This window comes from Dermacentor albipictus, chromosome 4 (genome assembly GCF_038994185.2).
Source record: "Dermacentor albipictus isolate Rhodes 1998 colony chromosome 4, USDA_Dalb.pri_finalv2, whole genome shotgun sequence".
NCBI classification, from domain to species: Eukaryota; Metazoa; Arthropoda; class Arachnida; order Ixodida; family Ixodidae; genus Dermacentor; species Dermacentor albipictus.
The window spans coordinates 66,500,055-66,572,143 of NC_091824.1; the positions used below are offsets into that span (position 1 = coordinate 66,500,055).

At 47.6% G+C, this 72,089-nt stretch overlaps 1 protein-coding gene and 1 non-coding gene across 2 annotated transcripts; one reads left to right on the plus strand and one right to left on the minus strand.

Moving 5' to 3' along the window:
- Nucleotides 1-12,302: 12,302 nt before the first annotated feature.
- TRNAL-CAG (transfer RNA leucine (anticodon CAG)) lies at nucleotides 12,303-12,386 on the minus strand. The gene has a single exon. It is a non-coding gene; the product is annotated as a tRNA-Leu (tRNA).
- Nucleotides 12,387-41,132: 28,746 nt separating this feature from the next.
- On the plus strand, nucleotides 41,133-57,733 carry LOC135897603 (acetylcholinesterase-like). Its single transcript, XM_065426283.1, has 6 exons — nucleotides 41,133-41,249; nucleotides 45,507-45,660; nucleotides 47,449-47,685; nucleotides 49,254-49,706; nucleotides 55,604-56,392; nucleotides 57,456-57,733. The coding sequence occupies exons 1-6, from the start codon at nucleotides 41,210-41,212 to the stop codon at nucleotides 57,622-57,624; spliced, it is 1,842 nt and encodes a 613-aa protein (XP_065282355.1). The 5' UTR covers nucleotides 41,133-41,209; the 3' UTR covers nucleotides 57,625-57,733.
- The last annotated feature ends 14,356 nt before the right edge of the window (nucleotides 57,734-72,089 follow it).

Sequence of the window (72,089 nt, forward strand, 5' to 3'; positions counted from 1 at the left end):
CGCCGCCGCCACCACCACCGCCACCTCCGGAGTCCCAGCCCCCTCCGCCCATGGCCCAACCACCACCACCTCCCATCGGCCAGCCGCCCATCATGTCCCAGCCACTCTGCTTCTTCTCCACCAAGATGGGGAACGGGATGGGTAGAAAGTGCGGCTTGAGGATCTTGGCCAGGATCGCGAGCTTGGCGAGCTTCTTGACTTTCTTCATCTTGTAGATCTTCTCGATGCCGTCGGCGCGGTCACCGGTCAGCAGGAGGACGACCAGTACTAGAAGCATCCAGCGTGCTCTCGACATGGTCCTTTTCCGAAGTGACAGCATTGTGCAGGCGCCGCCGTTGTTGAGTAGCACCGAAAGGACAGCGGGTGCCAAGGACAAGGGGGCTTTGCGGCCCGACCGCACCTGTAGGCTCGGTCGTCGCGTTGGTCAGTTACCGCCTCTTCGCGGAGTCTCTTGCGTTCTACACTACTCGTTGGCCGGCTGTGGGGCACTTTTATATGCACTTCGCCATTCACAGCGCGGTGGAAGGGTTTCGCTGTACTGGCGTGGCGAGGAGGAATGGAGAGTCAGAGGCACGCAGGGGAGGATCTTGGGGTTTCCTTCATCAATCAGGATAGCGATTTCTTCAATGGGGCTGCCACCGCGTCGGAAAGATACTGCCCTCTTCTTCTCGTTGTCTTCCCTCCTCGTCTCCTTTAGCCCTGTAGGCACCAAAAATAGCCGGTGCGCTTCTCACACAGCGCGTGTTGTTCTCGCCTTCGCGGGCAACTGGAGGGGCCGCGATCTCCGGGCAGGGTCTTCCTTCCCGTGCAGTAGGTGAAGAGAGAGAAAAAAATATGAGAAAGTTTCCGCGCTTCCTGGAAGCTCGAGAAGCGCTGGGAACTGAGAGCGTATGTGGAGAACCTCTCTCAGCGTCCACACTAGCAGCTCGAGGAGTGCCTGTGAGTCTCCGGCGGGCACGAAGAAAGAAGCGTGTCCGAGGCACTCGAGGTCTTGGTCTGCGCGAGAAAGAAAGACGTGTCTGTGTGTGCGCCTGCCTCCGGCGACCTCTTCTTCTGATGGACTGAGAGGGGCCCCGACTGTTGGGGGGAGGGAGGGACCTTTCGCCCCCTCGATGCGGCAGCAGCGAAGACGAGCCTGTCACGCCCACTGAACCGGCAAGAGCGAGAACGCTCTTGGCAGACAGACCTGCATGTGGTCGCCAACGTTGATGCGCTCCGCCGCGGAAACCCGCCATGAAAATCTCTCACCCTTCCTTCTCCCATCCCCCCCCCCCTCGGGGGTCATCGGCGGGCATGAGTCGGGCGTTTCCTATTGTCGCCCCCCCCCCCCCCGTTCCCTCTTCTATCTTTACTGGCCCTTCAAGACACCACGAGCGTCGAGGCGGAGAAGGTGAGGGAGAAAATGGCACCTTCGCGGTGCCTCCGTAGCCAGAAACCCCGACAGCCCGGGTCGCACCGTAGCTGTAGGGGTCAACAAACCATGCAAAGAGAACGAACCAAAGATTCCCCCGTTGCGACCTTGGCAGCAGGAAGGCCGCAGTCCGTGATAGCCAGCGCGGCTTTCTCCGATGGTCGCCTGCTTCAAGCTTCTACACAAGATGCCCGCGCTTCTCCCGTCTCTAGCCTTTCGGCGTGGTAAACAAAGGAACTGGAAGAGCACCACCACCGCAGGGAAAGTTAAGTGCCTCCTTCATCAGGAAGCACGCGGGCACTCTGCTGCTTGTCGTCCCAGCGGATGGACAAGCGCCTCGGCCGTTCCACGTCGAGGGAGCCGAGTCCCGGCCAAAGTTGCTGGCAGGAAAGAACGCCGCACAATAAAGGAAACGCCCCGCGACAAAAGAAACAAGCGTAACAAGGCACGTAGCGTTTAATGTCGAGACGCGCGCGCGCGGTCTCTCGTGGATATCGTCGGGGAGAAAGCGGCGTCGCGCCCGTCATCGTGACTGACAATGGAGCCGGCGTGAACGCGCTTGTTCATCGGGCGCGTCCGATCGAATTAAGGCCCGGCTGCTCTTGACCTGACGCGGCCGCCCGCGTGCGTTTTCTTCTGCTTTTTCGAGCGGGACGAGTACGCCGAGTGGCCGGCTGGCTCTCTCCGCGGCGGCGAACGAGAATAGCAACCACGCATGCGTGCGCCGCCGGCGACGTTCCGTGCGGCGCGTGCCCCGCCGTAACAAGCGAGGAAGCGTGCACGGCGTCGTAGCTGCAACAGAAAAGAAGGCGCTCTCTTAACACCCAAAACTTGCTCGAGACAGATTATAACATAGCTATACGTAACGACGCACGACGAGAGCTCACTTTCATTTTATTTTCGCCCTATCTTTTTTTCTCCGCAGTAGCTTGTAAGGAAGTGTCCTTCACTGATCACAGTGGTTGGAAGTGACAATCCCTAAGTGGTTTTCAATTTTCGTTTTTGCCATGGGTGCAAGTAAGTGCCGCTTCCGAGGGATGTGGGGGCGGAAGCAGCTGCAAACGCAAACGTCGTCCGATGCTTCGCAGCCTGTCTGTCAGCGTATTTGTTTGAATCAAACGCTTGCCGCGCAGCAAATAGTAGCTTGCACGAGGGCGGTGAACATCGTGGAAAAGTTGTTGATGAAATTGTTTGCTGTAATTGCACTGGTCGGAAATGTAGGCCTTATCATGAGAGTCCTGAAGAAGAGTGACTGAACTCTGCCTCATCGGCTCTTTTGGAGAGATAATAACATATACATTCCAGCGCTGAGCAACTCAAGAGCAAATTACCATGTTAAGTAAAAGTGGTATTCATTAAGCATTTAGGCCTTCATTTTACAGACGGGACTAATGAAAGAAGAAATTGTTTTTAAGGCATTGCACGCGTCCTATGAATCACGTAGTACTGATGAATTGAAAATTCACAGAACTGGGAAGAATATCTCAGAAAAGAATTAAAAAATATGGAATGCATGTCTCTACATTTGCCTATATAGCTTACATTAAGCGCACCCCGTTCCCGCATGAACTCGTTCTATGGCTTTCTTGGTCAGGGCATTGATCTACCCGTTCTGTTTTGTAGAATTTCCACCCCATAGGTACTGCTGTGTTTCTCTGCAGTACTTCTAACGGCGTTTGGCGATTCTGGCTTGGCTGCACTTTTCGAAGTCCAGACAGAGCCGACCACTATAGCAGTGACCTTCGCAAATTGCCGCAGCTCGACCACTTAGAGGTCAAGTTCACATTGTGCAGTGTCTCCTGGGTCACGCAAAGTTGGTTGCTTCGCAGACAGCCGAGTTTGAACAAACGCGCGAGACCTTGATCACGAAGCGAAATGAGCGACACACTACCAAACTTAGCCGCGACTCACGAGGTCGCCGAATAAACGCGCGTCCCGCTGCAGTCTTCAATTGTGCCAGTGTCTCAAAGGCACGTTGGCATTTCACCGAAGATCAAAACGCCATGAGCAGCGCCGTAGAATCCAACCCTAGGCATCCGTATTGATGTATATAATCAAAGAGTCGCTTAGAAGGACGAACAATCGTAAGGCAATGAAGAGGAAATCAGAGTGGCGTCGTGTCCCGTATCTATCGGGACGCGGGGTCATCGAAGGGGTCGGTGGCGTGACTCTCTCGACCTCATCGGACGGCGATGAAGTGACGCTGAAGCTCGGGCAGCTCACGTGCTACTGCGCTTTGGATGCCTCGTCAAGACAGGTAGGAGGAACCGATCCACGAAAAGGAAGACGAATCGCGAGGAAATATTGCTAGCCGCGGCATCAAGCGATAGCGGGAGTGATACGTGAGAGGCAGTCAAAGTACACGTGTGGCCTCCATGCTTCCAGGTTCGCCGCACGCGGAACGCAAAACCACAAACCAAATTGCAATCGTCTAATAAGTGTCGTGTCCAACTATTAAAAAATTCAAGCTGTGCTTGCAAACCCCTATAAGAATATCAAGCTCCACGAAAGATGCCGATGTATACACCTAATGCGATTGCTAATCGTTCATATAGACAAGACATCTGTTAGTTTGCTCCTTTTTTTTATTGCACGATAGCCAGAATACTAATAATTTGAAAGAACGACAAGATAAACCTTATCGGCTTATATCGCTGAGTACTGTAAAGCATGCGATGTTCATGTATAGTCGACTAGGGTAATACATTCACTGGGTACCATAATAGAACTGAGTAGTTCTGAATGCGGAACCTTCAGTTATACTGTTAGGACTCCATTCTATGGTTTTTGGTGTACTGACGAGCTTACCAGCATCATGTTCATCAGCTACCTACTGCTGCGTACTCCTTCAGTATTTCTATACACCACAACTTGCACGCTGCCTGCACTGTCGTCTGCAATCACTACCAGACCCCGTGAGAGGTAGGTTACTCACATGCATCCCTCAGCTGATATACATGGTGGTGATCAATTTAAATTAATATGAAATTCTCAAGGCTCGCCCCTGGTAGATAGCGTATATCTTATCGTTGAGCTGGGTTATTTGAAGAGGCTGACATTAGTAGCACGAGAAATCGAAACATATATTGAACTAATAACAAAAAGTTGCTAATTACTTTAGTTAATTTCTTTACGGTAGATATTGCGGCTTACGAAATGTGGTCAGTGAGTGCGAAACGCATCCACTTAAAACAAGTTTTCAGTGTTTTACTAGTTTCGAGATATTATTTCCCAAATGGTGAGACGAAATACGTGGGCGTTCCAATTACTTTTGTGCCTCAATGAATAAGAGAACGTTTTCGTAAAAAAAAGTACCTAGAGCAATAGCGCATTTTTACAGGGAGTTTGATGGCGCATATCTGCAAACTGGTGTCATCTAGAAATTCATTGCAAGTGGATACGCCTACAAGCTCAACGGCTACGATTAGTAAATTGCAATATGTGTAAAGTAATCAATTGAAAACGTAATTGGTAATTTTCTGATAATTAGTCGAATATGCGCTTTGATTTTTTGTACAAGTAATGTCTCTGTGAACGATCTAATTCAATTGTGTGATTTTACGTGCCAAAACCTCGATCTGATTATGAGGCACGCCGTGGTGGGGGGCTCCGGAAATTTGGATTATGTGGGGTTCTTCAACGTGCCCCTAAATCTAAGTACACGGGTGTGTTCGCATTTCGCCCCCATCGAACTGCGGCTGCCGCGGCCGGGATTCGATCCCGCGACTTCGTGCTTAGCAGCCCAACACCACCTGAACGATCTAGCTCAAGGACTAAAAGTATGTGTCTGCAAGAGGTGATCTTGAAAAATTTCGTAATGCTTTACAATATCACCGTTTCTTTAAGCACCACAATGTCCGCAGTCAAGAAATTATGCTAAGTGATGAAATGGTGTACAGTCGAATGCGCGAACTGGTGCACAGTCGAAGTGGTGGGCAGTCTCAGCGAACTGGTTCGTGAAGCAAATAGTCTACATTGTAAAGTTTTGCTCTTGTTCTAACTCTCCTGAGTAAAAGCACCGACGAAGGTCAAAATTTGCAGGATTACTGTTTGACGCTGAACTCAATGATTGCGATGCTTTGTTCTGTTATTGCATGCATGAAAGCTGCTTTTGAGGTGCTCGTAAGGTAGCACCTGCCAAGTGACCACATTTCCAAGAATCGTGTGGCCACCGACAAGCTCACCGCTCCACGAATGTGTGTTGGCACGGTGCCCCACATTTGATGCTGCTTGGTAGTTATTGATTACAAACCTTCTATAGTATTCACGCTCAGCTTTTCAAGTGGAGGAGGAGGAATGTTTACTCTAACCTTGCCTTGCAAGAGTTGCTGGCATTCGCTCCACCCGAACGCCCCTTAACTAGTACATTAGTACATACCGCAACTGGTAACCCATCCGCAATTGGTGACAGAAGGAAAAACTAATCCGAGAGGTCGATTTGAACGAGGGCGCCGCAGGCTGTGCACCATTAATTCCATGTTGACCCACGCAGCCGACCATTCGCAATCTAACTCTGAATCACGGAGGAATTCTGAGATGAAGTACCTCTCTCCGAAATATCCAGTGTCATCGAGGGAACAGAATACCACATGCACTTGTGTGCGGGATCATCTTGTGCGTCATACAGCTATTGGAACTTCACCTTTCGTGTAAAATTAAGGACACTCTAAGAAAGAATATCGGACGTTACGAAAAGCTTGATAGGGCACACGGGACGATGACACGTTCAGTTGCCTTGCACCGCCACACTGGAGATTGCGCTAAACCAGCATTCACGTCTTTAAAGTCCATGCTGAGTCAGCAATGATGGATCAGCAATGGCAGCATCAACTTCATTGAAACCAATGCTTCTTTCGATAGATGGTGTTAAGAATGGCGAGCTACAAGACAAAATTGCCACACAGTTACGACAGGGCGACACGACGCGCATCTCCCCCTCACCGTCGCTGCAGCTAGGAGGCGTTCGAAGAAGCGGCCTTTGTGCTGAAAACCCGCTTCCTTCCTCCAGCCCCATCGACATTGTGACGGGACGAGTTCGGTGTGTGAACAATGGTTTCGGAGTTCCCCAACGTGGACCTGATTTGACACGCATGGACAAGCTGCCGTGGGGAAGCCGTATTTTGGTGCTTCTCATGCTCGTCCAGGCACAAAACAGCGAGCGACCCTCGATCGGCACCGATACTTCCCGGAACGGCACCCCTTCAACGCCGTCATTTGGGCTTCGGAATGTGTGTGCCTTTGTGTCTGTAAACTGATCTGCAGAGCAGCGGCGAGTTGGTGATGAGTAAACGAACAGTCGCCGCCTCGTATGGCCGGCGGATCGAGTGTATAAAAACTGTGGTTGTGCGAATGCTGAGGACACTTCTCTTGAGCAGTCATGTTAGACTGATTCACTTCTCTCATGCAGTCATGTTGGACTGATACTCTTTTTCTCAAGCAGTCATGTTAGACTGATTTAATTTCTGTAAATAAACCCTTTTCCTCGTTCTCGATGAGAAATAGTTCTTCACTTCATCAACGATCTCAGCGTAAATAAGTTGGACGACGGCATGGGCCAGCTACCTTCGAATTCATGCCGTACTCCAATCTTGGCAAAGGACCACGGACGATGGGATTGAGCCCCCAATCCTGACAATGGCTGCAACCGACCGAACTTGTTCAGTTAATACACAAAGATTCATTAAATAAGTACGTACTTGCAGACATTTATTCATTGAATGTCCTGCGCTCAAAGTTGGTATCAATGAATGTTGACCATGCAGGTTGGCTTAGCGCTTGTAAAGAATCCGCAGTGTCCGTTATGCTCCAGCCGCTATAGCCGGTATAGTTAGGAATGCAACCGACACAGGTTGTATGTTATTTGTTGCGCTTAACGGACCTGCCCAGCGGCGAGGTTGTAATTCCCCATCGCTGTATTGTAGCTAATGCTATAAGAGGAGGTAGTTGGTTGCTAGAACTCGGAAAGGTATTACGGGTGCAAGTCTGAACGAGACACATGGAGCTGACACAGATTAGCCAGCTAGAAGACAGTGTTGCCAGCCAATATTTCGAGAAGCCCTACGGGATAGTCGAACATGCCTTGTATTACAGTGCGTGAACTTCGCCAAGACCCCACGTATTACCGCAGGCGCTAATTTTGTGTTAAACTAATTAAATAGATTATTTAAGCAAGAAGAATGTTACAGATAAATAACTGGTGGTCAATATATTTGACCAAATCCTTAAGGTAATCGAAACAAGCCAATTTTCTACATAATTTTCATAACATGCATCACAAGTAAGTTTTCTAGCAGTAATTTATAGCTAAAATTCAATCTTTGAAGAAACCACTGCAACGACGCCTAAAATTGTAATGCAAGAATAGGAGCAAATAATTTTTCAGTACGGTAACAAAGGACACGGGCCAGTAGGCTTCTTTTAGAACATTATTTCTAAAATCGCGCCGTTCTGAACCGCTATAACGAACGCGAACAGACGTAGAAAGTGCGTACTTCTGTTTAAGCTCTGTTATAAATGTCCTGAAGTGTCCTTTTAAACCAGTTCAATATACCTTTCTTCAAGACTCATATTTGCACGGTCCCGGCCAGTCATTGCTAGGGCCGACTTCATTACGAGGACGGGGTGCAGGTTCTTAGCTCCAAGTATATCCCTACTTCTTTTTTTATCAGTCATACTAGAGAAGATCATTTCGGTCTCTGCGTTAGAGAACGGTAAAGATAACATGAGCTGAGGGACAATGCCAAGTTATTCTTGTATTGTTGGGTGTCTTCATGTCTTTATCTCTTCCATTTGCGCCCCGACTGATGCAGTTCATTTTTTTTTCAGGATTGCATTCTCGTAGCTGTTAAAGTGGGAAGAGAGAATGCGCCACTCTAGTTCAATTCTTCCGAGGTCCGGCGGCAAGTGAGCATAACGCTTCTGAAGTTTGGGCAGCGCTAGCAGCGTCACTCTGGCCTTGACACTGTAAGCAGTTGCTGGTGCTGTAGAATTCACCTCGAGAAAAAAAGAAATGAGCCAATGAATGGAAGTCTTCTCTGGACCCAGAGAACAGCTGCCTAATAAAAGATCTGATAACAAGCACAGATATCTTGCACTCCAGTTTGCTTGGCTTCTGCAAAGCATGCAGCTATGCAGCGCTTGCACTATTTGCCGAAGTCGACGTCTCCTAACGGCAGCAAAACGTGTAGGTCCATGTCGTCGATGTAACTGATTTAAAATGCGCTGGTTTGGACGAAGTTCTGCAACAGGGTTCTCGGAAGACACTCGCTCTCTGTTTAGAGCACTGCTAAGAGATTCTCACGGTGCCGAAGAAAGCGCGTTGATTTTGTTAAAGAAGTTCAGAACTGATTTCATGAAGCCTAAATAGGCCTCGGTGACACACTTCATGTCCTTTAGGATATTTTTGGACACGACAACATGATCAGTAATGACTTCGTCCTGGAAGGAAAGTGTCAGCGTATCCCATTCTTCTAATACACGCTCGATGCAGTTGGGAAGGTTGCCACCGCATTTCTCAATGATGCATAATTTTCCTCCCTCCGTTTCGAGATATTCCTGAGAAGGGGCAAGCTGAGCTTGCTACCTGCTGCTATGGCTAATGTAGCAGACAATATTTCGCAGGAAGTTTCAAATGTAAGTAGGTAACTTCATTGCAGCTTTTCTTGCAGTGATGTGGGCTGAGTAGCAAATGCAGCGTACTACAACCAAAAGCTGATCTGCCCTTTCAACCAAGTTTTGCATCAAAGAATTGTGTTGTGGACCATTGTACTGGTATTCTCACAGTCACGATTAAATATGTTTTCAAAGGGATGTTCCTCTGCGGGAAGCATTTGTTAACTGCTGATACAAGTGCCTCGGCAGAACAACAAGTTGCGTCCAAGGGAACCATGCACTGTAAAAAGATTAGTAATGATCTTTCGTTTTTCGATCGAAAGTTACAATCCAACACAGCAGAGGAGCTTAGTGCAGAAAATATTGGTACTATAATTGGCGAAAAGTGGAACCTATAGATTTTTTTCCACATGTGCCTGCGAGCTCGTCAGTCTGGGTATTCATCAAAAGATTTTTTTTGTTATCGCTGTGCCTTTTTTTTTTTTGCGCTGTAGCAGCACTTGCTTTGCGATGGTTGAGTCCGTAGAAATTTCCTGTGCATGTTCTTCTAGATAGTCGATTGCTCAAAATGGGCTAAAAAAAAAGAGAGAAAACCCTCCAGTACGGTAATTACCCTATGGTTGGGAACGCCATGGTGAAATTAGGCTACATTTTGCCGAAAAATCGCCGCACGGCTCTACGGCCTTACCAAGCAGTCAAAATGACCGAAAATACCCTACAGAATGGCAATTACCATAAGCTTAGCCACACTGCCGGAACATGCGGAAACTTGAGAATCGATAGGAAAACACACTACGGGCATTAAAAGCAGCACTGGGGCAAGAGCATTTCGATGACGGTTGAAAATATAGGTGTAGCCCACTTTATCAGAAGGCATGCACGTTCTGCCTTAATTGGACTTTGCAGCCACAGTCGAAGTGGTACTGTGTCCAGCTGACTTCACTACACCGACGGTGGGTACAAAGTTTAATTAGGCATCACTGCGAGAGAGGTCATATAGGAGGGATCCGCACCAATTTAAGGGGTTTTTTTTGTAATGCGTGCCTAAATCTATATACCCGAGTGTCCTTGCATTTTTCTCCCCATTGAAACATGGCCGCTGTGGCCCGGGAATCGAACCCTCGACATCGAGCTCCACAGCAGAACGTCATAGCAACTGCGTAAGCGTGAGAGTTTGCTGCGTCTGTTGTAACCCCAAAAAAGAACAAATTGATATGGCATTAATTTGCATCAAAGAAAAAAAAGAAGATGGTTAACCACTTTACCACGGTTTGTGTGTATATCTCTGAGAACATAGAGCTATCTAGGTACCATGATTTCCTCAGCTGGATGGGAATACTCCTTCAGTATAGATCACGCAATCGAATAAAAATGCAATAAACAGAAACTACGGAAGAAAAAGAGCTTGAGCAGATCTATTTTACTCTGAGCAAACACATGATGTACAGCGACCTGTTAGAGTGGCTAAAATCTCTAAAACACTCTCGCACAAATCTTACTCACATGCGCAGGTGAATGTGATGATTATGATGGAGCCTCAATTATCGGCACAAACCTACTGTTGTGGATAGGCCACATATATGGTGGTAAAATGGTCGCCACTTCTCTAGTTGCTTCTTTGTTTCCTTTCTGCGGTCTTCCTTTCAATTTTTATTACCCCTTTTGTTCGTTTGTTTATCTACTTCTATACTACCCACCATGATGACTTAGTAGCTGTGCAGTGACGCTGCTAAGCACGAGGCCACGGGTGCGTGTACCCGCTGTGGTGGCCACATTTATATCGGGGCGAAATGCAGGAGTGCCAGTGTACCGTGCAGTGGGTGCAAGTTAAAGAACCCCATATAGTCAAAATTTTTCCGCAGCCCCCACTACGACCTACCTCATAATAAGACCGCAGGTTCGGCCCCAAATTTGTTTCAGTTTCCTTACTTGGCTTGCCTTCCATGAATTTCACTTTCTTTCTTTCTTTCTTTCTTTCTTTCTTTCTTTCTTTCTTTCTTTCTTTCTTTCTTTCTTTCTTTCTTTCTTTCTTTCTTTCTTTCTTTCTTTCTTTCTTTCTTTCTTTCTTTCTTTCTTTCTTTCTTTCTTTCTTTTACATAGAGCAATGATAGAAAACTGTCTTGGATGGCACGGCTCAATATTTACGGTTGTCTTTAGCTGGAGGGGGGGGGGGGAGGGCATGACGACCTTCTTCCTGCCACAGTCAGGCAACAAAAATGTACAACAAATAATGCATTAAAACGTAAGAAGATGATGCCTGATGCATTGCATGCTCCTACACAGCTCCTGAGAAAATATTTTATAAAAGAATATGCTGGCGTAAACGACACATAAATGAGGCTCTAAATAACAAAACCATGACGACTAGAATAGTACTCTAGCTACTCTAATAGATCCGTAATTTCCGTTTTCCATTTCTTCATTCATATACCGTACTTTACCAAATCTAGCAGCACGGGATAATCAGTTAACGTCAGGTATCCGAGCAGTCAGTATTCAATCTCTATATCTCCTTCTCGACCGTTAATTGTGGTGTAGAGGCTACATTTAACGAAGCACTAAGTTAACAAAAAATATATACGCTGATCTGTTCAATATTGGTGCAAGACTTCCAACGTTCACTTGTGTTTGCAAGCATTCCGCTGTCGTCCGTGGGCAGGGCAGCAAGGGCAGCGTAACAAAACAAACCCTCGGAGGAATGCGCCGAGCAGGAGCAGCGCGGTCACCTGCTTAGCCGTCTCGGGTTACAACCCCGCGCACGAGAGGGACGAGCGAGGGCGGAAAGACGCACGGACCTTTTGTGTGGAGCGTGTGTATATTGTATTGAACAAGAGAATGTTTGTCACCATGCATCACTATAAGCGCAATGTAGCGAATGAAAGAGTTAAAATGAAAAGTACTACTGGAACTATCACCTCGACGACCACAATTTATGGTCGCAATTTTCTACTTTTCAATATTGTGGTTCAACGCCCTATCTTTGCAACGAAACCACACAGAGGGTTATGCAAGAATAATTATAGATATGATCGTGGAGACTACTAATCACTCTTTACTATTGTTTTAATGTTACGACACCCTATTAGGATATTGGAATCAGTACCTTCATAAACTGTACCCCTTACATTTATTAATGTGTCGTGATTGGTTGGACGTGGCGAATGATTCATGTTATGCAACGGGGAATACTATCTATGCAGTTACCTTATAAAACCTCCCCTCTTACCCCTCCCCCCCCCCCAAAAAAAAACACACACAGGTACCCACATAAAAAATTGTATGTCAGAAGTGGGATTCGAACCCACGCCCGGAAGACCGGACTGCGACCTGAACGCAGCGCCTTGGACCGCTCGGCCATCCTGACAGATTTTTTTTTTCTCTTTATTGCATGGAATTATCGGTACTGTCAAACCAACGCAGTTACATTACATATGAACATACAAGAGAAACAAATTCACAGATAGTATACAGTCCAATGACAGTTCAAAATTCTGGCAAACAAACACAAGCGTCCAGGTGTGAAATCCATTCAGGGACGGGATCATATGTAAGCACCACACTACGGACTTGAGCAGTCTCTTCACGGAAGATAGACCTTGTCGAGCGAGGTGGCTCGGCATGTCTGTCGATCATTCGACTTCTCCATAATGAATAAAGTCCTAATAACATAAACAAATCATATGGTGTATTACTGGCTGTATTTTTGAAAGGAAGGAACCGGATACCATAACATGTGAGAGGAAAGTCTTTTTTGATAGTTCTTTGTAAAATGTCCCAAAAAAGAAATGCGTCACGACAAAGTATAAAGCAATGTTCTATTGTCTCGGGTTGATTGCAAAGCCTACAATTTGTATTCCAGGGTACATACAGTCCTTTTTCCTGAAGCCACGTTTTAACTGGCAGTGTGGAAGTGTGCAGCTTAAAGAAAAACGTTTTCGCTGCTGGCGCAATGCACATTCTACGGACACGGCAAAGAACATCTTGACCAAATAGAGACAGATACGGCTTTCGGTACAGAGGTTCAGGGAAAAGGTTATCTATAAGTGCTACGTTTAGCGACGTTCGATTAGCGGTAAACAAATATTCAAGGGTGAATCTGGCTTTTAAGAATGAAATAGTGTCGACAAGTTCCATTAGGAAGCCCCATAGCGGTAGTTCTTGAGCAAAGTTTGTCGTGACAAACAGAAAGGGTAGGTGTGACGCAAGACGTGCTCGATTAACTGCGAGAAGGAATGGATGATGGACATTTTTAAGGTAAAATAAGCGCATGACCAATTGTCGCACAAATAAATGCACAAGACCCAGGCCTCCCTTTTCAAGTGGGAGAAAAAGGTTGTCCCTTCTCATAGCTTCCCATGATGAATGCCAAATAAAACATGCAAATATTCTATGAAATGCCTGGACATGGACACGTGAGCAGTGCAAGACCTGCAGAACATAAAGAAGCTTAGTAGCGAGAAATGTATTGCATGCCTTTGCTCTCGCAAAAATGGAGAGATCACGTCCCTGCCAGGTTGTCACCTTTCGACGGATAGTGGTTATCGTGGACGTCCAATGAAGTCCACTATTACGGAAGTTATCGAGAGGTACTCCAAGATATCGCAACGGAGACTGATTCCAATGAATATTCGCGAATACCGAGGGAGTGAGCGCCCACATGCCTAGCCAAAAGCCCCTACTTTTGTCAAAATTTACAGTAGCTCCTGCAGTCTCACAGAAACGCAGGGTAGCGTTTATTGCCTTGGTAATGCTTGGCTTATCGACGCAAAAGAAGGCAATGTCATCTGCATAAGCTAGCACTTTAATTTCCTCACCGGCATACATGTATCCTTTAATGCTCGAGCCGCAAAGCACGCTTAAGCAAAGCGGTTCTAAGTATATGGCAAAGTGTAAAGGCGAGAGCGGACAACCTTGACGAACGGATGACTGTACTTGTATTATATCTGAGAGGGTACGGTTCACAATTAACTTTGTGGTGCAATGTTTATAACAAAGTGTTATACCATTGTATAATACATCCCCTAATTGCAGATGTCGCAGTAGTTGGAACAAAAATCCGTGTTGAACCTTATCAAAGGCTTTGGCGAGGTCAATCTGGAGAAGAGCTACTTGATCCGTACTACCCTCTATGCACTCAAGGACTGAACGTGCGATATGAATATTTGTCTGTATAGAGCGGCCCCGAATTCCGCATGTTTGATGATCTCCTACTAATTTAGTAATGATTGTCTGCAATCTATTGGTCAGTATTTTTGCAAATATTTTGTAATCCACGTTACATAACGATATCGGCCTATATCCGTTTACTCTCTTTATTGTTTCATCATCAGTGCTTTTTGGTATTAAGGTTGTGTGGCCCTGATAGAAGGATGGAGGAAGCTCACCATATTGATAGGCTTCTTCGAAAAGCTGCTCCAGAAAAGGACACAGGAATTTCTGAAATTTTATATAAAATTCAGCACTAAGGCCATCAGGACCAGGCGTCTTGTTCTTCTGCAGCGTTTCGACAGCAAAATTAATTTCTTCTCGAGTTATTGGCCCATCAACGCTGAGCCGATCATCTTCTTCTAAGTGTGGCATAAGGGAAATAAACTGATCAGCGTTTTCTCCGTATCCATTTTGAGGCTTAACTGCAGCGAAAAGATCTTTATAGTGAGCTTCAAATAAGCTTATTATTTGGGACGTGTCGGTGTATATCGACCCACCAGACTCAATTTCTAATATTTGCTTGGAAAGCGCGTATCTCTTCTCATCACCGAGAGCCCTTTTTGTGGGCTGTTCCTCTGTGAAGCGAGTTGTGCGTGAACGCACCATTGCTCCTTTGTAGACTTCCGTCTCATATTTCTGTATTTGTGCGCGAACTGTGTTTATTTCATCGCTATACAACCCTGGTTCCTGGCTTTCGAAAGCGTGCAGCTTGTGAAGTAGATCATGAAGGTAATGCTTTTCAGCTTTTTTTCTTTGAGACAGCTCACACGAAATGGCAATCGCCTCATTTTTCACTCTATTTTTGAACATTTCCCATTGAGCAAACAAAGGGAGCTGTTGACATTGTGTTATTTCTAGCCATAATTCTTTCACTTTGTTTACAAAACTTTCCTCTCGCAAAAGTTGTGTATTAAGTTTCCACAGTTCCCAGTTTGGAGCAAACCTGCGAAATTTTCGGGGACCCCATGATACAGCTACTAAACAGTGGTCTGTAAAAAATACAGGCTTCACGGCGTAGTTGTGAATGTTAGACCAGAGATTTGTCGAAACATACACACGATCAAGTCGAGCATGGGAGACGCCTTGAAAGTGCGTGAACCGCACCCAAGATGGTGTGTAGGCGCCCACGTCTATTAGATTGTGATCTTCTGTTAACTGATGCAGGAAAGTAGCACTTGCATCATAACGATTAGTTAGGTATGAGTGGTCTCTGGAATGACAAACACAGTTGAAGTCTCCCAACAGTACCAAATCTCTGTCAGTATCTAGGAGCGGAGCAAGTGAGAGGAAGAAAGCCTTCCTGTCACTCACTTTTGAGGGAGCATAAACGCAAATAAATCGCCAATTACGTGAATGAAAAGAGAGGTCACAGCATATAAGGCGGCCTTCCCCATCAACACGCAGCGACAATGAAGAATGATTTAACTGCTTGCTGACTAACAAAAAGCATCCAGCGGAAGCACCACATGCTTGGCTAGTACACACCTCGTAATAAGGTTGAAAAGTTTGCAGCGCAAGGTTGACATCACCAGCAGACGATATCTTTGTCTCTTGCACTGCACCAACATCAACTTCATGCTGCCTAAGCACGTGTAGTAACTGCTGCTGACGCCTTATATGCCTCAGCCCACGTACGTTGAGTGTCGCTACACATAAGGGGAGGGTGAAGGCGGTAGCCATTTTGCTCACCTAAAGCTTTTGTGTTTCATCGCCCTTGGCCACAGGTAAATCTGTGGTCTTGCTCCCTTTGGACTTCTTTGTGGCACTCTCCTTACTACGCTGATAAAACCGGCGCGGCACATTATCACCAGGAGAGGGAGTTCGCTGAGCACTAGCAGACACTTTCTCGGGCGCCTGTAGTGCACTTTCTGTTGCTTCGTCGTTGCATGGTGCCGGACGTTTCCTTGCCTGACTTATGTCCATCGCCTCTTCCTCTTCTGCCTTGTCATCAGGGGGCTTTTCTTTTAGGCTTGCTAGGCCAGGTGGGCAAACTGAGTCATCCTCGCCGGTAGCTTCGCTAGTATTACTTGAACTGCTTTGACTGGTTGGCGTTGGCTTCAAGGACTCCTGGTCCTCGTCCCTAATGCCACCTGTAGTCTCTCCGGTGGCATCTACTACCTCTGTAGAATCCATGAGATGGTCCAGTTGTGGCTCGTCTGCGCTAGGTTGCCCAGAACGAAGCTTATTGGCGTAGGTGGACACGCAGGCGTCCGCTGAGTGACCAAATCGGTGGCACTGTAGGCATCTCGGTGTTCTGCATTGTCGTCGAACGTGTCCCACGCGCTTGCAACGAAGGCACAGCGGAGGCCTACCGGGGATAAGTACGAGGCACTGGTGTCCATAAATGGACATAATGTGCGGTATTGAGGTTACGGTGATAGTGTCCTTGAGCACCAAGGAAACCTCCCGGTTTGTTGTCACCCACTGTTCCATGCCAGTGCATCTCCATACTTCTCTTTCCACCGACTTCACCTGACCATAGGCCTGGAACGCCTCTTCAACGCGTCGTGGTTCAAGGTGAGGTGGAAGCCATAGTAATTTAAGCTTGATGTTTTTAGTCTCCGGATCTATCACCATGCACTTCAGCCCTTTGACACGTAGCTCACCACAGGCGACGAGAGTCTGTTTTGCCGCACTACTAGCGCAAGTAACCATCCATACATGGCTCATTTGATACTGTCCGACACCAACACTATCTGAAGTATTCACTACCTCAAGCAGAGCGTCTCGGAAGTCGGGAGCACGGTATGGTCTGCCACTCAAGTCCGCATGAAGGAAAATAGAATTCAAAACATCGTTACCGGTTGGTAGACGCGGGAGCACAACTTTGTAGCTTGCATCTTCGTTCAAAAACGGGGCCGACGATCCTCGGCCTGGGGCCGATACGCTGTTTCCAGCAGAGAGCATTTTGGAGCACAGCCGTTCCACACGGCTTCTTCTTCTGACAGATCCTGACATTCTGATTCTGACCATCCTGACAGACGTAAACGCAAGTTACACGAAATGCTACTCAAGCAACAGGAGTACATTCGCGGGATGCGACAAGACAGTGTGGGGTGGATTTCTGATAGAAGTAGTTTTATGAGGGCACTCTGCAACGGTGAGATTATCCCAAATAGATGGGTTCGCGTTTCCCATAGCAGCAAATCCTTGAGCACGTTACCGTTGAAGCAGGGTTATCGTTTTCGAAAAATGGTAACCCGGCGCAATGTTCACTATCAGGATTATTTATAATGTGCGTTGGTGTGTCAGTTCTTTGTCGTAGTTTGATCAACTTCAACACTCTATCCCGCTCTGATTGAATGCTTACAAGGCTACGCGTCAGACAGTCATTCAAATTGATACCTCTAGGCGCAACTTTCACCAGACAAAAATATTTAAAAAAATAAAGGCCAACCCATACCAAGCCTCTCACAGCACGTCCTTAAAAAATACCATCAAGCTTTTAAATATAGGTATTTAAATTATTGCCTCGGGCGAGATGCACGGAGATAATAAACTCGTTACGACGTTCTGCAAACGTCCTGTGCCTATAGTTATTTTTTTTCTTTACGTGCGCATACTTCGTTACCCTATTTGGATGAATCGCGCTACAGTGACGTAAACAAGCGAATAATAGTGCAGTATCATTCACTGTCACTTAGTATAAAAAGCTACGTCGCTGTAATTTGCAGTTACGTCTATGAAGTTCTGAAAGAGAGTGTCAAGTTCTCCATATGGAGCATGCATCCCCTCTCGTCTTCTAACGCCATGTAATCCTGCCTCCTTGTCAAGCGATAAAACATGTTTGAATGCTTCCAATAGCACAGCGGCTGTAATCTACAGTAAATATAGCCGCGATCCACACTACACTTTCTATCTTTCGTGCAGCACGCTGTGAATTTCCGTAAGTGGAAGTCGATGACTATTCTCGCTACGTTTATTATGATTTCACTTAAAAAGCTATGACTATAACCCTACTGCCAATACTAAGTATAGCTGCTGTCCTAAAAAAAGACATGTTGGATCGGTATAACATCCAATTGAAAGTCTGCATTTAAATAATGTAATTAAGGTCAAAGCGGTTCTAGTTGTACTGGTATGCGTTACGACATGCGAATTCCCTGGTAAATGGTATACCGCTGAAGGCGGTAGATTAATATACCCCTGAGCAACAGAATTAGACGGACTACTAGAAAGTGTTCGATACATTAATACTTTCGCAGACCCGTTATGCGTCCCATAGGAAAAAAAACACAGAAGAAAAAGAACAGAGAAGAAAACAAAACTGGAAAGACTCCAGAAAAAAGTGTTTGCACCAACGATTATCCAGGCTGATAACTGGCACGATTAATTATTCCCCAATCTTGAGCTGTCAATGACGCTTCCCCCTATCATGCAAACAACCAAAACCTTCCTGATAAGTAGACGTGCAAGGTTTGGAATGGCTTAAAATAGGTATTCTGACACAATCGCAAACAACTATGTGAAAGTGTGCTGGAGAGAAACACTTAAGAAAAAAAAAACATGAGCCCTTCCACTCATAAAGGGGGGACGACCAACGAAGCTGTGTACCACACGACAAAGGGGGGACACAGAATTTCGAATACAAGTACGAGCACATTTATTTTATTCATCGGTGGTCATCGTGACGAATAATACGGACGCACATTTAGCCTTTTACCTTCGCGTTCATTCGTGTTATACATTCGTTATACACATTTGTGTTTCCATTTAGCGATATACTGAGGCACAGAATTTGAGACCAAAGTCACCGCACCCACTGACAGTGGGTGCGGTGACACTGGCCTACTGGCAGTGGGCTAGTGTCACCAGCGCCTCCGTAGAGGGAGGGGCAGTATGGGAATGTTGGCATGATGACCGGCATGGGAGCCAGCTGTGAAAGACGACAACGACGATGAAGAAGGCGCGAGCACTGGCACGAGCCATCGCTGATGATCACAGTAGTTGCTCTCGCAGATTTGCTGACGGACATGAAAAATGCGCGCAAACCTAAAGTCATAAACAGCTTCACTGTAAAACTGCTGTCATGCACACTAGCGTTTTTGTTGCCGCAAGAAAGGTTCAAATTATGAAAACGTGCCAATGCCACAAGTGGCGCAGATTTTCGGCAGCACAGGGTATCACTTACAATCAACAGTATTTTCTTGCTTTGTTGCTGGCCATCAATATTTAGGCACGTGCAAAAAAAGAAGGAAGAATAACAGATAAAGAAAGAAAAGCGTTTCCGTGTCTTGACAGCGTTCCTGAAGAAATTTGCGTGCAATTTTGTGAGAACAGTAGCCAGCTAGAAGCTTTGTAGCAGGTTCCATCTCCGTGTCAATATACGAGTATATTACGCAACGTGTCATAGAAAAATGGTACCGTCTAGCGAGTACCGTCTAGCGAGCGACCTATCTTTAACACTGTAGTAGTAGTTAGCATCGCCGGGGCAAGATTCACATTAGGGGAAATTAGCGGTCAAACACCCATGGTATGCCGTAAAGGCAACAGTGACGAGACGAGACGCATTGGTGTACTGTGTTTTGAGCAATTGCTTTAATTTTTCCGGGTGGCCACTGCCGTCAAACGTCTAAGGTCTTCTTTCCCAATCCAGCTGCGGATGCAAATTTTTCTTCACTGTGGGGGCACGTTAATAGAGACGATGACGACTGTTGAGATAAAGTAAAAAAAAATTTAGAATACTGGGTTGTATTTTGTTTCACCCCCGGTATTCTCATTCCTTCAAAATTATCTCCTGCACTGAAGAAAAGTGCGAAAGAGGCACCATTTCCACCGCCGTTTGCGAAGGAGTAGAGGACAGAGGCTTGAAAGGGTTCTTACCACAATCCGTATATTGCCGCAAAACCCAGGCCTATAGTGCCAACGACGTTACTTATTTTTCCTCACATCAGAGGTCACTTAGTTCATGTGGTGTTCACGAGAAACTGAGCGCCAAAGTTTGTTGTATGTTTAGCCTATTTCCCCATATAGAAGTTATGGTCAAGGCCTCAAAGCGCCGGTCCGTCGAGAGGCTCCCTTTCGTCGAGGAAGCACTTTTCGCAGTGGAGAAAGCGGACAATGGCGGTTTACCCATTTCCTTTATCTTTTTTCATGGTCAACCAGCCACCCAGGAAAGTTCAGTGGCCCCGTCGATGCCTTACACCTGTCAGACAGCCCATTTTGCTATGACTAGAACCCTCACTTCTATATGGTCATCGTTTTTCTACACTGATTGCTGGGATTTATCTAAAGGAATGTTGCCGTTACTTTAACTGTAAGTGTCAGTTCAAACACACCATCCGCCTGAACTTTCCACATATAGACTTTTTTCATGAATATTTTTCTGCCTGTTCGGTTTATGAGATCTATATTGTGTTATTTTGCACTTCGTATTTTTTATTGTACATCTACAATGTACCCGACGCTGGTATTGTACAAGGTAACGACGATCACAAAATAAATGCTCCTTCATGTTGGTTCTTGAACGTTGTCCTGCGGAGCTCGAGGCTACGGGCTCAATTCCAGCCACGGCGATCCATATCGATGGGTGCGAAATGCAAAAAACGCCCGTGTACCGTAAATTGGTTGCATGTCAAAGAAACCCCGGTGTGCAAATTTAAACGGGAACCCCACATTACGGCGTGCCTTATAATCAGATTGTGGCTTTGACACGTTAAACCCCAGCATTTTATAAATTTTTTATTCCTCAAAGAGGCGGTTATCCTTCCCGCGACAATGCGCAATATTCTAATGCATAAAATCTACAAGCTGATTTCATCTTCTTTAGGTCAAGCAGTGGTAGTGCAAAGGAAAACCGGGAATCGTTGATATCATGTCAGGATTTGTGAAATCGGGACACTAATACAATTTTCAATGCGTCATCACCCAAAAGTGCTGTAGACGTTTCACATACTCCTTAAAAACTTGTCCTTCTTATTGCGGGTGGAAATCCAAGTGAGCGCGATATAACTCTCCTTCAGTCGCGGAGTACAAATTTCTGTGCGGGATATTTTATGCCAGTTTTCTCCAGTAGTGACTAAAGTAAAAAAAATTCCGGACTTCTGCAAGTCAACTTAATTTTGCCTTTACTTATTGTGACCCTCGTTTACTTCATGCTGCACATTATATTGCTACGCAGAACCGCTTTGCTAAGGGCCACTATACCATGTGAGCAATAAAGTAACTGTAGTGCTGCCCTCCTCGCAATGACTACAGCCAATAATTATCTTCTGCATGTGGTTCGGGAAGGTGATTCAAATGTCACTTACGTAAAAAAAGTGGCATGATTGCAATACGTGAAAATTAATTACTACGTAATTACGAGAACTACCTAGAAAACGAACAAAGAATCATCCTACCACTCCAGCTTTTTCTTTCGATGTTGTCTGCGAGTCTGCAACCCCTTGACAAAACATAATTTTAAGTTTGACACATTTATTCACCATGCGCGTTGACTCATGACTAAAGGAGATATGGGCGACTAGAAGTGCTCAAGCAGGTGTTTTCACTAAGACCGCTAACATCCTTTCTGAAACATTTTGCCAAGTGCGCCGTTCGCTGAGAAGGAGGTAAAGGACAAACGAAAAAAAAAGAAGAAAGACCTAGAAGAAGTGACAGAAACGCAAAAACAAGCTCCGCAAACGTACAACTTCAAGGAAACGCTGATAACAGTTCACAAGCCAGCAGTTCTGCAGCAGTTCGGGGCTCATTGGCCTTTTCTCTTCTTGCCTTGCTTTCTTTTTTCTTTGTTTTTGTTTCGTCGGCCCATTAACGCCTTTCCCTTTTTGGATTTCGAGCCAAACGCGTCACGCATCCCGTAGACGAGCGTAAACAAGCATTTTAACCTCTCCGCGCACCTCTTACGGTCGGGGAAAGGAAGGCGCCATAATTTGCCGCGCTTTATGGCTAGCCATGGTGCCCGTATGTATCGTTTTCTCGTTCGCCTATTCAGTGGCGCTAAAAAAAAAAGGAGAACAAAGAAATAAACCTTCCACGTTATCAATGACAGAAATAAAAGTGCGGTGGAATAAAATATCAGGGTCACCATGGTTAAAAAAAAAAAGTGCGAATCACACTGATGCAGCCGAAACTTTCCTTTGTTTTGTAAATCCAGGATGAAATGATGTACGAAGCCTCACTGTCAGTACTGACCATTGGACATGGCTCGGTGCTCAGGCACGCTTCCTACTTTGCGGCGCACGGCCGGCCGCGGTGAATGGAGCGTCTCCCGCTGCGAAGCCGCCGAGACTTTCTTTCCTCAGCCGCCAAAGCGAACGCTTCGTTCCGAGGAGGTCTTCAAACCTTGGCAGCGCGCTGGTATTTTTGTCGAAACCCCGCGGAGTTTCAGTCACGCCCACTTTTAATTTGGCGTATTCGCGGACATTCCCCGCCGGTATAAGGGAAGCGCAGTAGAGGACGGCAGAAGACTAGGTGGTGCGACGAAATTAGGAAATTTGCGGGTGCTAGATGGAATCGGTTGGCACACGATAGGGCTTATTGGAGATCGCAGGGAGAGGCCTTCATCCTGCAGTGGACATAAAATAAGCTATGACATAAATAAGCTATAGTAATTATGATAGCATGAAGTAAACGAACGAATCACCTCCCTAAGAATGAGTATCGAAATATGCCCCTCCCCCCCCCCCCCCCCGCTTTTTTTTTGCTTCAAACTTTTTGTAAGGTAAAATGCGAGCGGATGGCGTTAAATTTGTTTCTTGACAAACTACCGCGGCCTTTTCAAACGTTGCCTGCATCGCGTTTGAAATTAATGAAGCGACGCAAACGACGTTGCGCTTCAAACAATGGGTTTGGAGCTGCAACTTGCCAACCCTCGATTCTCAGACAAAGTTGCATATATGAATTAGAGCCCACCATAATCTAATGCTGATTAGAAGCCAGGTAGAGATGACTTGCAATGTGCTGAGGGCGTGGGATCGAATCCCGGACACGACGGCCGCATATGAATGTGAGGGAAATGCAAAAAAAAAAAAGCGCCCGTTCACCGCATGCATTAGCTGCACGTTACAGAGCCCCAGGTAGTAAAAATTATTCTGGAGTCCCAGTCTGTGGCATGCCTCATAAGCATACCATGGTTATGGCACTTAAGACACCAGAAGTTAATTTTAGTTGCCGTGCAATGTGTCTTGAAGATGTCTGTGAAGCTGGACGAAATATTCCGAGGATGAGCGTAAGTGCCCGAAGCCCGAGACGAAAAATATCTCATCGCTGACGTATTAAGTCGGAAATTGGAAGTTTAAGAGGCTAAGCGCCATCTTCGAACTTCCATTATGGTATTAGAGCCGTGATCAGCTATACTGTTGAGCCAATGCACGTTTAAATTCTACGTATCCACGCGCATGTTGTACAAAAAAACTTCAAAGAAAAATAAGGGGAAACGGTATGCCTTAACGTGGATGGACACTACTGTTCACAAAAAGTTACTAGCTAAATTGGGGTACGATTAGGACCAATCGAGTAATTGAGGCGGTTAGACGTAAGCGTAAGAAAAGGACGTGATCGAATTTGTAAACATTTTATCGAAATGTTTAGAGAGTGAGATAAAGAGAGAGAATATATGCGTCTGCATATGTTTGTGTACGTGTGTGTGTATATACAGCTGAGTGAGTTGGTGGACCTGGCGATAGAAGCTCCCTCACGGTGAGCTTTCGCTGCAGAAGAGTGTGTTGGGTATAGACGTCTGGCTAAACTGTCTGAATTGGCCGGATGATTATCGGATGACGTATTAAAGATGAAGGAGCCAATTCATCATCATGCTAGCCAATGAAGCGCGCGGTGTCACCAGGCGAAACTGTAGGACGGCGGCGGTGACTAGGAAAGACGAACGTGGCGCGGTAAATATTTGCAACGTTCACTCAATGTAGTTGCTTTTTGCATTGTTCTCTGTCTTCATGTTCAAGCACATTACGAACACAATATTTGTATCCGTGAACCTAAGCATTGCTCAGTTGCAAGGTCACATAATCTCTAATTTACTAAAACCCTTCAAAACCTTCCTTTCCAAGAGAACTCTCAGACATGCAAAATGGGTCTGTGGGAGCCGAACGGGAATGATAGACTTACTGGTTGAAAGTTGCTGTTCTTAAAGTGGTTGGGAGCTACATGCACCACAAGGACCGACAAGAGCGACAGTGCGTTGTCCTCATGACGGAACGAGATGCCAAAAAAAAAAGAAAAAAGAAAATGTCAATCTTTGACTGTCTCGACACTCAACAATTACAAGCTGTGCTGCTTGGCAGTTACGTTTCACCGCCATATTTTACCCCAGTTTCTTCACAAATGCAGAGTAGCACTAACACACACCATAAATCACTCTCCACTTCTTCTGTGCATCCAAATTTTCGTGAATTCATCCCGCCATTAAAGCACTCAACTTATACTAACTTTTACTACCCGTGAACAGTTTTGACAAGTGGAGATATATTCGTAGAGGTTGGATTCTTCATTATGAAATGTACATTTGTTGTAGCTGTACAGTCCGGAAAGTTAATAGCGTTGAAAGATAAGTAGTTTCATAGTTCAATTTAACGTCAAAATAATATGGCATGCCCCCAGGTTAACTATATGTACAAGTGCATTTCGTAGACAAGATGAACAAAACAATAAAAAAAGACATCCTGCGGAAAAGCCTTCACTATTGGAAACAGGGCAGCAGAAATAGTACATACACGTCAGCTTAAAGTACCCTTTTGTTCCGTGTTGCCTTTTATTGATATTATTATAATCATTAATATTCCTGAGTATATTTGCCGTAGTAAACCCTACACCTCGCTGGGCATGACGTGTTAGCCCAGACATTTATTTTTAGTCATTATCGAAAGCAAACGACAAAACAAAAGCGACTCGAAAAGCATATCATTCATCGCGCTCGCGACGTGGTTCGCGAATGCGAAGCGTGGTCGCACACGCTCGCTCTTTACCGTACGGCCGAATATTGCGGACAAGCGCGCGCGAACGACGATCGATTGAAGATTGACAGTCGAAACTGGGCGATGACACGAAAACAATAACAAAAAGAAGAAGAAGCAAACCGAGACGCCGCGATCACGTCGTCGTAAGCACCGCCAAACCAGGACGCCATTAGCGGAAAGACTAAAACACGCAAAACAACCGCGTGTGGGGATGCAGAAAAAAAAAAGAGAGAGAGAAAGACTTCGGTAGGCAATAGCGGAAGAGTAACCCCTGGACGCTTTGTAATTAGTTTCCTGGAGGCCTTCAATCGGGGCAAAGGGGATACGAACGCCGACCGAGCGTGCAGTCACTCTGTCTCGCTTCTCTTCTTGTTGTACTTCGTCGCATTTTTCTTTTTTCCTTTTCGGCAGAGGCTGCCTATCAAGCTGACGCGCTCACTGAGTGGGAAAAGCGAAGACGTTTCGGACGTGCGTGGCTAAAGATCTCCGCCGCGTTTCTCCTTTCAACGTCACGGCACGTCGCTCAACCATGAAAAGGAAGACGTCATCAAGGTTGCCTCTGCGCCCATCGGTCCGAATTTTAAAGTGGCGCGAGTTTCCGAAATTAAGTCTACATTATGCGATGACCCTTGCGGCGTCGGGATAGCATAAACAGAATACGTCTGCCGATTCTCTCTCTCCCACCCCCCTTCTCTCTCTTTTTCTTTCTTCCATCTTTTTTCGCTTTAAATTTTTGTATAGTTACGCGGCCAGGAGAGCAGAACAGCAGAGCCACTTTGTTCAGCGCGCAAAACATGTCAGGTTGTTTTCTTAATTTAGCTTCTCTCTAGAGCATATCAATGTAACGAAAAGTACGACGGCGGCTCATCTCAAAGGTGGGTGCTTCGAGATTTCGCTACTAAGTTTCTTTGGATTGTGGGCGCGCCCACACTCCTCCTGGGGAAGACTTGGCGTCTGGACTGCGTAGAACAAGCGTGTAAGCTAGTAGGAAGAAATCTGGAGGCGAGGTTCCTTGATGTCCAAGACTGTAGTGTTTGGGCATGGACAGAGACCCATTTTATTCTGGGATCTCCGTCGTGATTTAATAGAGACTGCCAAAAACCAACGGGAAACTGCCGAGCGGAACAAGATGTGTTTAAAGAGGAGCGCGTATGACAGCTTCTGCAGAGTAATACCACTTGAAATGGCAAAGTGATGAGCAGTTGCTGACAATCTCTTCTGCGATCGCTGTTGCGATCCAAACTTATCGCTTGCGCAGATAAAAGGTTGAAGAACTGCGCGAGATTATTCTCTGGTTTTGTAGAAAGCTTCATTTGCTGATACACACTCTTTGCTTTGGTCTAAATACGTGGACAGTTTTGTGTTGGATGCTTTCACGAGTTAACGCACCTTCCAGTTTTGGAAACGACACCAGTACTTCTTAGGATGGTGCTGCAGTAACGAAGCAACCACTGACATCATGAGGAGGCTTTAGCTCAAGAACAACTGACATTTTTTTATTGAAATACATCTAGAACGCTGAAATTTCCTCATTATCGACAACCACGGAATTGAGATGAAGAAAAGTCGCTGTCTTTTCAAGAGAGAAAGCTGCCGAATCACACTAATTGTTTGACGCTGAATTTTGATTGAGGGTTTTAGTTTTTTCCAAGTGTGGCCGAAATGAGGTGACGTGTAAAAAGTTAAAGCAAAAAGTTTACAAATCCAGAATCACGTGCTAAAAACAGATGTCGAAGTTGTCCAAAGTGTATACGCTAGAATATCAGAACGGGACAACTAGGATATACCAGTTTGCAGTTTACTAATAATTGACACAATGCTTAAGAGGATTTTTCTGAAGTAAAAATTAAGCGGGATATTTCAGGGCTGTGTATAATTCATGAAGTCCTCCCCCCCCCCCCCCCCCTGTTTACATACATTAATAGCATTTCTTCAATTAAGTTGATAACGCTTCTTGTTATTCCGATTCGCAGAGTTTTAAGGCTGATACTTGAGTTTCGTTAAGTTTTGCAAAAGTATTGACGGCGTACATAAAATTCCACCTATCACTAGTCATTAAATACAAAATTTTCTTTAAAATGCAACAAACCTCATATGGTGCTATGTATGCGGAACAAAACGGTTTCTCCTTTCCCATGTATTTAGATATTTCCTGAAGTAAAGCTGCTCTCTGGAACTACTCTTTGTGGATGCGACTGTTGAACACTGATATGAACTTTTTTCCGACTCTCTGAATGTCTCCGTATGGCAATCACTGGCATGAATCATTCACCTAACTGTAGAGGCTGCTTAGCGATAGAGTAGTAACGTAAACGAAGTACGACTTCTGAGCTTACGTTTTGCCATACGTTAAAGTACTCGAAAAACAAGCGGAAAAGCCGAAATAAAATCTAATTCAGGCGTTTACTCGCACAAACGGCTGTTGTGCACTACTACTCTTGCTGGGCCGCTGGTTGGTGATATTTATTTACTGCTTTTAACCTTCAGAGTTTTGACGCTGCCGATTGAAAGGCACATTGCAAAGTAAACACAGAGAACACACAGTTTCAACAAAAATTAAAGCAATCAGCACATTTGTATTAAAACAAGAGTTGAACAAAACAAACTAACCACAGCAGTCTTCCCTGGAGAAAGAAAGGTTCGTCCATTGCCGAAACTTGTATGAAGAGAACTTCGGACAGTTCAAGATCCTTTAGCAGGTCTCTATCACCTGCAATTACCTAAAAAAGCTCTTCTCCAACATCCACTTCTCGACAGCCTTGGTTGAGAGCCAGTGCCCTATAGGGGTGGCGTTGCTGAGGAGAACAGCGAGAGTTTTACGTGGGTCCAATCAGTTACAAAATGATTGAGTTTTGACTGTGCACTTGCATGTGGCGTCTCCTGTCCATTTTCTTCACGTAGCACACCAGCCAGGCGTGGCACTAAAGTTCCTTACAGATGTAAGACCTCGGTGTTTTACAAAACTGAAATAACAACAGCGGCAAGAGTTGTCCCTCTTGCGTTATCATTCCAAGTGGCAATTATTTTGTAAAGTTTGCGCTTCCAAATGTTTCTGACGACACTTTCCTATAAACAGAAAGTGCGACGAATTCGTGAGAAATGGTGGCACGGAAAAATGGCCGCGTGCGTATAGGAAAGGCCAAGACCGCACCAACAACCAGTAACACCGCACCGTGACCACCGAAATAGCGAGGTTTCGTAGGAATGTGTATTCTGTCTACGTCTACACATGAACTCGAAGCGCACGCAGTTTTAATCAAGCAAACGAACATAAGAAGGTAACTCAAAAGTAAGAATAAAGTTTTCTGTCATAATCACGCGCATTGCAAAATGACGGTTGTACATGTATACTTGACCGCTCGATGCATTTGCCTGGGCCTTCTAGTTTCTCATCCCATTTATTTTACCTTACACTTACACTTACAACGACCACGTGCTGAGAGAAGCGAGATGACAAAGCTCCGAGAGAGCTGCGAGCTCAGAATACGTGTGAAAAAAAAATATGCATCCAAAAGAGCGTGCTCAAACTTGCCGTCGGCGGGCCTCACGAGAGTGCCGCGTAAATCGAGACGGTCGGACGCGCGCTCCCGAGCGAGCTCTTTTGCATGCAAGCGCAGAGCAGCAGCCCGCGCCTTCGCTGCGCTCTCTGAAAGGGCGAAAGGGGTGAAAGTGCAGTGGAAGGGCGCCAATTCCAAGAGCCGCCTCTGCTCGCTCGCCCATAAATCCCGCTGAGAGCGAGAGAGAGCGAGCGGGCGAGAAAACGGGTAAAGGAGAAGGCGTCGTCGTCGCTGGCTTTACGACCCGGACGGCAGAGCGCACCCGACTCGAGGTCTCGCTTGTAAAAACTGGAGGCCGTGTGCTGCAGCCTACGCGGGCGCGCCCCTCCTCAACTCTTCTCCGCGCGCAAACCCATCCGCGCCCTACATATCGATCCAACGCCCGAGCCCTAACCGAGCTCCCCCCCACAACTCCCCGTCCCCGCGCTCCCGCCCCACCTTCTACGCCTCAGCCACCGCTGGTCGTAAAAGAGGAGCGCCTCGCGCGCGCAACCAGCCGCCTCTCCCGGATCGTACGGTACGGCTCGCTGGTGAGATCGACTGTGGGAGGAAGAGGCGGCGCGGAGAAGGGGCTGGTGGGGTGAAGGAGGAGGGGCTGGGGGGGAGGAGGGGTGGTACCGTGCGTGCCAGTGGTGGTGGCGGCATCTGTTTTCTCGCCGCCGTGCTGCACGAGGCTGCCGACGTGACCTCGTTTCCTGACCGCCGAGCTGCAGAGCAGATAGCGCTCGCGCGCGTCCTCTCATCGGTGGCCTTCCTCCTCGGCTCGTGGGTGCCCGTGGACGCGCGAATCGATATCGAACCCCAGAGATGTTGTTTCCGCTAGTGCTGCTGCTGCTGTTCCCGCTAGAGGCGTGGACCCTCTTGCAGGGGCTCAAAACAAAGAGTAGAGACCTTCGCGTTCCAGTGGCTTTTGTGGTTGTGTAGGAGGGCCCCTCCTTTTCTTTTTGAGCCTCTCTATCTCTCTCTCTCTCTTACCATCGGTCACTCACTCTCCCGCGGATGCTTTGGAGCCTGAAGCGCGGTGCGGCTTTGAAAAGGAGCTCCTTTTTGTCACACGGACGCTTGCTTTACCTTGGCCGAAATTTCCTGGTAAAGAGAAGCAGGCACGATATCAATACTTTGTGTTTGTAAGCCAGGTTAAATAGCGCTAAATATTTCAATGAAAGAAGGATATGAGAAAAATGCTGCCTTCGAATATTCAAGAGTACTTCAATGCAGCATATATATTTCGAAAACGTGGAGAAGGAAAAGAGTGAGAAAAACATTGATAAAGCTCTACATGATTTCGAAAATAAATGGAAATGAAGGGCTCGATTTTTTTTCCTGACAGCTAGATGCATTAAACAGACAATAAAGCCTGAGAAATACAGAAGGTATATCAACTAAAGAGCGAGGATGGGGGCGTCGATTATATTGAACAAAACATTTAAATGGTCAGAAACTACCCCGCATAGTCAAGTGCCTTTAGTAACAGTGATTAACAAGTTGTTTAGGCAGTCAGTTTACAAACAGTTGGCGTTTTAAGGAGTACATCGATGGCAAATGTTAGGTCAAGAGAAATTAATAGATTTACGCTCGAAAACAGTTAAGGCCTCAAATTACCGAGAACAGAGTATTAGTAAAGAAGAAATTGAGGTGAATGTAAGATACGATTCGAGATCCTGCCGGGACATTCTAGTAGCACGATGACGTCGTAACACATCATTATAGTTGTGTCACAGGTACCCAACCACTGATACTGAAAAGATCATTGCCTTATTATTATTTTTTTTTACATACGGAGTAACTGTTACTTCTCCACTTCTATTCGATTCTTAGAAAAAAGAACTCATTGACGTTACCCTTGACAACGACGCGGATGGTCAAAAAAATTCGTTGTTGCTCGAGCCAGCGCCACCCGCGCTCTCGCGTTCTGGTAGTTTTCGTGTCGCGTAGTTTGGTATCGCGTACTTTGGTATCTCGTTTCCTGGCTCGCGAAGATAATACTAATGGCAAGCAGCAAAAGATACCGTGTCTATGTCATGCTTCTGGCAAGTTTGCAGTCACGCTTTCGTGTTTTACACAGATTTAAAAAAAAAGAGAGAGAGAGAGAGAGAGAGAGAGAGAGAGAGAGAGAGAGAGAGAGAGAGAGAGAGAGAGAGAGAGAGAGAGAGAACCCTAGCGCCGGCTCTCGGGCGCCGCTTTACTCATCGACGGCAGTACAGGGCGGTGAAGGCGTATGCAGCGTCACACCACCTGGCTCGTGGTGGGCGATTCAAATTGCGCTAGGGAACCTGAGCCCCCCAGTAGCCATATTTTTATGGGTCTTTTCTGGGCAAGGAACAAGCGCTACGAAGTTTCTGAAATTGTATTTTAGCAGTCTATGTTTACGTAATGTTTGCGGTTAGTGCCCCTTAAGTGGCCCGCAGGCAGCCAACCCAATTGATGCTTTCCCCCATAGTCTGAGCACCTTCTTATAACTTCATAAAGCCGGTATAACAGAAAAGATTTCAGCGTCAAAAAAAGTGTAATGTTGAATTCACGAGTGGAACACCTATACGAATGGACAAGTAAGACAGAGGGACCAAAGGAAGAGGAAGAGTTTAATTATCAGTTTAATAGGCCAAGAGATTTCGGAACACGAAAGAAACGTTTCGACAGTAGGAGTTGTATTCGGTGACAATGGTGGAAAACGGCTTATGGAAACACTCGCTCCGGGATGCGACTTGTTCGCCCACTTTTGATCAATTATATGTGAGTGATAGTTATGCTATTGTTATTTTAAATGTTGGATATAGGCAAACCCCTCCTCTTCAGGGCCGTATTCACAAAAGCCTTTCACGCTAAAATTGTTCGTAAGAGCGAATTTCAGCCAATCGCGATTAGCGGAGGTGGCCAGCCAATGGCAAAAAGAACCTACGAACAAAACCTTCCTGAATACGGCCCTAGTTACAGCCTTCACAAATTTGCTGGTTTACTTCAGAGACGGAAAGGAAAATAAAATTGACACTCACTTTAGCATACACCAAAGAGGGTGAAGGCGAAAGCGTGCGCGTCCATTAAATTACTTGACATTCTCATTCGAATTCGTTCTCCCACGAAATGGCTTATGTTCTAGTGTCTTAATTAAGTATATATTAATTAAGTGGGATTTAATTACCTTCGTCTTATCACCAAACGCCCTGGGTTGGACTTCCACACAAGCTCGAGGGTACGACTCGCACCGAAGGTCCTGGGTTCCAGTGCCTCAATTAACTCTTTGTTGATGAAATTTGGCTTTTTTTTTATTTTGGCGCGATGAGAGGCATCGGAGCCACGTGTGGTAGAAGGCGACGACGAACCCGCGAGCAGTCGCACGAGCGCCTGTCTGCGTAGATAGATAGATAGATAAACTTTATTAAAAGAACAGTCAGAAAAGCAGTTAATGGCCGGGGCCCTTAGTCCAGGGCTCCGCTGGCTCTTGCCATCTTCTCAGCTCTCTTTATCAGCTTGAGCTGGTCGTCGAAATCCGAGCTGGACAGCAGTGCCTCCCATTGCTCCCTCGTGGTCTTCGTGTTTGGGTGTTCTATGTTGCGTAGTGTGCACTCCCACGTAATGTGGGAGTGCACACTACGAAATCTTTCCACACTAACAGTGTGGAAAGATTTCAAAATGAATTGCGGGATGGTTAAGTTATCGAAAACCTTTGAGCACCAGTTTCACGAAAAAGTAAAACCTATCAATTTGTTTTGACCACACCATATCGTTCGCTGCAATTGGGTTGGTGAGGCAACTTATAGCGTGGCTTCCTGTACCACATCCCACGTTTTTCAGACCATCGGGGTGCACGAACCAGTTCAGGCTTTCGCCTTAATGAATGTGCAGATCCAACTCACATTTTGAAAGCTACATTATGTGAAGCGAAGGTTTAGTGAGGTGGCTAATGAAATGTCCTAAATTGGTGGGTTTAGTTTCCTGCATCTTTGTCGTAAATTGGCGTGCTATGCGCCCGTGCTCTGCGCCCTTGCTCTGCACCCGTGCTGTGACGACTCTTCCATAGCGTCGCATTTCGAAATTCGTTTCTTCTTTGTTTTAAACGTACCACCCGCTTCTTGACTCCTACCCCGCAGTGGGCATGTGCCACAAAATGGAAATCATCGTAATAATAATCAACATCAACACGCGGCGACCATTTCAAAGCGGTGGTTGGCATGGGGCGCTACAGAAGCGTACGCGCGCTTCTGGCTTAACGGTTTAGATAGTATACGCATCGTAATGTTAGGAAGGTTGGCTTTGTTAAATAAATTTTGCCCTGGATAACGCGTACTTGTCACAGTGATAAAATTTCGGTACCTCTTGTTTTATCACTCAGTAATTCCAAAGAAAACAAGGCCAGCAGCCTCGACACCCGTAACGGAAGTAAAAAAGAGATAGCGCCGAAATGTCTGCGGACTATTCGGCAGAACCACAGCAGGTTTCAGACAGTACCCGCTGTCAAGTAGAACAGTCGACATTTGGGTGAGTTGCCACTGATTGAACATTTTGAAGGGGCAGCCTGAGGCAACGAAGACAAAAGTGATGTCCTGTGTGTTTCCTGACTTTTGTCATTGTCGTCTTGCGTTGCCACTTCAAGAAGCCGCTGTCACAACAGTGTGGAAAGATTTCAAAATGAATTGCGGGATGGTTAAGTTATCGAAAACCTTTGAGCACCAGTTTCACGAAAAAGTAAAACCTATCAATTTGTTTTGACCACACCATATCGTTCGCTGCAATTGTTTATCGTGGCGTGATCAGAGCTCAGCGCCCACATTATGCTGGTGGCTGGTTTTGTGACTAGTATTAAGGGAGCCTACTACGCATTTAAATGCACCTTCATATATCTATTTACAATTTGGGTGGGCTTCCAGTCAAAGTTAAAAAATATCATATTAGAGGCCTATTTATTAAGAAGAAATAACTTTCACAAGTGAAGCGTCCAATACTACAAAGAGACCTTCCTCTTATGTCCTTTCTTCCTCTCTTTCATGTATAGCTAGCTTATCCATCCCGGTGTCGAGAGAACCCATATTTGGTCGAGTTGGTACGTAATTTCGGCGGTAATGATGTCTCAAAACCCAAGACACAGAAAGGGAAGGCATGCATCCGTGTTATTATGTATTTATTTCCTGTTTTATGCGCTCAGTTGTAATACTTCTGCCAATAAGATTGTATATACTTGTTGTTGCAGACCGAATTTGGTTACGCTAGTGTAATGCCGCTATCGCAGGCAAGTTATTTTGCTTTGTTGCCCACAAGAAATGAGACCTAATGGTTTCCTATAAGCAGCGTAATCTGTGGTCACACACTTTATTTGCACAAGCGAATTCGACTACCACTTTCGTGATTTTTTTTTTACAAAAGGGTGACACAATGTAGTCTAAGTTTACAAGGACACCTTCATTCCTCATACCTAATGGGGCGCTATGGAGAATACATTTACACGTACGTTATCTTAACTTTCACGGTGTCTCATAAATACACTCTGCCTTCGAGCGAACCCTCCCAGGCTCTCTCTCTGTAGACGAGAAAAAATAAATATCGCAGAGAACATAACGGCCGAATAAATTGCTCTAATTTGAATATTGCGGCGGGTCATTTAAGGCTGATTGTTCATTTGTAGCGTGAAAGATCCCAATCAGCCCCTGAAGTATCAGAGAAGCCGTAGCCGAGAAGTCGGTAATAATGTAAAGTCGGTGCGGTACTCTTATCGTGTGCGTAAATCTGAGCGCAATAAAGTGTACCTACATAGCGCACAAGAATGTTCGAGAAAGAAAAAAGAAAAGGCCACAACCCTTGATGGGTGCGGTTGTGTGCTTTATATTGCACCGCACTTTTGTTCCGTTTATATTATTTCGCGAGCACTATATGTGCTTAATAAATCGAAGCACACGGACGTTCTCGCATTCCACCCTTGCCGCAATGCGGCAGGCCCACGACCGTCAAAAATAGAGCCAAAGACTTTCTGTACCGATAGAAGTTCATAGCCATGGAGTAACCACGCGCAGGTACAACTGGGATGATGACGAATTTAAACATAAACCGAAGGATTGGGTTTTTGCCTAAAAGCAATTTCACAGGTAAAAGAGAGAAAGAAGTCACGCTCGAGTGCATCAACAGCAACAGTAATCGAAAAATCACGCTGCCCATCTCCCAAGTGTTGCTGAAGAAGCAAGAAGGCATATAGAATGCCCAGATAAAAGCAGCTTGCCCATATTGGACTGAACCGTTGCATCGTTTCAGCAGTTCTGGCGGGGGGAGAGCAGGTGTTGCAGCCATGTTCGGAGCTCAACATATTCTAGTTTCGTGCGGCGCAAACATCTCCCACCGAAGCCGTGAGTCGAGTGCGAACACGTGGGAGCCCACGCAATGGAGGATCCGCCGCATACGAAATGAGCGCGTACGGCGAGCTGGCTCCTGCAGATGCCGCTTCGCGAGCCGCAAAGCTCCCGGCGGGCACCTCTGCGCTGCCCGCCGCAGCGCCTCTGTTTGCTCAATAGGCGTAAACCCGAATCATAAAAAGAAAGAAAGAAAGAAAGAAAGAAAGAAAGAAAGAAAAGGGGGGGAATTTGACGGTAGGCCAAGTGTACAGGAAGGGCGCTCTGTAAACAGCCACCGGCGCTAAGCGGGCCTCGGCTTTGTTAGCAGACGGCCCAGGGAATCGGTAAGGAGAGAGAGAGAGAGAGAGAGAGAGAGAGAGAGGGGATGGATGGATGGGGGAAGGGTACAGTGAAAGCTGCTCAGCGAAGCGAGGCGTGTTCGACCGGTTGCCGCAGTGGCGGCATGCATTGGTAGCTCCGCTCGCCCCGGGCGCCTGTATGCGATTGCCGTAGCGCGTTCTTCCGACCGCCCCATATCCTTCCGGCTGTTGTGAGACAGGGAGGCGAAATACGCCGAGGAGGAAGTACACACAGATCTCTTGTCAGCGCCGGCCCTGTCTCAGCTTTATTTCCTCAGTTCTATTTCTCTTTCTCTTCATACACGCATGCAAACACACGGAAAAAAAAAGAAAGAAAGCGAAATGTACAAAGGAAGTCAAAGCGACAGAGTTGAGCGTGCCTTGTTCAATGCCTTCCTGGGGCACGGTGCCCACATCTGCATGTTTTCCAGCAGCGTTAGGCCCGAGCTGACCTCTGTGTTAGCGCTTGTCGCAGCTCCTCCCGTGTTCAAGAACGTTCATTGTGGCCAGAGGCCGCCCAAAGAGCGGCCACGTCAGGTTGTCAAAAACACAGTGTCATTTCTTCTGGAAACCTGAGCTAGACTGGAACAATGCCCATGCGACGATAAAAGGCGGCGAGCGAAATTTGTTGGCAGCTATCGCAGTGACAAAGTAGTGGAGAGAGTTGTGAAAAAGCAAGGAGATCTGACACTATTGTTCTGGGACAGGCAAGCTAAACCTTGCCTCCTTTGGATATCCTGTGTTTATTTTTCCTTCTTTATGCTGAACCAAGCAAGAGGCGGCTATTCTTTATGAATACACTTCGGTGCAGATGATTGTATCGCGAAAAACGACCTCTTACGCTAGCAGCCCCCTCCCCCTCTTCTCCCGTTCACCCCCTCCACTCTCGAATGCTCAAACGGGCACTGCAGCGATTCTGCGGATGAGTACCGCCAAGGCGATCTATTTCGAGGCTCCCCGGTACTCGGACCAAGAATATGAGAGAAGGCGGTAGGGGGAAGAAAGAAAGCAGATGTAGCAAGTAGGCGGACATAAGAGCGAGCGCCTTTCGTTTTTGTCCACGGCCATATCACCATAGGTGACGTTGGGCGGAGTGGGGGGGGGGGGGGAGGGGGGGGGGACAAAGACTGACCAGCGCGAAAAGGCCCGCGCCTTCGTGGCAGGTCGATTTCGAGCGCCCTGCGTAGGTGCGAGGAGGCGTCGTGTCGCGGCGGTGCGCGAGAATGCGGTTACTTTATTGTGGCAGTGTTGCCACGTCGAGAAATTGAGCCGTCCTTCGGTACTGGACTCTTCTTTCGCTCTCCTAGCGGTTTTACGTGGCTAGTTTTGGCACGGTGTGAATCGCGACGATGATGAGCTGCTCGGAGCACATGTTACGAGCTGTAGCGAGAGTATAGGTAAGCTGAAGGAAATACCCAATGAAATTTATGTCGCTACGTATTTCGTGCAAGAGTTCTTTGAAGTATTAAATACGGTAGGCGCCGAATGAAATCGTAACCTGGTGCATTTTCCCTTCGCTAGTTTTCTTCTCCTACTTTCTGGCTTCCATGGTACGCATAACTCTTACCTCCAGCACATGTCTCTAGGCTACACGTGTAAGCAAATCGTCACTCTCCTAGGAGCAATTTCCTGCCCCGGTGGCACTGTGGTTATGACGTTCTCCGGCAGAGCACATTGTTTCGTCGGTTAGATTCCCGACGGGGCGGGCCGCGCTAATGATGGGGTGAAATGCAAAAAGAAAAAAAAAAGAAAGAAACGCCCATGTACTTAGACTTAGGTGCGCGTTAACTAACCTCAGTTGGTCAAAAATTAATCCGGAGTCCTCCGCTAGGGCGTGTCTCAAAGTCCCAGTGGTGCTTTCGGACGTTACACTGCGTGAGTCAAACAATCCCAAGATCAAGTCGTGGTCTTTGGTTTTCTCCAACCTATAGCAGAACTGTTTTCACACTGTGCATACCCTGAATTTTTTTTTTGTGCTGGATGCCATTTTCTTCAGAAGAATATTAATGAAGCGAGTCAGTCAAACCTCGGCCTTGTTGGTAGTCTCCCTGACCACCTATATGTTGTCAGTTTTTTGCAAGGGAATATCAACTTTCGAATAGACGCTAATTATAAATACCAATTAGCTCGAACTTCTAAACTACACCTTCGCTGATCTGTTGAAATATTCGATGGTGAGGGGCTTAATTACTTGCCACAAGAACCAGTTCGCCTACTTTCAGTCCAACTGCCCGATGGAGTTTAACGTCCGGAGGGGACTGAGGGGTTACTAAAAGCGCCGTAGTGGGTAAGATTGTGATCAAGATTAACCATGAAAATTTTTATGACCTGCACCCCAAATCGAAGCGTACGTAGAGGCGTCCTTGCAGTCCGCGTCCGTCGAAATTCTGTTATCACAGCCGGGAACGAAAGCCGTGACCTGGTCATACGCAGCAGAACGACACCGCCACAGAGCAGGGCGCATGTCCTTAGAGACATCCTCCTGCCCCTGGAAGGGCGCGAGGAATCTTGGAAGGCGAGCGAGGCACAGTTCAACTCGTGGGCCGGGGCGCCGTCAAGCCTCTGATGAAGACGAGATCGAAACGTTCCTGGACGCTAAAAATGGGACCACCGCCACTCCCTGTCACTGGTCTCGTTTTCGATCTTTGCTTTCGTTCAACTGAATGGCGTCGCGTCTACGTTGATTAAAAGGTCAAGCTGCGTAGGCAATGACGAACGGGGCCCGCTTTGATCGAAAGACAGGCGTCTCTGGCGGCGTCGTCGAACGGCCTGCGGTGAACTAGCGTGGACCGAAGCGATGCGGCAGTTGCCGTGCCTGTCGGGCCCGAGGCGAAGTGTCGAGATTGAATGCGGCGATTGAAGGCGCGCAATCAGGAATGCTGGCGTCACGTGCAGTGCTATGCCACGCGGCGGCACCTATGACAAACAGCGGGCGCATCAACAACAAATGTGGGTCGTTCGCCGTACGCATTCCTGCTTGAAAGCTATATGTGATGGAACGTCGGCTTCCTCTTCTTGACGGGTGTAATGTAGGCTTCGTTTTCCGTTTTTAGACACGAGGTGAAATTCCTGTGGTGCGTGCCTATTTTGCATAATTATGCATATGCTCGATTGGGGATTTTTATCAAGTGATGTGAGTACCATCAACGACGGATATCTATATAACAGCCTTCGGTTTGCAGATCACATTGTCCTATTCAGCAACACCGGGGATGCATTGCAGCAAAGGAATGATGACCCTAACCGAGAAAGTGTACACCCTTCTAATAAAATGTTATTTACGGCGTGCTGCGTAGCGCCAGCATGGCTGCTCCCACGTATCGTTAGAACATCGTCCGAGGAGCTTCACGGCAACGCTACAACTTAATGATGATGTATTTTATGGTGCAACGGCCACATATGGCGAAATCGCGCCTTGCATGTTGTGATGATTCGCGAATGCATCGTGCATGAAATCGAGAAATTAACTGCGAATAATAGATGGAGCATTGCTGTAAGAAGGCCAAAAATCAGTCGCTGTACCTCGCGTAAGATATTTAAGTATTAAAGGTACACTAAAGGCAAATATTAAGTTGACTTGGACTGTTGAAATACAATACCAGAAATCTTGCAGCGCTTGTTTCCTGCCAGCTTACTTACTAGCTTAAGAGAATAGTGCGTCTGAAGGGTCAGCGTATCTTTAGCGCAATTCAAGTACCCCATACCCCCCTCGACTGGGGAGTGATGACGTTGCATACGCCATCACCACCCTTTACTTCCGGCGGTGAGCAAAATGGCGACCGAGAGATGGCACTACGGTTTCTTGCGCAAAACGCGAACGCACGGCCATGGAGAAATCAAGCCAAAACAGAGCGTCGGATTCGCTGCTGCAGCTGCTTTTGGTGAAGTGGCATAGACCGTTCGGGAATCTCGAAACCTCACATGGGCGTCACATTCTCTGTTACCTGCAGTTTCCGTGGGTTTCGCGAGCCAGCAAAGCCACAGCAGCACAATGCGATAACGAAACTACTCAAGCGTGAAAGCGCGGACAGAGCAAAGTGGAGGAGGATGACGAAACCTTTCGACAGCCCGCGTCATTGACAAGGACGACGTCTACGACTTCTCTTATTCGAAATATCGAATAAAACCGGACAAGTAGCATGTTATTTCGTCTTATAACGCAATACAATGGTCTACTTATTACGAGTGGTTGAGTAGTAGTGAATTAAAAATATACTGAGGAGTGCCTTCGTCATATGGCCAGTACTTGAATGCACCGGGGTAGTCTCTAACCCCGTTCTGCATTTACCTAAATTTTCGATTACGAAAAACTGTGTTTGCAAGAATATTGACGCATTAGACGCTCTCGAACGCTAATCTATTACTTGGCAATAGAATAGAAGAATAGAATAGCATAACTTTATTTCCATCTACTTGGTGGAGGAGGCTGCAAGTAAAAGCTGCTCCAGTAGAGAAAGCTTGACGAGGCACGCAGCCCCCCCTACAGAATATTCGGCAACAACATACATGCAAACACATATGCATTATACATACATATACCCTCATGAACCCAAATACTCGCAAACACACATGCACACACATGCCTAGCTTGACTTAATATTTGAATGTAGTGTCCCATTAAGATAATTACAATGATTAGAAAAAATCCTATTTCAATAAATGTTTTGTTACGAAGGGATAATGCGGTAAAACGTGTAAGTGAAAGTATACCACTGGAGTCTCAACAGTGCCCTTAAATTTTGCGTAAGGGCTGGGAAGCACGACAGCAACAACTTGCTATCGCCGTCATTGCTTAGTCTTTCGGCCAAAACTGGTCAACGCTGCTCAAGTTCATTTTTACGTTTATATACATACTTACCTTACTATCGATGATCTCCCAAGACGGTTGTGTCGGTTTACTTTAAAACAAAGAGAGGATCAACATGACCACACTGCAACATTAGGGGCACGATACGAATGATTTGTAAAATTTCTGAAATTGCTCATAATTTTAAATTCGGCAGCATTGTATGGCTCATGGATCCGAAAATCTGACGGCAAGGTCGGAGATCGTAGAAAAAGTCACGTGGTCACAGATACGCGCTCGTGCCACTGCTCGCATGTTTGTCGCAACGCCACCTAGAATATTTTTTTCTAGGTGGCTTTGGTTTGTCGTCGTCTTCTCTCACAGCTGGCTCCGATGCCTCTCATCGTGCCCGCGCTCCCATGGTGCACCTCCCTGTGCCTCCCTGTGCGAGGGCGCTTTCGGCACTGACCCACTGTCAGTCGGTGCGGTGATTTCGGTGAATTCTGTCGTGCGCTCCGATGCACGAACCTTCGACTTCGAATTCTCAGTCAGTAGCTGCACCCGGCTCCTATGCACGTACGCGCAAGTACGCGAGCGAGGCCGGGGCACGTGATGCGAGAAACGATACAAGGCAACGTGAAAGCAATGCTATTACGTTTCGGAGTCGTCATCGGAAAGACGTCACAATGCTTTGGCATTTATACATGTAGGGATACGTATGTGGGCTTGACTTTTTACTTTATTCATTGATGTTAAATTATTGCATCACAGAATTTGTGTACCTATCTACTTTTCTTTCTCTATCTATTTATTTTTCTTTCACCCACACACTCATACTCAAAGTTTTCCTTTGGTTACAATTTTAATCAAAACACATGTAAACACGACCCTTTTTTTGGCCAATATACCATAGTGGGATGAGCCATTGTTTGCGCACAAGAACAAGAACGACCGACCATTTCAGTTGGTTTCACTAGCCTCGAGTTAAAGGGAGGATAACGAAGAAGAAGACTGAATCAGCTGCGAAGATCGGCAAAGGGATCAGGAAGCAGCATGGGCGACCCCAACGCGAAGTTAATCATTTTTCTAGTGTGTGAGTTTAATAATTTTTTCATTCTTTCTTGCCATGCGCAGTGAAGCAAAATGATCTAAATATATAGGTTCTGCATAATCCCTAAGATCAGTCGCAATATCGCTCTTCTGGCATCGGTTGGTGAGGCCTAACAGTGCCAAATAGAAGAGCGTTGCTACTTTGTACACTCGTGAATAGTACAGTCGCGTTTAGTTACTGATCGAGGCGCATACTGCTCGTTCCAGATTTCCCTACGTCGTTCTGTTCATATTAACAATCTCCTTTTTTCGGACTTCTGAAAAGGGAGATTACACGTTAAGTGCCGTTTTGTTTGTCTAGAGAAAGGAACTCCAAGCCGCATCACGGAACAAAATGACGAATTTGGTGGACTCTTTCATTAGTTTGCGCTCCTGAACTATGGTTGCTTGACTATAAACAGCAGTTAGGCCTAAAGCGAACTGTGTGTATGTCCGGGGGCTGGTCAAGTCACTTCCAGCAACTTTTTTCGCCACGATAGTGGTAGCCTCCTGCAAGAGGATCACACTATACGTGTCGGGGATAATCAGGCCTTGGTTTTAGCACACGAAACCCCAGAACTTATCATAAATTTGTAAATCGAGTGCAGCTAACTGGTATTTACTGATTACGTACGCAAAACTACTGGCTTCTAATCGTATTACAGACGCCATAAGAAAATTATCCGTGAGACCATCGCTTATCTAAGGTACCGGCCCAAAGAATATGACAACGCGGACTACTATTGCCTAACTTTTATCTTTTTTCCGTGACTTCTGAAGGCACAAATGATGCTGTCTTATGGCGCATAATTGGTACAAAAGGATTGAACAAACGAACATTTTTCATTGCTCCGATAGGAGAAATCTAGATATGCAATCATAATTTATTTCGGAATGAGTTCTTCATGGTGCATGCCGCGTACAGTCCCCCGTATTCAGATATGGAACTTAAGTTGAAGTCCATGCTTGACTTGATGTAAGTGACGCCTATCGCGAACGCGTTCAAGGAAACGCAGTGAGCGTCTTTGGGCACGTTAACGCCAGGCGTCATCTAAATCAAGTCAAGCATCGGCTTCGACTTAAGTTGCATTTCTGAATACGGGGGGGGGGGGGGGGGTAAGAGCCGAGCAGCTGACGGAGGGTTCACGAAGTAAGCACGTGCCGAAGAGAAATGTGAAGGTAATATTTCCTCTGGGGTTCTCTGCAGAAAACAATAACTGTCCTAGCAAACATGTGTATAGATTACAGGCGGAACCAACCCGCTGTGGTTTCTCAGTGGCTATGGTCTTGCGCTGCTGAGCACGAGGTCGCGGGATCGAATCCCGGCCACGGCGGCCGCATTTCGATGGGGGCGAAATGCGAAAACACCCGTGTACTAGATTTAAGTGCACGTTAAAGAACTCCATGTGGTCGAAATTTCCGGAGTCCTCCACTACGGCATGCCTCATAGTCAGAAAGTGGCTTTGACCCGTAAAACCACATAATTTAACTTCAATTTTTAATTACAGGCGGAACCACATCTGATAAGACGTTTTGTCAGGGAGCATTCAGTGTGCTGTAACTTAGAACACAGTGTCGCACCATTTCCGCAAAGTAAACATTTGTTCACTAAAAATGTTACATTAAAGGCAGAAAATGTGTCTACGGATATCCCATTTTCTCTCTTATGGGTGGACGACAAATTCAACTGTAAAGAAATATCGCGCACGCGTAGATAACAATGCCCGATCAAGCTCGAAGACATCGATTGCGACGGGAATACATACAGAGTGCAGGGCTCAAGCACTACGTCGAAACGCATGGTCTCCTTCGTCTACATTGCCAGTCGTTTAGAGAAGGCAGACTACTGCTGCGTGTGACCGCTTGGCTACAGGCCCTACAATGTTTGACGGGAAGCTCGACGTACCGTGTTGTCAACAATGGTGAATTAGTACTGTTTCTTTTTTTTTCTGTTTTCGTTATACCTGCAGCCAATGATGAACTGGTACACGTTGTTTGGGCCAATTATTCAAATTATTTTTTCATGAACAATGTGCGATATTACCGATTGTACACCTGTGAGCAAAAGTACACGGACCACAGGGTCACCGAAAAAACAAAATTTCTTTGCAATGGACACGCATAAACGGAAACTGACGAGTGCAATAAAAAATTCGTAATGCCAAGTTTGAATTGCAGTCTTTAATTTTAAGTTCAATTTACAGACAGAGGGGAAGTTGAGTTTTATCGCACGATCCTTGGTCCGTATATTTTTGCTCACGGGTGCACATAAAGTCAAGAGTTAAACACTCCTTAATTATACTAGGATGCACTAATAAATGCAGAAAGGAACTACCTTATTCAAGAGACTCTGCAGCACCATCCGTTGAAAAGATGCGGCTTTGGCATATTTATTTGCCAGTTCATGGTATAATTAGCGATTGAAAAGGTCTTTAAAGGTCAACCACAACAAAATTTTAGATTTCGTAAAATTCCCTTTTCGAGATAGTGTAGGTGTAGCGGAGTTTCGGTGCAAAATTTTATTTTTGGTATACGAGGAAGGATCTTGAAAAGCTAGGAAAAAATTGGAGGACGCTTAACCTTCGCCTTCAAGATTGGAACGCGACAGCGTTCCCGTCGACCCGTCAAGGGGTGTAAGACAGTGGGCTACAGGGCAGCCATCACTTACGAGGCGCCCCGCATCGGACGCGGTGAGCGCCGAGCCATATGGTCGAGCAACGCGGCGTTCGGCGCAGCAACGAAACGTGCGCCTGAGCAAGCGGAGCGAACCAAAGAACTCGGTATCCCGGAGGGGGAAATGATGCACGCCAGCCAAACGTCGTGATCGGCACGGGCAGATAGATAGACAGATAGCGATCTAAAGAAAGGAAAGACGCTTGATTCTGCAGAGGGAGCAAGGCGAAGCGTTGTCAGGGGAGAGGGAGTCGGGTCCGCGAACCGCCTCGCACCGGTCCTCGCAGCTCCAATGCGCGCGTGGCGCGCCATCTGTCGGGGCAGCGCCGTACATGGAGAGGAGGGGGTCTTCTGTGTTTGCCGCAAGATGGCTCTGCGTGTGCGGAAAGCGCAGAAGAAATGCAGCGGAAACGCACTTCGCTACTCGTGTAATCGCGACTTCTGTAAGTTACATGTTCATAATTATCGATATACACCGCAGTATAACTTTCCACGGCTCGTTTCGAAGGCAACACCGCATTCACTAGAGGCGCGTTTGTACCGCTTGGAAGCATCGAACTCGTGGCTGAGTGGTAGCGTCTCCGTCTCACACTACGGAGACCCTGGTTCGATTCCCACCCAGCACATCTTGGAAGTTGCTTTTTATTTATGAAGTGCCTGCCATGATTTATCGCTCATGGTCAGCGCCGCGGACGCCGACACCGACGACACCGGCTTTTCTGCGACACGAGCTCCTTAACGCTATCGCGTTAAAATAGCTGTTTTTGCTACCGAAACTGAAAGAAACGCCGCCATTACTGCTCGCCGGAAGTGACGCTTGGCCAAGAATTCGCGTCTCCTCGGCATGTCCTCCGAGGTTAAGCGGCGCAAGTGCTACCAGTGGCGCGCTCTAATATCTCGAAGGCCACGTGCTGGGACTTACGTCATAGTCGCTAACCACCACGTGATCGCTTCGTCTGCTTAAGGTGCGTCTCAGATGCTGCTAATAAGAAAATGATACAAATAGCAGCTTTGCGGCTTTGCCAAGATTGCTTCAGGTGTATCTACTACTCATTTATCACCAACCACCTAGCAATCGTGGTTTCATTGCAGTTAGTCCCAGAAATGCACAATGGGACGTGGTAATCCAGTACCTTTGCATTAATTTTGACCCCGTGGAGTTCTTTCACCTGCGCCTAATGCACTGTGCACGAGCGTTTTTGAATTACACTCCGTTAAAATTCTGCAGTTATTAGTGACACATTTCGTCCGCTACGCGAGTGGTTTATTACACTAAAGTTAGCAGGAGTTGTTCTTGAGTACCCCATTAGAGGTGCTAGAAGGGGGTCACCTGCTCTGTACACAGATCTTGGGGCGCTCAATATGGACACGTGATCACTGGCTACGACATAAGGGGGTCACATGATCAGTAGTCTTCTTTCAAAGCAGCGGCGAAGGGCAATGCCGCGTAGCTCCTGTGGTTCACAAGGGCGGATCGCACGTAGAGTTTGGCGTTAAAGGCGGTTGCCTTTTTCATTCAATGACGGAACGAGGGACGCTCGATGTGCCACTGTCATTTCCCTTGGTGCGCGCTTGGTTCTTCGTGCAGGTGCGGTGTTGGTTATAGGCGCGGCGCTTCTGGTGGCCTACTTGCTGAGCAAATCGCCTCCTACCACGTTCCACCGGCTTACCAGGCCCCGGGAAGTGAGTGCGGTGACCAGCCTGGGAGCGGTGACTGGACTACGCGTCTCCGTGCTTGACAGGTAGGCTCTGATGACGCGGCATGAAGTGCCTCCGGCTGTCCAGAACGCGCGTGGCCTCTAGCCTTAACGCTCAGCAAGTTCTGTAGAAATGAATCACCTTGGAATTACATTTCCCCTTTGTAGCAGTGTTATTGAGACAAGTGCCCAGCAAGTGTACTCGTGTAAAACTAATCCTTGGTGCCCAGCGCGGATCACGGAAGTTGTGTTTAAGCTCTACGCAATCTGTTTTCGATACATACGCAATCTGCACTTCTTTTTAAATATTTAGCGTTGAGAAATAAGGATATATAGCTCTTTGTGCAATAAAAGAGCGAATGTATTTCTTATATAAATTTCTTCAGACAGCGTTTTTCTTTTTTTCTCATTTAGGCTTGTCGCAAAAAAAAAGAGAGGGAAACTCGTTATCCTGTCCACGTAAAATGCGCAACACGACAGGCGGTCGGCACAACATAGGTGCGCAACTCGTTCTTATGATACATTGTTTCCATTATTTCTTGCACTTCGGTGCAACGAAGTAGAGGTGGACTAGCTTGCCCTGGTTCAACAGCTGGAACAGCCTGAATGGTGCAACAGTGTGCAATAAGACTAAAGCACTGAGTCTTCAGTATTGCCTAAATTGCTGCTTGTGTGCGCTTACCGGCGGGGAACTCTCGCCCACTGATGATGCGAAACGGACTGCAATAGGCATGTAAGTTAAGGTCGAGGCTACTAATACAACTACGTTTGTTTTATATAAAGGTTGCCAAAATTTTTTTTGTAAACACGGGATTTAGAAACATTTTGGGAACATTCTTTTATTAAGCGAATCACAGTTTCTTAAATCTGAAAAAAAAAATGTTTGCCATAAACATTGCCTTAAACTGTGCATTAGTTTTTTTTTCATGAAGAATTCAGAGCATTTTAACGATAGAGAGTGCGCCAAAGTAATATCGTAGTGCTTGGGCACCTGCTAAGTCCCTTGTCTTTTTTACGAGCAACTGAACGTTCAAAGGTACTTGTTCGGACACACCTCTGTTTATGCACCGAGTATCATGCTTGAGGTATAATGACACCTTCTAGCCCGAATAAATCCGCACTTTTCGTCACTTAAAGAGGGAGGGTACGCTTTCTTCGAGGTTGATAACAAGCTCAAGCTAAGTGGAAACACTGAAAACCGCGATACAGAGCGCAGAACATGCGTGCGAAACAGACCAGTGTTCATCCTGTCTTGAGCCCGCATCTCACGTTCGGATTACCGTAAGAGGATAAAACGGAAAACTTGTTTTTGGCGCAGAGTTACAAATTTGTAAAGGTAGTGCTTGAATTTTTAAATATATTTGTGATATATTCTTTTATTTTTCAAAATATATAAAAACATTAACATTTTGCTTCTGTAAGATGCTATAATTTCTCTTTCTCTCTAATATGCAAGAAATCTTATTCACGTCAGTCTAGCGGTTGGCTCACGAGAGCATTTCTGCGTAATACATGTATTTTATTAGAAAGTACTACTTGGCCTAGAGCTGAAGCTTCCTCTTTCCCCTAAGCTTTCAATCTAGACGCGTGGAGGCATAATGCTCCGAGGGCATTTCCTTCGCAAATTATGCGAAGTGCGTCCTCTGCTTTCGTTCCCTTCCCTACTGCTAATATTGGTTAGGTCGAGTGAGGCTAGAGGAAGAACCCGGCTGTCTCTCTCTCCCTCGGTCGTGGCCTGTTGTCTCATTTGCATGCCGCTGATTTCACGACTCATACACGCCATTCGTTGGCAAACGACAACAACGGGAGGGGGGCCCGGGGACTTCCCTGCAGGGACGTGGCCGTTTTCTACGGCGTTCCGTTCGCGGACGCTCCGCTGGGCGCGGACCGCTTCTCGCCCCCGTCTCCGGGCACCCCGTGGAGCGGCTACCGCGACGCCTCCGAGAGGGTGCGCGACCGCTGCGTGCAGCCAGCCCTGTCCTCGCTGGTCGACAACGACCCGCAGGGATTCGTCGGCGCCGAGAACTGCCTTCACGTGAACGTGTTCGCGCCGGACGGAGCCACGAACAGGTGAACGTTGCGGTGGCTTTCAAGGCGAAGTTGTGGTCGGCGGCGACAGTAAGGACGCAATACCAGTTCCAGCCACGAAAGCGCACTGTAGCTGCCCTTCACCTCGGAAAGAGAGCACAGCGAATTGGAGTCCACTTGCAGCTTAATGACTTGGCTCTGCCGATGTGAGTGTTGTATGCTAATTGGAAATTGAAGAGTTGCTGCTTCAAGCTACAATATTACTTTTGCGAGCACTGACGTCAAGATCACACATGAAATTTACACAGCCATTTAAATTTAAACGAGTAACAAAACGAGTTTAAACGAGTAACAAAAACTTAGGATCTGTAGGGAAAAAAAATGACGTTTATACACGCAGAACCGGTTGAAGTTGGGGAAGTAAGCGAAGCTAATTGGCTGGCACAAATTGAGTTTCATTTGGTCAGCGTACATATAACTTCTTTATTCTAGGATTGTCACAGACTAATAGTACATGATATATTGGTCGCAGTAGATAGACTGAAAATTGTCGTCGTAGCTCCATGGTTTTAGCGCGCTGCGGTGGAGCGCACGAGGTCGCAGGTTTAACTCCGAGCCACGCCAGTCGCACTTAGATGGGGGGCGGAATGCAGAAATCATGCCCCATTATTTTTGACGCGCATTAAGAGACCACAGGTGTCGAGGTTATTCAGGACCGTCCCACTACATGTGTTGTCACTCGCAAGCCTGAGTGTTGCTCTGGGTCGCTAAATCTAATTAATAAATTAGTCAGCACTGGTTTCCATACTTGCACGCATGGGCTTATCTTTTTAAGACGTTGCCGGCGACTTCTTTCCTGCGTACAATCGCTCTTGTCTGAAAGTTTTGCCGAAGACGCGCCTGGTGTATAAAACGCTTCTCGAACGTTATTCATTAGGGTTGGGCGTTGATTCAGTATGTTAAGCCGATTACTCGTTACCATATAGTTCGTTAGTTTTTCGATTAGTCAGATTTGTGCATTTACACAAATAAGCGGGGAAAAAAAATTAATGCCGGAGATTTGTCACGATACATAAACTCTGAAGAAAGAAAAACAAACCGTACTATTGGAATGAACAGTTGCCTTTATTATTGCCGGAACAACACTCTGCGCAAATGGTCATTCGAGCATCTCAAGCTGTCGAATGCAGTCTGATGCTCAGCTGTGGAGGTAAGGAAGATTGTTAACGTTCTCTGGCAGTAGACAGTACCTTTAGCTTATCAACAGTCATGCCAGCATGAGAGACGCTGAGCTCGCATGGCACAGATGTTGCCGGGAGGCACACGACCGTCTGTACAACCGGCCTTATGTCCGATAGGAGGGGAGCCCTGCGCTGGCAACTAGTGCAAGGGGTCCGAGTCGTCGTCAGTTACTTTCGGCATTGAGCGATATAACAACACCTGGCTTGTCGCAGTTTCCTCACCCTTTTCGCACTCAAGTGGAGTACTTCCGTATTTTGTTTCCCCGTTAATCGAACAAAATGAGATCTGAAAAAAAAAAAAGCGGCGAGGGCATGACATCGAGGGACATAGGGCCCAAGCCGATTCGACCGGGGCCTCGAATCTCCCAGGTCGGTGCTGGTGATCCTGCACGGCGGCGAGTTCCAGCGGGGCTCGAACGACGACGCGCTGTACGACGGCCGCTACATGGCGGCCGCCGAGGACGTCGTGGTGTTCGTGCCCAACTACCGGCTCAACGTGTTCGGCTTCCTGACCACGCCGTTCTTCAGCGTGCCCGGGAACCAGGGCTTGCGCGACCAGCACGCGGCGCTCGAGTGGGTCTCGAAGAACGCGGCCGCTTTCGGCGGCAACAACGCCTCCGTCACGCTGGTCGGAGTGGACAGCGGCGCCCTGAGCGCCGGCCTGCACCTGCTGATGCCGGCGACCCGCCGGCTCTTCCATCGCGTCGTGATGCAGGGCGGAAGCCCGTTCGAGGCGACCGAGCGGGTACCGTTCGCGGGGCCGCCGGAGATAGGAGAGTACGCGGCTGCAGTGTGCGCTCACGGATGGAGAACCGCCAGCACGTCAGTAACTATATTAGCAGTCGCTTTGAAATCTCGTCCGAGCCCACGGATTGTATAAGAGCTAACAGCCATGGTGGCTTAGGGGCTCTGTGGCCTTGCGCTGCTAAGCTCGAGCTCACGGGATCAAATCCCGGTTTCGGCAACCGCGTTTCGATGGCGGCGAGGTGCAAATATGCCCGCGCACTGGGTGGATGTAAGAAAACCCCGGGTGGTCAAACCGGAGTCCCTCACTACGGCGCGCCTAATAATCAAATGGTGGCTTTGGCACGTAAAACTCCTGGAGTATTAGAGAGACCCTTTCAGTTCTATCCCTACATATACCATCCCGGAGATTGGCGCAGTGGGGTTTGGCCGAGTTAACTGGATGGACCTCGTAGACACAGTGCAACTACATTGTATGTCCCAACTAAGGTTAGACAAGCTGTTCATAGCAGGAGTATATATATAAAAAACACAATTAAAGATAGTTGTAAACACCTACAGCGCTCCGTTGTCTGAGGTCTGGAGACCAGTTACCATAGGCCTGAAAATCGTATCTTGCAAGGTGTTATTTAAATTTTTTTTTCATTGAACCAATTGGGTAACATTAGCTGGGACACCCATTATGTTATCGCAATGGTGTTTGATGCGTTTTCGAACAGCAACCGATCCTGGAAGCAGTGCGATCCTGATGTTCCTGACAATTCTATCGCGTTGCCGTAGCTCAGTTTCCGGGTAGAACATTAGTGTCACGCCAAGTAGAAGCAAAAGAGCGCAACCCACACAGCTGCACCGTGGGTAAAGAATTGCATAGGTTTAAAGAAAATTAATTATCACACATCATGTGCTTCTTTCTACAAGGTGTTTCTGCTAAGTCGGCCCAAACTTAAAAAAAATCTACGTGGGAGTTACGAGAATGCAACCAAATTAGTATTGTTAGCTGCCCTCTTGAACAACTGGAGAGCATTCTTTACTATAAGCTTAAGAATAATTAAGAATAATTAATTACCGACTCGTAAAATAATAATTTAGACGCGAAATCGTCAATGTAGATATTGTAGAGCGTATAGAGTAATGTAAAAAAAAATTTCTGTTATGATAGCTGCTCTGATTTTAAGTTTTCCGCATTGTAAACAAAGCGCGCGAGATTTGAAGACGTACCACATGAATACGCGCTTATACACCGCAACATTAGTGACCTCAAACCCGGCGGGAACGAATGATCGATGCTGCACGCATATCGAGGGCACGACAGGCTTGGAGCAGACTGAGATGGACCAAATAAATGGTCCGAGCTCCCACTCTTGCGAGATATCTTGTTGGTTGAAGCGATGGCATAAGCGATAAGTAGCGCATGACCATTCTTGAAGATCTGCCAGTGTTTTAGAGCGCAGCTCTTAGGCGCCCGTTCCTGCGCCGAGCGTCGGCGGTGGCGTCCTATCTCGTAACCGAGCGAACAAGTACAATGAAAGATGAGAGAGAACGCGGAGCGCAGCGAGAGATGAAAGACGGGGATGCGAAGAGAGCGGGAGGAGGAAAGCGTAGGAGGAGGGTATGGCGAAAGTGTGAGAAGAAAAGCGTAGTGCCATTTGCGCCGACGATGGCTGCGAGATGACACCAGAGTAGCAAGCGTCGTCTGCATGGAAACAAAGTGCTGCATGAGTGGATATCTATCTGCGGCGGCTGCGGTGAATCGCGCCCACACGTCACGATTAGAGAAGTCGTCACGCCACATTTCACTCCGTTTGCATCGTGCGGCACGAGACATGTTGTCCGCGCCAGCCAATACATCGCGAAATGAAAGCACGTACACAGCTTCGCTCAAATTACGCATTAGGGAGTAGCGTAAGTCGGTGAATTTTTTGCTATTGACATCGTAAAGGGTTAGAAGGTTTTAGCGGCACATGGCGAAGCATCAGAGATGATGGGTGTGGCCATCAACTATCATTATTTCTTGCAGCCTATTCATGCCTTCCGTCTGCCTGCTGCGTCGATCTTTCATTGGTAGAATGTTTCAGGGCACTAATGTCGCTGCGCGTAAGCGCGTAGTCACGTGATTTTTTTCAAATATCGCGCGCTTTCTCTGTAGCCAGGCAAAATTAAAACAATGCACAGTGGCTACCAGCACGGAGAGAAACTTTTTTTTTTATATTGCTCAATAGGGTGTACAAAGCACATTAAATATTTTGCTTTTAAATAAAGGCTTTAAAGGCTGGCTAATTAATTGTTAATTACTTCAGGTCTGCAAGAAAACTTTTAATTGATCAAAAGCGAATAATACTAATGGTATCTTCGGCTGGTCGCCTTTATTCCCTGAAGCAGAGTCGAGCAGAACCGGTGCTCCCCGAACTCTGACGTAGAGGACAAGCGCGCAGGCCAGACGTGTGACTCTGTCAGATGAGGAAATGACAGATGTGAAATCACGTGACTAGTGCCAACGTCCGACGTTTCACCTATGCAAAGCTACCGGCACTGCCGAAAAAGCCGACGGATGGGGCGGTGAGACGAGCGTTCGTCGAGACGCCAGCGTGCTGTGGCCAAGGTTGCCTAGGCGACGGTGGACCGTCGCCAGCAGCGTTGACGCTGTGTTGTGATGGCGTTGCTGCAAACACTCTCAATCTTGATGCCTACTTCGACGACAGGGCTCGGAGCTCCTCAGAGCGCTCGAAGATGGAGGAGGGCTATCGAGAAGAACCAGGCCGAACGCAGGGCGCTCACTCTCGTTGCAGAATCAAGCGTCCTTCCTTTCTTTAGATCACTATCTATCTCACTCTCTTTCAACCAGCCGAAGAAAACGCCGCTCGCGAGGGTGATCTAGAGCGCTCCAGAACGGCCAGCCGAAAATTCCATAAATTGGTTGCATTTTTGCAACTCACACATGGATTTCATAATGTTTGGCCCGACTTATCTGAAACACCCCATATAGCATTTCACTGAGATGATTCAAGAAAGCATTCGCCTATCGCAGATCCCAACACGTGCGTTCGATTTCCTATAATGCAAGCTTTTGTACCTCAGAGGCTATGGCATTGCACAGTTCAACACGATGTCGGGGGTCAGATCCCGGCCACGGTGGCCGCATCCCCATGATGGAGGAATGAAAAAAATGCTCCTGTATTGGGTGCGTATTAAGGAACCATGCCGGTCAAAATTATTTCGGAGCGCTCTCTACCCTCTCACACTACGGCGTTTCTCATAGCCAGATTGTGGTTAAGGCACGTAAGACCTTACAAAGTAATTTTTACAGTGAAGCTGTCTATGGCTAGGACCTGGCGGATTGCGTCTCCGCGTAGACCAACAATTTCTCGTGCGGGCCGATCCGGAATAAAGTGCAATACCGGGCCGACCCGCGGCGGAGGTGAAGCAGCCGTTAAGTACTGCCCATACGTGGGTCGATCTGGAATCTAGTGCAATAAGGCCCCTTCACGCGGCGAAGGTGAAGCAGGCGTTAAGCACTCCATATACTTGGGGCGATCCCGAAGACAGTAGAATACCAGGCCGACACGCGGCGGAGGTAACGCAGGAATTGAGCACTCCACATACGTGGCCGATCCCGAAGATAGTGCAATGCCGAGCCTACCCGCGGCGGAGGTGAAGCAGGCGTCAATCACTCCCTATACTTGGGACAATTCCGAAGAAAGTTCAATACCAGGGCGACCCGCGGCGGAGGTGACACAGGCCTTAAGAATAAACTTGGGCCGATCCCGACGAAAGTGGAATACCAGGCAGACCCGCGGTGGAGGGGACGTAGTCGTTAAGCACTCCACATACCTGGGCCGATCCCGAAGATGGTGCAATGCCGGGACGACCCGCGGTGGTGGTGACGCAGGCATTGAGCACTCCACATACGTGGAGCGACCCCGAAGAATGTGCAATACCAGGCAGAGCCGCGGCGGAGGTGACGCAGGCCTTAAGGATATGCTTTGGCTGATCCCAAAGAAAATGCAATACCAGGCCGACCCGCGTCGGAGATGACACAGGCGTTAAGAACTCTCTGTACTTGGGCCAATCCCGAAGAAAGTACAATACTAGGCCGACCCGCTGCGGAGGTGACGCAGGTGTTAAGCACTCCCCATACGTGGGCTGATCCAGAAGAAAGTGCAATACCCGGCCGACCCGCGGTGGAGGTAACGTAGTCTGTAAGAAGTCCCTATACTTGGGCCGATCCCGGAGAAAATGCAATACCAGGCCGACCAGCGGCGGAGGTGACGCAAGCCTTAAGGATATACTTTGGCTGATCCCGAAGAAAATGCAATACCAGGCCGACCCTTGTCGGAGATGACACAGACGTTAAAAACTCCTTGTAGTTGGGCCAATCCCTAAGGAAGTGCAATACTAGGCCAACCCGCGGCGGAGGTGACGCAGGCGTTAAGCACTTCCCGTAATGGGGCCGATCGCGTAGGTAGTGCAGTACCGGGCCGACCCATGGCTTAGGTGGAGTTTGGTATTAAGGGGCCCCCATACAAAGCGCCACTGGTCATCCTTCTTCACAGAGTGGAAGGGCAATGAGTTTTTTTTAGTTTGCCGTAATCTCAGTAATTTTTGTAATGATTCAGTTTATTTCATTCTGTTTTGACCGGGCGTACCGAGTGGCCTACTCATCATATAACAGCGGCACGACAAAGTTCGGGCTAGTAATTAACGACGAAAAGAATGAAACATGAAGTGGAACGTTACAATGTGCCCAGGCTTCGTAGGAATACACTTCTATTGATTTTTACCCTTCTTGACTTTTTCATCGCTATCCACCGCTCGTCGCTATAGATGATGGGAAAAGAATAGTAAAACATTGAGTTAATTGCAGCAAAGCACCGCGGCTTTTTTCTTTATCTTTTAAGAGCACCCTGATATGCTTCTGGAGTGGATAGTCTAACAATCTTAATGAACATTTTGAACCAATTTTTGTCTATAAGAAGAAAAGATGCCCACGCGTAGAAAGCTTCTTCAAATGACACTAAATTGCTGCGCACTAAACTGTTGACGGACACAGAAGAAAAAAGCATTCGCGTAACTGTCGCTTCATTGAAGACAATTTCACGTGTAAGAATGCAAAGTGTCTCATGCGCGAAGCTTTTCAGCAGCGTATGCATTTACTACCGGCTACAGAGTGGCTAGGGCGCTTTCCTGCTAAGCATTAGGGGTCGCATTTGGTTCAGGCCACAGCAACCGCGTTTCAATAGCAGCTGAATGTAAGAATGCTCGTGTACCGGTGCTTTGGGCGCACGTGAATGAACTCGGGTTGCCGAAATTAAATCGGGATCCTGTAATTGCGGTGCTTTCAATGCATGTGTTGCTTTTGGCCATTAAGTCCTGTAATTTCAGCTCAAAATTCGTGGAAGCCATCTATCGCCGCGCTTTCTGTGAAGAAATGGCAGACAGTTGCATCAATTTCGCTTGAAAAGGAAACATGAAGTTGCTCATACACATATCGCTTTTGCTTTAAATTGCGCAGAACAAGGCTTCATGCTTCAGGTTCCGGCACTGCAGAGTAACATTTGTATTTAAGCTTATAAATAAATCGCATCGGCTGTAGATACGTCCAGAGCGATTGCAGGAAGTAATGATCTGATATTTAATGAAGCACCTAATAGTCTTTTAATAAAGCTAACACGGCAAAAGATAATCTTGTTTTCATCGGTAATGTCGACAGCTGCACATGTACCGACAATGTTATCGGGATTTTTCGTACGTGTGTCTCGTGTACCAGGGCTGTACAGCGCAACCAAATCTATTTTATTACAAAGCAAAATTAAAATTAAAAAACAACAATAACGAAGATGACCTTAGCATACGAATAGTTCAAAAGTATTGAGATACCCTTTGAAGACTGTAACCACAATATTCAAAAATTCTGCATACATATTTACCACTCGTACTTTGACGACTGCCATTTTTCTGGCCAACATGTCCATTCGCAGGAACGACTCCGTGGAAGACGATGACGCCGCGCGTTCCCTGATCGAGTGCCTGCGAGCGGCCTCGCCCTTCACTCTCCTTCACGACCTCGAAGCGTTCGACGGCGTTAACGGCAAGCAATTCGGCCCCGTGTACGAGCCCTGGGGCAAGGGCTCCGTGCTCGTGGCCGGCGTGCCAACGGCCACCGAAGAAGGCACGGAGAAAGCAGACCCTTCGCGAGAGCTGCTGCCTGCCCTGAACGGGACCCAGCTTCTGATCGGACACACGGCGAACGAAGGCGAATTCTACCTGGCCCAATTCTTCAAGGACTGGTCCCTGGCTCAAGTCGGTCACTGGCCCAGGGGCTTCGTTCGCATCTTCCTCGAGCGCCTGGTGCTACACTTCTTCGCCAGACCGAGGCTGGGCCCCGTCTGGAGGCTTTACTTCAGCGGCAACGGCTACTCCAGCGCCGACCGCTACGTCCAGGCGGCCGAGTTCCTAGCCGACGTCAAAGTGGCGTGCCCTTCCGGGGTCATGGCGGACCTCGTGGCGAGGCGCGGGGGCACCGTGTACCGGTACGTCCTCGAAGCCACCGCGAGCGACGTGCTGCCGCATGGTGAGGCCAACGACACGGTACGCGTCGAAAGCGAGCAGCAGAACGCCACCAGCGAGTTCTACCGCAACCCGACGCACTACTTCGACGCGTTGGTGACGCTAGGCGGCGCGTTTGGCGCCGGCCGGAGGATGCCCGAAAAGGTCTTAGCCCAAAGCAGGCGCCTGATGCGGAGGTGGGCGACGTTCGCGAAAACAGGGTACGTTTCGCTTAGTACGAAAACGGCGAAACGGCGCGTTTTTTTGCGTCAGTAGAGACTTTTAGCGTGTCCGGTATTCGGGCAAGCGCGGGCGGTTTTCCGGTTTAGCGGGGGCGTCAAGGTGAGCGGCCCGATCGGTGGCGCCAGCTGGTGGCGCAAAGCTCAACCACACAAACACAGAGCTAATTACTGTATTCTGCTTAGCTGCTGGGGTAAATTTTCGACAGTGGCGTAATCGTGTTCAGAATTACGCCGCTGCCAAAAATTTGCATGAGTGGCGAAGCAGGATATGGTGAGTTACTGCAGTTTAAGCTATGCGTTTGTCTGGTTGAGCTCTACAACACCAGGCGGCTTCACCGCTCACGTTTACGCCCTGACCATCCGGTAATCCGCCCAAACCGCTCCCGTTTACCGGAATAGCGTACAAGCTAAAAGTCTCTATTGTCAAGCTGCGCGAGACCAGGAGGAATGCGAGAAGCTTGCGTTTGCTTTAAAAGACATCGGATGATACGCAAAGCTATTCTTGAAGAACATGGATCGGTACATCTTTATTAGGAAAGAATGTGGGATGGGGGAGAGATAGCGTAGAATAATTAGGCGTTTGAATCCGCGAAGCTTCGGTAGTGCACATTTCTTGCGAAGTTGAAAGCATCGCTTCCTTGCAATGAAGTCATCAAGCTTGATTTCTGTGTCCTGGCCCCCATATGACTCACGCAATTGTCGCTCTTATTTATGATGAAAAAATAACTCGCGCTTGATTTAACGTACGACTTAAATGTAAAGATTTTCTCATTTTTTACTTCTGTCACGCCTCATTCGGCGAAAGGACAAGCAGATCATTGGTTCAATTTGAATCAAATTTACCATGCATGAATGAATCATTTTGCATTCTACATACAAGCTGTACGCCAACGTCCATAAGGCAAGGGTTCGCGTTTAACAGCAGGTTCTTGAACTTCATTCCTCATAAAAATATCCACTTTTCATTTGACTAAACATTTGTGCGCAACAAAACTGTGGCGAGGCGTCGGCGCTTCGTGAGGTAATCGCTGATTTCACGCAGGACTCCGACTAGCCTGGACGACGAGCCGTGGCCCAGATACGACACCTATAGCAAATCCCTGCTCCGCTTCACCATGGACGACGTCTCCACCGTGAGGGTTGAGGAGGATGGGCACTGCGATTTCATGATGGCACATAGTCGCTGGCGCGAGCTCGCCGTGGCGGCTTGACCGTTTTCAAAGCGACAGATAGCGGCGCTAATGTTTCTACAGCTTTGACGTTGCAGACAAGTAACGAGTGACGTCACATGCCAAAACATTTCGACTTTTCTGAATCGTTTGCTGGTGTACTACGAATGTTTTTCTTTGCTTTACTCGACTTCACAATGCTGATCTACTCGGTCTGCGAGGTTTTCCGCTGCACTGCAAACTAATTAGCCATGGCTCGGAGCAGAAATGGCACATTGATTTATCTGGATCATGCACGACGTTGCCTTATAGCAACTATGACATATGCCCCTGCAATGACTCTTAAAGCAGGGTCTGCTCTAGTGCCTACAATTTGCAAAACGGTTAAGGCACTCACGTGATAAAGAATGGCTCATTTGACAAGCGCGTTATATTGTACAGTATCCGAAAAACATTCACGGAGTGTTTTCTAGCACTCGTTTGTACGAAAATATAAGCATAACACTGAATGTGGGGCACCGTAAAAGCTGCGATCTCGTTTAAGCCACGTTTCTCCCTTCCCAGAACTCTTGCAACAAGTTGCCGCGTAAAATTTGGCTCGTTCTTGTGCGGAGGGATGTGAATATGTATAATTGAATGAAATAGACTTCCCATAAGAGGTACATTTGTTATCCCGGTTTTAGACACCTCAAAGGGTCCGAGAAACAATTTTATCTAAATTTTAAAGACAAGGTGCCACTGCTTGGCCTAGGCTCTAGACAGGCACTTACACGAACCATACATAATTCATCGCATATACCCCACAGCCTACAGGGGCGATTGCCTGTTTTGCGGGGCCTCACAAACACTATACCACATTACGTGGGTGTGCATGCTACAGAACGTAGAACACCACGACACGAACACCACCAGGGTGCAATGGGAGGCACTGCTGTCCAACTCAGCCCTCGACGACCAGCTCAAGCTGATCCAGAGAGCTGAGATGATGGCAAGAGCCAGCGGAGCCCTGGACTAGAGGCCCCGACCATTACCGATGCTGATTATTCTAATAAAGTTTGTCTATCCATCCGTCCGTCCGTCCGTCCGTCCGTCCGTCCGTCCGTCCGTCCGTCCGTCCGTCCGTCCATCCGTCCATCCATCCATCCATCCATCCATCCATCCATCCATCCATCCATCCATCCATCCATCCATCCATCCATCCATCCATCCATCCATCCATCCATCCATCCATCCATCCATCCATCCATCCATCCATCCATCCATCCATCCATCCATCCATCCATCCGGCCATCCATCCGGCCATCCATCCGGCCATCCATCCGGCCATCCATCCGGTTGTGTACAAGTTCGCCAGTCTGTAGGCTATAGTCCATCTGATCAACAGACAGACAGATTGAAGTATTTCGCGAAACTGCGCAACTTATTGAAATTTAGAAATCCGTATCGCGAGTGACTGCAGCGGTGCGTTATCAGCCACCTTTGCACATTTCACGTAATAATGGCGAGTAATATCCGTCGGGTGAGCGATGGAATTGGCTTCCCCACTTGACATCATCACGAATGTTTGAGGCATGCCTCTCTACGCTTATTTGTAATAGCATACATAATAATAATAATAATAATAATAATAATAATAATAATAATAATAATAATAATAATAATAATAATAATAATAATAATAATAATAATAATAATAATAATAATAATAATAATAATAATAATAATAATAATAATAATCAGCATCAGCACCACCACCACCACCACCACCACCATCATCATCATCATCATCATCATCATCATCGTCATCATCCTGGTTACGCCCACTGCAGGGCAAAGGCCTCTCCCATATTTCTCCAACCCCGGTCATGTACTAATTGTGGCCATGGCGTCCCTGCAAACTTCTTAATCTTATCCGCCCACCTAACTTTCTGCCGCCCCCTGCTACACTTCCCTTGGAATCCAGTCCATAACCCTTAATGACCATCGGTTATCTTCCCTCCTCATTACATGTCCTGCCCATGCCCACTTCTTTTTCTTGATTTCAACTAAGATGTCTCGCGTTTGTTACCTCACCCAATCTGCTCTTTTCTTATCCCTTAACGTTACGCCTATCATTCTTCTTTCCATAGCTCGTTGCGTCGTTCTCAATTTGAGTAGAACCCTTTTCGTAAGCCTCCAGGTTTCTGCCCCGTAGGTGAGTACTGGTAAGACACAGCTATTATACACTTATAGCATATGTATGCATAGTAATTTCGCTCCCTCAACAAGTACGCACGCAAGTGTGATAAATGTAGACGCAACCGACAACAAATGGCGCATTAGCGCCTGAGAACGCGGATCGTCGGCTAAATCTATTGTATGTACACGTGCATTTGCGCACGCATGCTTGCGAAGTAGAACAACGGGTTCCTTTCAAAAATCTCATTAAACAGCGTGAAACGAGACAAGGGATGGCGAAAGATGGGGATGAAGACGAACGCTGACTTCCAACTAGCATTTATTTTTCAAAAAAACAACAAATATATACATCAGCACAGGCGTGATTTCATAATGACCCAGAAACGTTGAAATGATGCGTCCCAATCGCAGGAATACAAAACTTTGTAAAATTAAGTGAGCGCATCATCCTACCGTGAATACCAACAAAAAAAGCTTATACCTCCGAAAACCGTCGCCGAAACACACAGCGTGTCACCTTTGCGATATAAGGCCTAAGAACATTGGGGCAAATCATCTGCTTTCAAGTGACAAAAGTAGCTCTGTACAGCAGAGAATGCGTTGTTGGCGCTCTTCCCGCTGTCACCAGCAAGAAAGCACAGTCGCCAAGTCTTAAGTTCTAAAAGAGGCAAGAGCAGTATCGCTACATATTAAGGAAATGCGTGAGCGCAATTTTCGCTGTTCCGAACAAATTAGCGGTGTTCGTTTTAAGGAAACCTATAAATGGTGACGAAAAACAAAGAGTATTACGAAGACTAATAAATCCGGTTGCGAATTGTGTTCTTGTGCTCTTCGCTTATAGCAGGCACTTTCCTCCTACGTAGACATACGTGCGGTATGTCCACCAGAAGCAACGTTCCCCGGAAAAGTTGGAAATGCGTAGCTTTGCGGCGTTAGCGTACTTTAAAGCTTTCAGGCGAAATGCTAGTGGCGCCTGACGCCGTTGGGCCTGACGCTCAAAGTATAGCCATGACGCATACCCGGCCGTTCGTTAAAGTTAATGATAACGACGACGACGATTACATGCGGAGGCTGGGCCTAGATGGCGAAGAGGGAGCCTCGAGGCCGTCTCGCGTATGTGGACGAGGAAGAAGGGACGCGGGGGATGGTTTGGGGAAATCGCGGTGCTCTCCGGACGGCCTCCGTGACGACAGATGTCGGCGCCATCTCTCTGACGGCTGCCGAGGCTGAAGAGGGGGTAGAGAGCGAGACTGCCATAACGACCGAACTGATGACGTTAAATGATGATGACCCGCGTGAGCCGCTGCAAGCCGGCGATGATGGGCCGCGCTGGGATCGTAATGACAGGCCCTAAATGTGCCTCCCAATGGAGTATGCCAAAGCTGGAAATACATTTTACTATCGTGATTTCGTTTTTTTTCCTTGATGATCATTTTTGCGTTTGGGTTTGTTCGGGCGCCCTTTCTATATGGACGGTGCTGTGCAGCTACGGCGCAATAACACCTCCCAAACTTCTCCGGCTTGCCGTGGACACCTCTTGGCACCGTGCTCGGCGCGTCTTGGTGCTTTGGTTGCTCTCTGCGGGAGGTTCTAATACGACGTGAATGCCTAAGCTTGCGCCGAGGATTATTGTTGTGGCGCTCACACACGTTTGGTCGGGGAGACATTGCAGTAGGCCTTACGACGGCAGTTGTTGTTCCTTGAGAAAAGAAAGTATGTGTACAAGCGAGAAACAACCGAACAAACGAACGAAACAAGGCTGCGCTGACGATAAACAGCGGAGACGGAGACGGTGCCAGAGCGTTGTCGACTCCGTGGGGAACGCTTTCTCAGACGTTTTGCACCTATACAATGCGAACACTGCATGAGAACGTCAATGTGGCGAGTGTTCTGTATGATTACGCAGTGGTGATCCTTATCTCACATGGACACGAGCAAGAAGGTGTCATTTCTACATGTGAGGGATCGCACAGGGAATGTAAAAGTGATACGACGTGTATGCATTGTTTATGGACTAGACGGTTTCCCTTATTATGTGTCAATGACCTAGCGTGGGTTAATAGTGGACGATTTTTAAGAAATATACTACTAAGCATAATTTTTGGTAGACGACCGTAGTGTACGCCGACCTACATATGCTGCCTTACACTCGAAAAAAAGTTTACATCTCTTGGGTTGTATTTTGTACCCAAGCAATAATAAACTTCTGCCTTACTTGCACTTCCTCTCTTGAAAACTTGGTGCTCGCTGCTTTCCTGTCAAGAATGCTGTGTCAAGCTAATAACGCGCAAGCCGTTCGTGAGGAAGTACCGGGATCACAGCGTTAAAGAAAGGAAATGCTGGCAAGACAGATGACGATTATTGTTTGGGGACAAAATACGACCCAAAGGGTGTAAAATTTTTTAGAGTGTAGTTTCTGTAAACGTTCGAAACGACAGAAATTTCACGAACCAGATGTAAATATTTTTTTTTCACAGTATGACAAGTTGCGTCAAGTAATAAAACAGGAATAGCGGGTGGTTGATAGGGACTTCCACAATCTGATGGAGCGTGTTCCAATACAATGCTAACAAAAATTTGGAAGACAATTAAGCTTCGCCTTTAAGAGTAGAACGCGATATCATTCAAAGACAGCTGACTGCGTGTCGTTCTTCCCGGTAACTGCACCTTACGCAACCATAATGTTTACCGGGAAAAGCTGGCGGCGAATGCTATGCACGAAGGCAAGCTTTCTGGTAGAAATGCGACCTGTTGCGTGGGTCAATCTTCCGTTTTTTGTTTCGCACTTTTGATATTGCAGTCTGAGAAGAGTTCACATAAAAGGCATGCGCCGTCGGTGTTTTGTTTCGTGGCATTGTTTGTGGGTCACCATTCTCAAAATTCCGAGGAAGAACTTTGTAAGGAACGTAAGACAAAGTACCACCAACTTTAGTGGCAGAAAAGTAGTTGGGTTTGCGTAGTTCTGAATTTGCTTAGAAATTTTTTTCGCCGAAACGACGCCCAACGCCAACGCGCGATGCCGACGCCGACGCCGAATTTTCTGCAACACGGGGCCCTTAACGATCTCGCGTTAAAACGCGACTTGGAGCATCCCATTGTCCTGCTGCCAACCGTCACTCGCAAGTGAGCAAATGAATATCTGGCCTTTAACGGAAAGCATGTGTGAAAGGGAAATGCCTTGCATTACGTCTTTGTACGTTGATGATAGTAATCGCTGCTGCTATTAGCAAGATTGTACACTTGATACCCTACACTTTGCGTTCCTACTTGTGAATTAGGAGCCGATTCGCGACGCGCACGCACATGAATATACGTATGCAGAAAAAACATGGAAACGGTGGAAACCTTTTATCGAGTTCGATCATTCTGCTGCGCTGTGGTAGGAACGGTGACACACTTAATGGAAAATACGCAACACATAACAAGTGGAGCGCAGAGAGTCAACTGAGTTTTATTAGAAAAGAAAGAACAATTTATGCCAGTAACTGTTATCAGCACCTTCGGTTTACATGCACCAAGAGAAAAAAATAAAGGTGAAAAAAAAAGATGTTAAAAGTCGATTGTCGGCGTACCTGCCACAGCACCAAAGAATTATGGAGCTACACCAGCTATAGGCCCCTTTTCAAGCTCTGCTTGCTTTTATTGGGAGAGAGAGAAGGGAGGAACGAAAAGAGGGGATGTTAACCAACCTTTGTTTTTACGGAGCTCACCAGGATAGCCAGTAGCTACTGCCCTGCCGGACCACTGGTACTCGGACGTAGTAAGCAAATAGTGGCTCAAACTAAGTAGCCGCCCTCGAAAATAGCAGTGCAGTTTTTGCAACTTCCTCGAGAGTCTCTGACGTCGGTGAATGCGTTGGGCATCGGCAACATTCCCTACGCGCCCATCATGATCAGCGGCGTAATCAAATACGGCGGGCTTTGCTGACATAAACCTCAAGCACGACCTGTGCTTCTACATCTAAATAAAATAAGGAAAAAAGGGCCCATATGCGACACTGTACCCACAAGGCAGCAGAAGGCGGGTAACAGGGATTCGCTGCCCATGGCCTCAGAAAGACAGAGAAAGAGGAAAGACAGGAAGGTTGATTGCATTCTGAGTACTAAGACCAACGGCGTCTGCACTTAGGGGCCTCTTTCTTGGCGCTACACGAAGAGATTCGACTGTCTACGAAGGGAACATTTCGTGTGACCAACTGTCTAAAAGGTGAATGTCTGTAAAAATGTCTGTAAAAGGTCCACGCATGTCTGTACTGCAGGCACAACGTGGAGGATTGGTGAGCCGAACTAGAATTTTCAGGACACGCTTTTCTTCCCGTCGTCATCATCTTCATAATCATCGTTTTCGTCGTCATCATCATCATAAGGGCTCTGATGGCTCTCTGCGTGGCGCTTCCCCCTTTAGCTTCTCGGGCACCTGCTGACGATTATGGGCTCATATGCTTTATACTTTAGTTGGTAAAACACCCGCCTTCGGAAAGAACAGTCTCGTTTCGATTCGCAGCAGGAGATAAGAACCAGAATTTCTTGCGTCCTTTCCACCCTTTGCCCGATTGCAAAGTACTGTTGACGGTAAGTGCTTGGAAAGACCATCATTGTGAATCGGTGAGTATTGATAGGCTGGAAACCTATCGATACTGCTGAACATTTGGCGGCGCAAAAAAAAAACAAAAAACGAGAACGTGGTCACCGGAAAGTTGCTAAAGCGGATGTAATCAGCCTGCGGCCCAAGCAACCGCATTTTTTTATTGACTCCTTAAAATGCAGACAGACTTATGTATTAGCCCTACGCAAGCGATCTTTTGCGCGACGATGGACATGGCTGTCGCTCTCGCTTGTCGCCTGCAAGTCGTACTCCACGCGAGCGACGACTATGAGCGACGTCTCTCCGGTGTTGCCGGTATATGACGGCAGCAAATACACGCCGAAGGTGGCGATAAGCACGTTTTAATAATTTACGTTGATGTGTTTTACTGTGAACAGGAGCACAATACATTTCCGAAGGTATTGCAGCAGGTTCTTATCCTTGCACGTATCAAAATTTAGCAGTTTGCTCGTTCCGTGCGTCTGTCGGTAGTACTTGACTGATGCACAGTCACGAGCAAAAGTTTGGGCACCAAAGATGACGCGATTTATTTGTTTTCGCAGACTGTGCATTCCGGCTGAAACCAAGAGCGCACGCTTACGTGGGCGTGTTTAGCCGATACAATGTACTAAACTAATTCCATGGCAGCAGAGCTGCGCTTGAATATAGTTGAAACTTTTTGCTGATGCCGTGTTCTCCGAATTTTGCTCACGATTGTACAAGCAGTTGCAGTTTCACGTTATTGGCTGTTTGCTCATAGCACTTCCGTGCGACGAGCGACGAACTCTAGATTTCCAGAACTAAGCAATCGAGCGACAAGAACGAGCAATATGTGTACGCACGACGGTCCTTTTCATTGCAAAGCTGTCGCTCGTCGTCGTCACGCACAAAATCGCTCTCAAGGGGTTTGGGCTTTAAGCCTAAGACTTAAGCCCTACAGCTTCTAGCTGTTCCGTTTTTCTGAAATGTTGGTCCGTCATAAAATACTCCTAAATATACCTTGGTACACACGGCTAAACAGTACACTATGACACCTAACGAAGCCGAATAGTGAAAGTGACATGCAGCCGTTAAACGTAGCCTGTTGCGTTCATAGCCAGACTGGCATTCGTTATTCGACCTGCTAAGAGCGCCATCGCCAACACTGAAATACAGACACGCCTGCACTACAGCGACTGAGATTAAATTCAAAGACCTAGCTGCTACGATGGCGTTTGTACGTTACGAGGCCATGCCACCAATGCCGCAGAACGCAGCCCGCATTCGTATTTGTTAGTGTTTGCTACAGCCGTCTCGAGGCAAGTTGAAATTTCGTTACCAACCACAGATCCAGAACTTCTTATGACTTGTGAATGCGACAGCATTAATGTCGAATTGAACGCCGCTGAGCTGTCCTTCGAGTTTTAGTGGAGGGGGGGGGGGGCATGTTATCGAGTTTTGCGATTAAATCGGTGCGGGTTATCTGTTTCTACATTTCATATATGTTGACGTGTTGGCTGGGGACTATAGTCATTTGGAAGATATTGCCGAGAAATCAAGGGCGCCGCTAGCCGCCGACGACCCGCGCGACGCGAGACGGAGGACGCGGCAACGGCGTTGTTACGTTTCGCCTACGACGCGCGATATGGTTGCGCGGATGCAACGGACGCCGGGGCTTCGTTCAAAGCGGCGGACATTTTGGCCCGTTCGGAGCGGCCGAGCGCGTCCCGGCATGTTCAGTGCCACGTGTCTTTGTGTGTGCGTGTGTGTGTGTGCCCACGCTTGTCAAAGCGCGGCAGCCGGGGAGAGGAGCTCCTCCAGTGTGAAGCGAGGAGGTCTGACCGGCGCCGGCTCGGCTGATGCGTCACTACACTCGTCTCAACATGTCTCTCAGCTTGTCCGTGGCCGCCGTCACGTGGTCTCATCCCTTGACCTTCCTTCTTGCCCGCGACGCCGAGAGTATAAGAGCAGCTGCCCCCGGACGCCAGGGGAGAGGCTCCGAATTCTTCCGTCGAGAAGCGTGCTCTCCCGTCTCTCCACTTCGGTCGACCTGACCGGCCGCTCTTTTGCGATGCTAGAATAAACAAGTTGTTCTGTTAGCAGTCGACTCATGCTTTGCCGGGACCTTCGGATGCTTCCAGTGTGCCCCAGGCCGCCAGGCCAACGCTACCCTTGGGGCTTGCGACCCATTTGCAACAACGGGCGCCAGCGGTCCGATTGCAACAACGGGTGTCAGCACTGAGGTTCCAACAGCCGGTGCAATCGGTGGGATTCCAACAGCTGGTTGCCAGCGGTGAGATCGCGACAACGGAGGCCAGCAGCGAAGATATGCGGTTGACTGTATGCTGAGCAGCACAACGACCATCCGGGAGCAGTGCAACGAGCCCTGTGTGATGACTGATTGCCTGCAGCGGAACGACTGCGCTGAATTCTTGGCTGCGAGGTTTGGTGAGTGCGGGACTTTCTTCTTCTGAGTTTTGCCAGGCTTTTGTTAGTGTCAGAAACAGAGCTGGTAATTGTGGTTGTCGTTGCTGCCGGGTTAGTTTGCGGCAAGACAATAGTAGGCAATAGAGAAAGCAGCATTCAGAGGAGCCATGGATTTGAAGTCGTTGCGCAAACCGAAATTGCTGGAGCTTGCAAGAGAGTTGGGTCTGGATGTCTCAGACAAACTCAGAAAACAAGAACTGCTAAGGGCTATTCTGGAGTTAGAAGCTGAGGATGACGAGCTGTCGGAATGCCTTGAGACCATTGAGGAGAGGGAGACTGCAAAAAGACAGGAGCGCGAACTTAAAGAGCAAAAAGATGAGCGCGAACGAAAAGAGCAGAAAGAAAAAGAACAGCGCGACCACGCTTTGGAAATGAAGCGTCTCGAGGTAGAGATGGAACGTGCTCGTAATGGAAGTTAGGCACACGGTGCAGGAGAACGAGTATTGTTTAAAATGACTGACCTGATGCGGCCGTTTAAGCTTGGAGAGGACATTGGTTTGTTCCTGGTTAACTTTGAGCGAACGTGCGAGAAGCAGGGGTTCTCTCGGGAAACGTGGCCACAGCGCTTGCTCACTTTGTTACCCGGCGAGGAGGCCGACGTAGTCGCTCGCTTGAATAGAGAGCAGGCAGAGGATTTCGACCAAGTTTAAGCTAGTATGCTAAAAAAGTACAGGCTGTCAGCGGAGGCGTTCCGTCGGAAGTTTCGGGAAAATGAGAAAGGCAAAAGTGAGTCGTATACAGAGTTTGCCTACAGGCTTATGTCAAACATGCAGGAGTGGCTCAAAGAAGAAAAAGCGTTTGGTGACCACGAGAAAGTTCTGCAGTGTTTCGGGCTAGAACAGTTTTATAGTCGGTTACCTGAGAACGTGCGGTACTGGGTCTTGGATAGGCCAGACGTTAGTACGGTGGCTAGAGCCGCTGAGCTAGCCGAAGAGTTTGTGACGCGTCGGGCTCGTGGAGCTAAGGACGGTCAAAAGGGTGAATTTGGCTCCAAGTTTGAGAGGCCGAAGTTCACACCCATGAGAGCAAGGGGGGACACACGTAGTGCGGATGCGAGTGAAAGCATTCCGACCGAACGTAAGGAGACGGCGGCAGCCGAACGCAGAAAGCGGTTCGAGGCGAGGCAAGCGCGCGTGTGTTATACGTGCCAGAAGCCGGGTCACTTTTCGGCGCAGTGTCCGGAAACAAAAACAAGAGTAGTGTTTTTGTCATTATGCAGCACTGACGAGAACATGAAGCTTCTCGAGCCTTACATGCGAGACCTCCTCGTGAACGGGAAAGAGTGCCGAGTGCTTCGCGATTCCGCTGCTACGATGGATGTAGTTCCCCCCTCTTACGTAGAACCCGATATGTTCACGGGCGAGTGCACATGGATCAAGCAAGCCGTGGAAGCTCATAGCGTGTGTCTGCCCGTAGCAAAAGTGCTTATTGAAGGACCTTTCGGAGCACTTGAGACCGAGGCGGCAGTGTCATCTATGCTGCCCCCCCCAGTACCCGTACCTATTTTCGAACAGGTCCGATCACCTCCTGCGCGAGAAGGGGCTTTTGTTTGGTGAGGCTAGCGTTCAGGCCTTAACCAGATCGAAGGTTCGGGAGCTTGCTGCAAAGGCGGTAGTTGCGGGGCCGACGTTGTCGAACGATGAGAAAGGGTCAGAGGCGCAGCAAGCTGATATTCAGAGCACGCCCGAACTGAATAAAATTGAGCCTGTAGCGTTGAAGGCACCAGATACTGGAGAGGAAATTCCCAATGCGGGAAAGTTAGAAGAGCTGTCTGCAGATTTGCTCATCGCGTCTACGTCAGACGGACTTAATAGGTTGCTAAAAGTCAGCCGGGCGACTTTGATAGCCGAGCAAAGAAGGATGGCAGCCTAGAAAACATACGCTGCATTGTCAAAGAAGGTATCACCAAGAAAAATGCTCGCTTTGTGGAAAGAGGTGGGGTCCTGTACCGGAAGTACATAGACCGCAGGGGAGTGGAGTTCGATCAGCTGATCGTGCCTCAGTGCTACCGTCAGGATCTGTTGCGCTTGTCACATGGGGGTTCGTGGTCCGGACACCTAGGAGTTAAGAAAACTAAGGACCGTCTCTTGCAAGAGTACTATTGGCCAGGGTGTTTTCGGGACGCAGACCACTTTGTGAAGATATGCGACACCTGTCAGCGGGTGGGCAAACCAGGGGACAAATCGAAGGCGCCGTTGAAGTTGGTACCTATCATCACGGAGCCTTTTAGACGGCTCGTTATTGATACAGTGGGACCTCTGCCGGTAACAGCCACGGGGTACAGACACATTTTGACTGTGATCTGCCCAGCGACAAAGTTTCCTGAAGCAGTGCCTCTTAAAGAACTCAGCTCAGTTGAGATAGTCAATGCACTACTGTCCATATTTGCGGGAGTTGGTTTTCCTGGGGAAATCCAATCAGATCAGGGCACAGTGTTTACTAGCGCTTTGACGACGGCCTTTCTCGAAAGGTGCGGGGTAAAGCAGTTACACAGCTCAGTGTACCACCCACAGTCGAATTCCGTTGAGAAGCTCCACTCCGTCATGAAGCGCGTGTTGAGAGCATTGTGGTTTGAACATCAAACTGACTGGGAGCTGTTTCTGCCTGGGCTGATGTTTGCATTGAAGATCGCGCCGCATGCGGCTACGGGGTTTTCGCCAGCTGAGCTAGTGTACGGTCGCTCGCTGCGATCTCCGCATCGCATGCTTCGAGACGGATCACTGCCCTATCCAATGGCTGCAGACCATCTCTTTCACAAATGGCCGCCTCCTGCGCTGGAGCCTCGCTTTGCAGCAATATTCCTTTGAGGTGCGTTACAAAAAGGGGAGTCTCAACGGTAACGCCGATGGCTTAAGTCGAAGCCCCTAACGTGGGAATCAGCCTCAAAATTGTTTGTTATTGATGTTTTTCTTCCTGAGGCAGGATTTTTAACATATTGCTTTTGTGTAGTGTTTTAAAGTGATGATGTGCTTTTTAGTGCAATTTTCCGATTTGTGGACGCGTTCTGAGTGCTGCTAGACTACTGTAAGGAACTAGACTGTAGTATAAAAGGGGAAAGAGCCTGGCATGGCTTAGTGAGGGTTGTGCCGTGCTTGCTGACTGAGCGGCTGAGTTTCGGCGCAGTTCTAACGCTTGTTGAGAACGAGAGAAAAATGACAACTCTCCCGAAGTCACTTTGCAGTGTCCTGTGTGAACCTGAGCGTGAGAACGAGGCCTTCTCGGTGCGCTGCGCTCAAGAAACGCCCAGGGACGACCGACTTCGGTTATGAGCATCATCGAGCAACATCCCTCCTGACAGCGGATGCAGTCCCCTGACCATCGGGATCTCCTTCCCACGGCGGGGCGGTCTGTTATGTTTCGCCTACGACGCGCGATATGGCCGGCGCGGATGCAACGGACGCCGGGGCTTCGTTCAAAGCGGCGGACATTTTGGCCCGTTCTGAGCGGCCGCGACGCATCCCCGCCGAGCGCGTCCCGGCATGTTCAGTGCCACGTGTCTTTGTATGTGCGTGTGTGTGTGTGCCCACGCTTGTCAAAGCGCGGCAGCCGGGGAGAGGAGCTCCCCCAGTGTGAAGCGAGGAGGTCTGACCGGCGCCGGCCCGGCTGATGCGTCACTACACTCGTCTCAACATGTCTCTCAGCTTGTCCGTGGCCGCCGTCACGTGGTCTCATCCCGTGACCTTCCTTCTTGCCCGCGACGCCGAGAGTATAAGAGCAGCTGCCCCCGGACGCCAGGGGAGAGGCTCCGAATTCTTCCGTCGAGAAGCGTGCTCTCCCGTCTCTCCACTTCGGTCGACCTGACCGGCCGCTCTTTTGCGATGCTAGAATAAACAAGTTGTTCTGTTAGCAGTCGACTCATGCTTTGCCGGGACCTTCGGATGCTTCCAGTGTGCCCCAGGCCGCCAGGCCAACGCTACCCTTGGGGCTTGCGACCCATTTGCAACAACGGGCGCCAGCGGTCCGATTGCAACAACGGGTGTCAGCACTGAGGTTCCAACAGCCGGTGCCATCGGTGAGATTCCAACAGCGTCTAACGGGGCGTCGATGCAACGGCGCGCGGCGTCGCCGTATCTGCACCGTCGGGGCCACCGTGGTCGGGACGCATTGGTGGCGTGCCGTCGCGGCGATGGCCTCCCCTTTCACGCAGCAGCTCGCACGCTATCACGACAGTAGGTATGCTCTTTCGCCCGGTCTGCCCCGTCGAGGCCCGAGCCAGCAAGTGCGCTCGTAACGTGGCATCGCGGCCAATGGGAATTTAGGTGCCATTTCGCTGCTACAGACGCCGCCGGCTTTTTCACTCAATGGGCAATTTAAAATTTTTGCACCAAAGAGAAAGGTCTGCCTAAAATATGCGATGGAAATTAGAATAATGCACCAGCCACAAGACTAACACAAAGTTCACGTCGAGTGTTTCAAATATGCTAAACGGGCACCTTATTTGTCCCGAACCCACAAAAATGACGGCTATTGCATGAGCCTGCATTGTGGTGGACAATTATTTTACCGGGCGCTCAGGCGGAAGTTACACTGAGAAAGAGTTCAACGCGGAAGGTGGCGCAGCTGCTCAAGTGGGAACCGTACAAGAACGTTGTTGTAACTAACTAACTAACTAACTAACTAACTAACTAACTAACTAACTAACTAACTAACTAACTAACTAACTAACTAACTAACTAACTAACTAACTAACTAACTAACTAACTAACTAACTAACTAACTAACTAACTAACTAACTAACTAACTAACTAACTAACTAACTAACTAGCTAACTAACTAACTGACTAACTAACTAAATAACTAACTAACTAACTAACTGACTAACTAACTAACTAACTAACAAACGCGTAAATAAAATCGATAAATATATGGAAGTAACCAATAAAGGGAATCTTTATTCCCTTTGACAAGCGTCGTAGATCGAACGACTTCGTCTTCGCCACACCGCTGCGTTGATGGCTCACAGTGCGCGTCCGCCCGATTTGGGCATTTCATTCCAGCATAGCTTTCCAATAGCGTCGCGATTATGAGGAAACTAATCTTGGGACCTGTAGATTTCACAAACAAGCATTGCACGAGATTACGCGTAGCATGGGATGAAACTACACACTTCTATGCGTCTCATTTAGCTGTACGATATTTAATTACCCTTTTCTATAATGCTTCACTTGACAGAGATTCCAACATGTACGTTGGACCTTCATAACTAGTTCAATTTTATTCTGTCTCTCTTTTCTTCTTCTTTATTTTTTTTGGGGGGGGAGGGGGGGTCGACAGTACGC

What these genes read in the sequence shown, in the direction of transcription:
- LOC135897603 (XM_065426283.1), top strand. Translation starts at nt 41,210, where the DNA reads ATGGGCGACCCCAACGCGAAGTTAATCATTTTTCTAGTGT. An exon ending in GGATGGAGAACCGCCAGCAC is followed by an intron (nt 49,707 to 55,603) that starts GTCAGTAACTAT and finishes GTCCATTCGCAG; the next exon opens with GAACGACTCCGTGGAAGACG. An exon ending in GCGACGTTCGCGAAAACAGG is followed by an intron (nt 56,393 to 57,455) that starts GTACGTTTCGCT and finishes GATTTCACGCAG; the next exon opens with GACTCCGACTAGCCTGGACG.